Below are 72089 nucleotides of genomic sequence, written 5' to 3'. Positions count from 1 at the left end.
TTCTGGTGTTCAGCCAAAAACCTTATCCACTTGCTCTGAGTTGATTTGAAAACTTTCTCAGACAAGGTGAGAGTATAGAGCCTTGAGCGACTGCAAACAAGTAGTTGCTATTTCAGCTCATTAGAGGGAGTGCAGGAAATTGTTAACCATGCTCAGGAGCTCTTTTGAAGCTGGTGTGGAAATCTTTATTAAGGGCAGACATTCCTGCATGTATACACATACACTCTCAGTTAGAAGCTGGAAGTTCCTGACAAATCAGTAGTGAGTTCTGTCATTGTCAGGGGTACAAAACTAGGAGACGTTTTGAGCATCATCAGTCAGATCCAGCTGAGCCCTGCAGGGAGCAGATAGAGCTGCTGGGGGAACCCAGACGGAATCTGAGAGTTGGATCTCAAGCCTGGTCTACACTAGGCGTTTAAACCGGTTTTAGGAGCATAAAACCGATTTAACGCCACAACCGTCCACACTAGGAGGCACCATATATCGATTTTAATGGCTCTTTAAACCGGTTTCTGTACTCCTCCCTAACGAGAGGAGTAACGCTAGTATCGATATTAACATATCGGATTAGGGTTAGTGTGGACGCTGATCGACGGTATTGGCCTCCGGGCGGTATCCCACAGTGCACCACTGACCGCTCTGGACAGGAATCTGAACTCGGATGCAGTGGCCAGGTAGACAGGAAAAGCCCCGCGAACTTTTGAATATTTCCTGTTTGCCCAGCGTGGAGCTCCGATCAGCACGGGTGGCGATGCAGTTAAAAATCAAAATAAAGAAAGAGCTCCCGCATGGACCATGCGGATGTGATCGCTGTAAGGGCAGGCAAATCTGTTCTATCAGCGCTCCGTTACAGAAGACGAAATTCAAAATCATTTTTAAAAAATCTCCAGACAGACGCCATAGCAGGGGCTCAGCGCACTGCTGCGTGACAAACGTAACGGAAAGCCCAAGAATCAAATGGACGCTCATGGACTGGAGGACTCAAGCTATCCCACAGTTCCTGCAGTCTCCGAAAAGTATTTGCATTCTTGGCTGAGCTCCAAATGCTTCTAGGGTCAAACACAGTGTCCGCGGTGGGTCAGGGCATAGCTCGGCAATTTACGCACCCCCCCACCCACCCCCAGAAGTGAAAGGGAAAACAATCCTCTCTTGACTCTTTAACATGTCACCCTATCTTTACTGAATGCTGCAGATAGACCTGATGCTGCAGCACTGAACCCCAACATCCTTGCTTTGCCCCGGCATGGGTGGCTGATGGTGCAATACGACTGGTACCCGTCCTCATCATCAGCCTATTGGCAAAAGGGGCAGTGCAAAAGGACTGGTAACCATGATGACCAGCATCTGTTAGGTCGATCAAGGGCGCCTGGTCCTAATTTTTCATGGTAGATGGTGCAATATGGCTGATAACCATCATCGTCATAGAAACAGGGGGCTGAGCTCCATCAGCCCCCACCCTTCATGTGTAAAGAAAAGATTCAAGTGCCCCTGAACTAGCAGAGGGATGCTGGGCTCCTCTCCTACACACTCCTTACTGTCCTGTCTGGACTATCATAGCAGCTGGAGGCTGCCTTCCACTCATATCTCACTAACAAATCACTGTGTCTTATTCCTGCATTCTTTATTACTTCATCACACAAGTGGGGGGACAATGCTACGGTAGCCCAGGAAGGCTGAGGGAAGAACGGAATCAACAGGTGGGGTTGTTGCAGGAGCACCCCCTGTGAATAGAATACAGCTCATAATTTCTGCAGGATCTGACACAGAGCAGCTGTGCTCTTTGGTTCTATGATACAGTGGTTCTCTAGTACACTTGCCCATATTCTAGGCAGGACTAGGGGACTTGCCCATATTCTAGGGGACTTGCCCATATTCTAGGCAGGACTGATTCTATTTTTAGATACCAAAAAGGAGGGATTGACTCAGGGAGTCATTCCCAATTTTGGCTTTTGCGCCCCTGGCTAAGAGCAGCCAGGGGCACTTATGACAGCAGCAAATGGAACAGTGCAAAAGGACTGGTAGCCACAATCATCTTATTACCAATTTATGGATTGGTAGATGGTGCAATATGGCTGATAACCATCCCTGCTATCATGCAAAAGCAAAAGCATGCTGCTGTGTAGCGCTGCTGAATCGCCTCTGTGAGCGGCATCTAGTACACATACGGTGACAGTCACAAAAGGCTAAACAGGCTCCATGATTGCCATGCTATGGCATCTTCCAGGGCAATCCAGGGAAAAAAGGCATGAAATGCTTGTCTGCCGTTGCTTTCCCAGCGGAAGGAGTGACTGACGACATTTACCCAGAACCACCCGCGACAATGAATTTCTCAACCCGGAAATTCAAAGGGGCGGGGGAGAGGAGGCGGGGGAGGCTGCGGGAACTATGGGATAGCTACGGAGTAGCTACCCACAGTGCAATGCTCCAGAAATCGACGCTAGCCTCGGACCATGGACGCACACCACCGATTTAATGTGTTTAGTGTGGCCGCGCACACTCGATTTTATAAAATCTGTTTTACAAAACCGGTTTATGCAAATTCAGAATAGACCCGTAGTGTAGACGTACCCTCAGTATAGTTTCCTGTAATTTACAGATTAGTTGGACCTTATTGGTCTGCAGCATTTCTATGGTAGGCTATATATATATATATAGAAATATATACATAGAGAGAAATGATTATAGTTAAGGGGATAGGTAAGTTTGCTACTTGCCTAAAAGACTGCAGACTTACTTGCATCTGATGAAGTGAGTATTCACCCACAAAAGCTTATGCTCCAATACGTCTGTTAGTCTATAAGGTGCCACAGGATTCTGTCGCTTTTTACAGACTTACTTGTGTTATTCTAAGAAGCAATCTTAGAAGTAAGTAGGGAGATGTATTTGTGTGAATATATATATGTTAAGATACAAGGTGTAATAGGGTTAAGGGAGGGATAATGTAAAATAGGATCCTACCCCACCCTAAATTATCTCAGTGGGATGAGAAGCAACCTGTCTCTCTCTGCCCCCGGTGTTACCCAGAGGAACATCTGGGCATGGTTTCCTACCTGTGAGGAGGGACACTAGTAACTCCAGCAGACTTCCTTCCTTAGGATCTACCTAGCGAGGTTACACGAGCAGGGCCTTGCCTATTGGTCCCCAGAGCACTCTGGGATTGGAATTAACACTGCAGCCCTGTTACACTCCCTCTTGAGAGACATTACAGCTGTTTGTGAGACTGCAGGACTGAGTCTGAACACTGGAGACTAGAGTGAAGGAGCTTTCAAAGCACCTCACCCTTTTGGCATGGTACCTCCTCCCCAGTTGCTCCTCTTACCCATGTCAGATCTGTTGGTGAGGTGGAGTCCTCCACCTGGTTACTAGACAGGAGTATGTTACTTATTGGGAATCTAACATGGGTAGTAGCTTTATCTTGAACTAAACTGTTAAAAAGGGCACATACCCAAAACACCAAATAAAACAAAACCGATTTATCTTTCTCAGGAACAGCCTGAAACCAGAGAAAACTTATTAGCACACCAAAGTGATATGACTTTTGGGGAGAATATGTAGCTTAGAATTCTCTGTCCATGATAGAAGCATGGCTGACCACTGCAGTCTTTCAGGCTTGAAATTTTACATTCAGAGAAAGGTAGTTCCCATCCATTAATACAGCATTGTAGCAATATGTGGGACTCACCCCTGCAGCGCCTCCTGCTGGTCGCTTCTGGGAATTAGCTCATCCAGCCTCCGGAGTGCCCTCTGCAGGCCAGTGTCCTGCTGCCGCTTGGCCCCTGTGTCCCTCCCGGACCCAGTGTCCCGTTATCTGAGGTACTGCCCCCTGACAGTAACCTCTTTCTCTCAGGGTCTCCCCTCCCCAGGGAATCCCCACCCACTATCCCCACATCACTTCAGTATAAGGCTACTGCCAGTCATTGTCTAGCCCTGGGGCAGACCGCAGTACAGCCTACTCATCACTGGCAGGGTTGGATTTGGACCTGCTGCCTTTGCCTACCCCTGGGCTGCCCTCTGCAACCCCCAGTATCCATTAGCCTTCTGCTAGGCCACAGCCTGGGGTTTTCCAGGCTGGAGCACACCAGCTGTGCTCTGCTCCACTCCACTCTCAGAAACTAGAGGGAGTCTGTTAGTGCCTGGCTCCCAGCCTCTTATATAGGGCCAGCTGAGGCCTGATGGGGTGTGGCCCAGCTGCAGCTGCTTCCCCAATCAGACTCCTAGCTGCTTTCTCCTGCAACAGCCCTCTCCCAGGGCTGTTTTAAACCCCTCAGGGCAGAAGCAGGTGAAAACCCTGCTACAAGCATTTAAGTCACTGCATTTATGAAGAATCAAGGGGGCATTATGAGCAAAGCTTTTGTGAAAAGAATTATGCTAGAACAACTGAAGTGAAATAAAGAACTTGTGGAAAATTGCAATTTGTCACCTGGTAGGAATCTAATTGTCAAATTTTTAGTGACTTGGAACTAGGTACTTAGAGTTGTACTTCATTATTTTCTGTTCCTGCTTTGATGATCTTTAACTCTCACCTTTATTTTGTGTTTTGATTTGTTCTTTGTATTCTCTTGACTTCTCAGTTTTCATTATTGTCTTCTGTAAAAGTAACAAAGATCCGAAACAAATTACACTTTCTTCCTTTTATAAGATTGTTTTAAATAATAGTTTTAGGAGAAGGAACGTTTTTCTGGGGTTAGGACTTCTGGGTTCTATTCTGTTCTACCACAGATTCACGCTGTGATTTTGGCCAGGTCACATAGCCTCCCCATGACTCAGTTTACCAATCTGTACATTGCATATAATAATTATATATCTGTTAGGTGTGTTATGAGGATTAGTTAATTGATGACAGTAAAGTGTTTTGAGATCTTTGAATGAATGCTGCTCTAAAGGTCCAAGGCAAAGAGAAATGTATAAAATCATGGAAATTAGAGATAGAAAAGACTACATAAAATTAATACTAAATTTAATTAAAATTGCATTGTAATGGAATAAATAAATTGATTCCACTACTTCATAATTAAAAATATGCCATATTAAATTTGTCATTAGTAATGTAAGTAGGGCTTTTTTCCCTGGCTGAAAACTGAAAAGTTGCACAGGGCTCTCCTGAGTAAATTAGGGGAGAAGCAGTCTTTCCTTTCTCTGTTGCTAAATTCAGTTGACCTCTGAAATAAAAACCTTGGCTGAGATCCTGATGCTGTCCGTGCTATTGTAAGGAAAATGTCCTCATGACAAAAGAATTATCATAAAACAACAACCAACTTCCTATCCCTTTCACAGATGCTACCTGCTTATGATTCACAACACACATTACAGGGACTGTAGGCCTTACAATACTTTAATGGGGAAATGAGAAGTCTTTCTATTCTGAAGAGGATAGAAACAGTACTGAATATTGTAGTACTGTTAGAGCAGAAACTATTAAATATTAAATAATGTATCTCCTAGAAACACCACCAGGGTTTACTTCTGCAATACAAAAAGCAGTAAATATAAGCCATAATGAATCTGCAGCTTTCAGTCATTCAGCTTCCTTATGTGGTTTACAGTCTTCTATCATTATGGCACTGATTCAGCTATGTATTTAAACATATGCCAGACTTTAAGCATGTAATGGAACTACTCACATGCTTAAAGTTAGGCAGGCACTTTTGTATCTTTCTGAATGAGGGTCTATTCCACTGATACTATTCACTAAGTATTATAAAGCAGAATTTAGCTGGACTAACTGACCAGATTCAGTGACATTCCACAGAAAGCTATTTAAGGGCCTAATTGTGCAAACGTTTATTATTGAGCATAGTTTATAACCATAAATAGTCTTATTGGACTTCATTGGGTCTGCTCGTGGTAGTAAGCACTATTCTCATAGAATCATAAAAGTATAGGACCAGAAGGGACCTCAAAATGTCATCTAGTTCAGTCCCCTGCACTCAAGGCAAGACTACACAATGACCAGATCATTCCTGACAGGTGTTTGTCTACAACCTGTTAAAAACCTCCAGTGATGGAGATTCCACAACCTCCCTAGGCAATTTGGTCCAGTGCTTAATGACCCTGACAGTTAGGAAATGTCCAACCCAAACCTCCCTTTGTGCAATTTAAGCCCATTGCTTCTTATCCTAGCCTCAGAAGTTAAGGAGAAGAATCCACCCCCCTCCCCTTCCTTGTGGCCACCTTTTATGTACTTGAAAACTGTTATGTTCCCCCTCAGTCTTCTTTTCTCCAGACTAAAGAAACTACAATTTTTCAATCTTTCCTCATGGATCATTTTTTCTAGACCTTTAATCATTTTTGTTGCTCTCCTTGGGACTTTTTTCCAATTTGTCCACGTGTTTCCTGAAACGTGGTGCCCAGAACTAGACACAGTACTCCAGTTGAGACCTTATCAGCGTGGAGCAGAGCAGAAGAATTACTTCTTGTGTCTTGCTTACAACAATCCTGCTAATATGTCCCAGAATGATGTATTTGCTTTTTTTGCAGCAGTGTTACACGGTTGACCATATAGCTGGTGACCCACTATGACCCCCCAGATCTCTTTCTGCAGTACTCCTTCCCAAGCAGCCATTTCCCATTTTGTATGTGTGCAATTGATTGTTCCTTCCTAAGTGGAGTACTTTGCATTTGTCCTTATTGAATTTCATCCTATTTACTTCAGACCATTTCTCCAGTTTGTACAGATCATTTTGAATTTTAATCCACTCCTCCAGAGCACTTGTAACCCCTCCCAGCTTGGTATCATCCGCAAACTTTATAAGTGTGCTCTCTATGCATTATTTAAATCATTGATGAAGGTATTGAACAGAACTGGACCCAGGACCAATCCCTGTGGGACCCCACTTGATATGCCCTCTCAATTTAACTGTGACCTACTGACAACTACTCTCTGAGAATGGTTTTTCAGCCAGTTATGCACCAGTCGTCTGGAATCTCTCTCATCTTCAGTGCCGTTTTCAAAGATAATCACTAATGGCTCAGAGATCCACTAATCAGCTCCTTGAATATTCTAGGATGTATTTCATCAGGCCCTGCTGAGTTGAAGACATCTAACTTGTCTAAATAATTTTTAACTTGTAACATTAGTAAGTGTTTGCAGGATTGGATCCTATTAAGATGCTTTTTGTTGTTCTTGAATGGTCTTATAGTGATTAGTTGGTTTAGAGCAAACCTCAAAAATCAACATTATTATAAATCTGTTTTCCAATTAAATTTCAGCAAAGAGTTAAAGAAACATCTGCTTCTAAAGTACAGTTGCAGTCTTATTGCACCAAATACATGTTATTTTTGGAATAAAGGTCTTTGTGGCTAAAGTCGGTCTTGGAACTGAACCAACACTTACCACTCTAAAACAGATATTAGAGGCAGTCTTTTCTGTGTTGTGGATTAATCAGTAGATGAAATCTGAAAGTTGGACAAGCATATGAAAATTTACCCATGTAGATTCTTATACTATTCTTGTGGGATTATGCAATTTATAAAAATACCAAGAGACAAGAGACTCTGCATGTTTAATTTCAGTCAGCAACACTGAGCTTCTTGTGCACTGTGGCTTTTTATTTATGACCAAGTTTTCAAAATTGATGGTTTAGGGGATCTCTATTTGTGGTGTTCAACTTGAGATATCTTGGACTGATTTTTCACTTGTTTCGATCACCCACAATTTCAAATCAAGAAAGTGGGAGTTTCAGGTGTTCACCACCTCTGAACATTGGGTCGTCAGTGTCTCAGGTTGGACACCTGAATATTGAGGCATCCAAAAATTAATGGATATTTCTTGCAAATTTGGACCTTAATATCTTATAATAAAAAGACAAATTTATGCTTTTTATTAAGTGTCAGATTGATACTGCATCCAATGTGCCTCCTTTCTTATTTCTTACCACTGAATTATATATGAATATAATCAGCCTGTTCTTCAAATCTTAATTTTTAATTAGCTAGAATTTTTTAAAATGTTCATTGATGGGATTGTTTGTTTTATTTAGCACACTCCAATGCAAACACCTGATCAAATGATAAAACTTATAAAAGTGGGGGGAAACTGCTTGTCGATGAAGAAAAGAGGAAGATTAGTTTGTAGTAGACATTTAAAAAGTCTTATGATAATGCTGTTTCACGGTTATTACCTGTAATCAGACTTGAAACTTGTCACAGCAGAGAAACCATTTTAACCTAGTCTGCTGTGTGAAAAGGGAATCTGAGGCACACCACCTCACAGAAGTATCCTATATAGGACACAGAGTGAACAATGGATTGCTTTGCCCTGAACTCTTGAAAGTAGATGCTATTAAGAGCTGGACTGTGCCTAAAACAAAGAAGCAGGTCTAATCAGGGCCGGCGCTTCCATTTAGGCGACCTAGGCAGTCGCCTAGGGCGCCAGGATTTGCGGGGGGGGGGCGGCATTTTGCCGGGAGGGCGGCAGGCGGCCCCGGTGGACCTGCCGCAGACGTGCCTGCGGAGGGTCCACTGGTCCCGCGGCTCCGGTGGAGCATCTGCAGGCACGCCTGCGGCAGGTCCACCGGAGCCCCGGGACCAGCGGCGAAATGGGTAGAGCCGGCCCTGCGCCTAGGGCGCCAAAAACCCTGGTGCCGCTCCTGGGTCTAATTCTTTATTTGTCTGGCTAACTATTACAGAAGTTTGTAAAGGGGTTCAGTGACATTGTTGATGGATGGGCTTTATCTAGAGAACCTGTCTTAGCCAGCCCTGATTTTTAGATTCCTGCTATGCATGGATGTTTCCCATGTTATTGCACACACAAGCAAAAAGCTAACATTGGCGGAGCAAAATGATGCAACAGTAAGAGAGAATACTATGCAATTGTGTGGGCTTTTAAGAAACTCAAGCCCTATTTTTACAACAGAAGGTATTAAGTGACCATGCCCTCTGATTTGGCCGCATAGAGCTAAGGGAACCAATTCTAGATTATTGCAATTTAGCCTTAGAGGAACATAATTCACTATGCCTGAGAAGAAATATGTGCAAATAGAGCAAGAAGCTCTCAGCATGATCTTAAGAGGTATTCAGCAAGGTCTGTGACACCCCTTCCTATTTCAGTTTTGTGTTGGGGGTGTGACACTGTATAAAAAGAAAGATGACTATGTTTACATTCAGGTATAACCATTGATGTATCACCACTGTTGCACAATTCTATGGGATGGACCAAAGTATGGGATTCTGTCATTAGCTGCTGCTCTTATGCAATTTTTAATAGTGATTTGGGCAAATGAATATAATCAGATAAAGACCTAGTAATGACATGCAATAAGCCTCTCCTCCCCTCCAAAAGAATTAGTTAACTTTCAGTTAAGGTTCTTAGATTATCTATCCTACCAACAAAAACATGTGAAGTTACTCAATACCAAATCTACATTTCACTCATCAGATCACCATCTAATCCCCTTGTCTAACCCTCTTTTACTCGTACAGTACACATATCTTCACCCTCATCTTGAACAATTAATGGAAAACCTTGTTCTGTCTAAAACCAAAACTGAAGACTGGGAAAAGACAAGGGAAATTGTAAGACAAGTGTGAAGAACAACTGGGAAAAAATACAGCTATTTTTAACTTTCCCTAGAGATGATTAGAACCATTCTGAATTTATGCTGTTTGAAGCTGACAATTATTAATAATAATGATTTGTATTGTGGTAGTACCCAAAGGCTATGTCACAAAGCATGCTCCCTCACCCTGGATTTCTCTTTGCAAGATGTCCTCACACACTCTCGTGTAAGTTTACCACGACATAGTTTGTTTACAATGTCTTATGCAGCTTCACATCCAATCACCCTAAGGCCTTTCCCAAACTTCAACATACTCCCTAGGAAAGGGTGAGAAGAGAGTTCATATTTCTCTGACATCCTGGGCTTCTTCGTCCTTCCTTCCAGCCTCCTCTTGCCCTTCTCCCATTCAACAATCCCCATATGGGGAGCTGAATCCCCTTGTTAACTGGTTAGTCACCAATTATAATCAATTACCTTCTACTTTGGCCCATGCAGGGATGCTTACAAAGTGCACAGAGAAGTGAGTCAGCTTTAGGTTACTTCTCTTCTCTCACAATCCCCAAGCAAGTTTGGGGCCCCATTTGCTAGCTGCCTTGCAAATACAAGATTCTTGTCTCAAAGGGTTTTCAAAGTCAGGGGGAAAATATATATATGAGGAGAAGAGGGAAGTATATTAAGATACTAGTATGGTGATCAGCTGATCATATATATATATATTTCTAATTAATTTCACAGTCTCTTTGTCTGTGTGTTTTGCAATATTTTGACCTGTTGTAATAAACTTTTTGTCAATTTAACTCGACAAGAAAATATTGTGACTAACCACCATTAGGGGAGCTAAATCATCTGTAAATGTTAAAACCATGCTTTTTCTATTTGAAGAGATTGAAAGAAAAAGAATAGCAGCAACAACAATGAAAAAAATCCCCTTGTATATCACTACCAAGAGCAATGTTCTATGGAACTTTTTATAAAGGTTGAATAGGTGCAGTGAAACAATGTTTCTCTGCCAAATTCATTTTTCATGTCAGGTTTATTAACTTAGTTGTTATTCTGACTGCTTAGCTTTTGTCTTACTCAACAAAAACTAAAACATGTTTATCTACAAATATTTTAATTATCATGCTCCATTTAATTTACATTATCCATAGGAGGCTATTTCATGGTAATATGATTTCTTACTTGTATGTCTGGGATTTAACTTGAGTGCTCGTTGAAATTATGTTCCTAGTCTATTATGCAAGTACTTTTATAGAGAACCACAAGAGATTAAATGCAAATTATATTAGAGTGTAATTTAATCTCAGAAGCATCTAAATTACAACTTTATTGGTTAAACCTATGGAAATGATTACAAGTGACAAACCCAGATATTATATATGCTCTGTGAAGCTTCTGAAACAAACAAGCATATTGGATTAATTACATTTTGCCATTCCCTGCCATCTTTTCCTTGGTGCACATCAGTCCTGCAACATCTATGAAAGAACAAGTACCAAATTTTTTGGTGTCAAGATCATCGTAGCATAAGGCTTTTTCTCAATATTATGCTGAATTGTCAGGCAGCTGCCATCACCATATATGAACAGTGGTCCCAGTTGTAGATCCTGAGTTTTTAGCAAAGCTCTTATTGCCTTTACAGAGCACAAGCATCCATCTGCACATTCCTTCAACACCACATAAGCCCCCTTCCCTTTCTGGTCTGTTTCCAAGTCTCTTAAATGTAGAGACACCACTCAGGCAGATAGTTGCAAATCTGTTACATTTAGCGTATGCTGGGACCGATCCACAGCTGCCATAGGCACCAACTCACTCACTCATTCACTCTAAAAATGCCAAAAAAGGCCTCTTAAATAAAATGGCATCCCTCCCACAGCTGCAGACCCACAGCAGAGCCTGTACTAATTCTGTCAGGGTTTCCAGTGTTATGGATAACCTGTCATCCCTCTGGCACCTGCCCCTCCTGGACCACCCTTCTAAGAGTTTTCACACTGGAATGCCCACATGATTCTGGGAAACCCACCAACTTACTCCACTAGGACATGCCCACTAGCCAGCCAGAGATAGTAGAGGGAGCCAAACTGTGGTGGGTCAAAGACACCACATAATGCACCAACTAGTGTAGGTATGGGCCAACCACAGGGAAGCCCTTACAGTGCTATAAAGTCTATGATCTCTGAAAGGCTGGCCTTACAGGCCCTCAGAGTCTGAGTGGGCAACAGAGTCCTCTACTTGTCCCACAACTGTCTTGAGTCAAGTTTCCAGAGTTGTTGGGGCATCACCTGTGGATCATTGCTGGCCAGTGGTATGAATTCCTGGAATCTGTTATTATAGGTATAGTTTGACTTCTGTATTTGGGGGGGCAGCTCCAGTCAGGCCAACAGGGCGGTGCATCCTGGGGGGAAGGGCAAATTCCACGCCTGCCTGAAGCTTGCAGTTTGGGGGGAGGCATTGCCCTCTCTAAACACCTCCAAATTACACCCATCTCTGTCATCCTGAAATCAAGATAGAGCATCAGCAACACCATTATCTACTCCTGGAACATGCACTGCATGAAAAAGGATATTAAATGGCAAGTAATGTAAAATGAAGGCCCTCCCCAGCCTTATTACCCAAGCAGTCTTAGCTGACATATTTGCAATATGAACCATAGATTGGTTGTTGCACCAGAAATTGACTTTTTTGTTCTGAAAGTTTGTTCCCCAAATAGTGACTACCACCAGTATAGGAAAAAAAAATAATCAAGGAACGTGATGTCCCCTATAATATCCTGATCCGCCCAACTTTCTGTCCACCTCTGTGCATACCACTGTCCTTGAAAGTAAACCCCAAAAACTATACCTCCTGAGGCATCAGACTGTACCCACCGCTCTGAACTGCCAGTCCAAACACCATATTGAAACCCCACTGAACTCTTCCAGGAATCTTTCCCACACTTCTAAGTTTCCTTTCATTCCCCTTCTCATTCTAATAAAGTGGTGGGTTTTTTGCACTCCAGAGAAGGCTGACACCAGATGGGCACAAAATGCCCAATCAGGAGCCAAAACCCAACATGCAAAATTAGGCGCCCCATGACCACCTGTATTTCCCTCAGAGTAATTTTCTTTGCCCCTTTGAGAGCCTGTATCTGTGCCATGAACGATTCCAACTTCTCTGTAGGCAACCTAGAAACACTTCAAACTGTGTCCGCTTTGATGCCCAGGTATGTTAAACTTTGAGTAGGATCTTCTGTTTTTTCTGTGGCAAAGGGGACCCCAAGATCCTTGGCTAGGTTCTGAAATGCCTGAAGCATGTACTGACAGTTGCCTGTCCCTAACCTTGCTGCAAATAAGAAGTTGTCAAGCCAGTGTGCCACATGAGGCACACCAGTCTCATGTACAAATACCCACTCCAGAATGGAGTTGAATCTTTCCAAAGTGGCACATGACACTGAGTACCCCAGGGGCATGGCTTTATCAAAATAGTAATGGCCCTCAACCTGAAACCCAAGCAGATTAAAATCTCATAGACTTTAAATTCATAAAGCACCATCATGATCATCTACTCTGACCTGCACATTGCAGGCCACAGATCCTCACCCACCCACCCACTCCTGTAATAGACCCCGAACCTTTATCTGATTTACTGAAGTCCTGAAATCATGATTTAAAGACTTCAAGTTACAGAAAATCCACTGTTTACAGTAGTTTAAAATAACCCATGCCCCATGGAAGTAAGCCATGCCCCATGCTGCAGAGAAATGTGAAAAAAATCCAGGGTCTTTGCCAATCTGACCTGGGGAAAAATTCCTTTCTGACCCTAAATAGGGTGATCAGTTGGACTCTGAGCATGTGGACAAAACCCAGCACCTGGAAAAGAATTCTCGGTAGTAACTCAGAGCCCTCCCCATATAGTATCCCATCACCAGCCATTGGCTATATTTGATGCTAGCAGTTGCAGATCAGATAGATGACATTGTAGGAAGTCCAACCATACCATACCCTGCATAAACTTATTAAGCTCAGTCTTGAAACCAGTTAGTTTTTTTTGCCCCCACTGCTCCCTTTGGAAGACTGTTCCAGAATTTTACTCCTCTGATGGTCAGAAACCTCCATCTAATTTTGAGCCTAAACTTGATGTCCGGTTTATATCCCTTTGTTCTTGTGCCACACTGGCGCTTAATTTAAATAACTCCTCTCCTTCCCTTGTATTTACCGCCCCAATGTATTTAGAGAGAGCAATCATATCTCCCCATAGTCTTCATTTGGTTAGACTAAACAAACCAAGGTCTTTGAGTTTCATCTCATAAGGTAGAAAACCATTCCTCTGATCAACCTAGTAGCCCTGGGGTGCACTGGAAGCAACCAGAATGCAGACGTGATGGTGCATTTTGTCAATAGTGCCCTTCTAGGGCCACACTCCCTAACCATGGCTACTACAACATCAAATGACAAATATCTCACTGAACATAGCTATGGGTCAATATAATCATTTACTGGTGAGCCCCAGGGGTAGGACAGGTGATGTATCAGATGATGATCCCCTTCCCCTTCCTTAGTACCACACTCAGGGGAGATATGTGAAATCTGGCAGTGGAATACATCAGACGGGGCCTGCCCTGTCCCTGTTGCCACTTCTGTGGTGATATTTGCCCTTACTGGGTATGTCTACAATGCAATTAAAAACATGTGGCTGGCCCATTGTGATGATCCCCTCTGGTGTTATCCAGATCGGTGATCTGCTAGGTTACTCCAATTCTTGACTCTGGGAGCCATACTTACCCTGAACTGCTGTGAGAACCCCCACTCCTGGGCTGTTCATGCACAGCCTCTGGGATGTAAGCTGCTCCTTGGATTGTACAACTGAATGACACTAGACAATACCTCCTGTCCCAGACACAACCCTAGGAACTTCCGTCTTGCAGTGTCCAGTTATGCCTATTGGATGCTGCAAGCTTATATAAGTTCATCAATTTAACAAAGAATTTGATATGTACCAGGCTTGTTATCCCAAGGGGAGCCTCTGACACACTTCAAACCAAATGCACTGCTTCAGGCAGAATAAACAAACAAATTTATTAACTATTAAGATAGATTTTAAGTGATTATAAGTCAAAGCATAACAAGTCATATTTGGTCAAATGAAATAAAAGCAAAATGCATTCTAAGCTGATCTTAACACTTTCAATGCCCATACAAACTTAGAAGTTTTTCACCACAGGCTGGCTGGTTGCTCTTCAGCCAGGCTCTCCCTTTGATCAGTGATTCAGTCGCTTGGTGGTGATGTCTGTAGATGTAGGTGGAAGAGAGAGAGCAAGCATGGCAAATGTCTCTCCCTTTTATCATGTCTTTTCTTCCCTCTTGGCTTTGCCCCCCACTTCAGAGTCAGGTGAGCATTGCCTCATCGCAGTTCCAAACTGACCAAAGGAAAGGGGGTGACTCCCACCAGAGTCTAACAGATTGTTTTGTTGCTGCCTAGGCCAGCGTCTTTTGTTCCTGTGAGGCTGAGCTGAGTTTGTCCCTTACATGCCCTGATGAGATGTGAACTGCCTCTCTGTTCTTGGAGAGTTTTTGCCTGGGCTTGCTTTAAGCCACGAGGATACATTTTCAGCCTCATAACTATATACATGAAATTATAACCTATTACCTTCCTATAACATTACTGTAACAATTACTATAACATCACTATAACAATCATGATCAGTGCATCAGGAGCCTTCCAAAGACACATAACATGACAAACTTTTAATTGGATACCACACAATCATTTTATAAAGATGAACATGGTAGTGTAGGGTGTTCCCCCAAGGTACAGAGTGTCACACCGATGCCAGCTGACTCGGGCATGTGGGGCTCGAGTTCATGGGGTTGTTTAATTGCAGTGTGGATGTTTGGGTTCAGGCTGGAGCCTGGGCTCTAGGACTCTACAAGGTGGCACCACGTGACCTCTGTCCCACTTCCTGATGAGCAGTGGGATGGGAGGGAGTCAAGGCAACAGACCCAGTTTGGGCAGGGTCACCCAGGGATCCTGAACTTCTCTCTACCAGCATAGATGCACCATGTGACCCCCAGGCTCTCTACCCAGCAGGTGAGGGTTAGAAATGGGTCCTATAGGTGTGACTCCAGCAGGGCTGCTTGGCCACACAGAGCCAGGGCCCTTTCCAGCCACCCTAGTAGTACCACATGATGCCTGGCTCCCTCCCCCTCCAGAAGGGAGTCTGGACAAGGCTGCAGCAAGAAATTCTGCTCCTGCCAGACCATTTGCAGCTGTCATAGCTGCACAATTTGGCCCCCGGACTCCTCTCCATGGTGCAGGAGGGGCATTGGTTGCAGGCCCAACCTGGGCTGCTCTTTTCGGGGACCTGGCAGCCTTGGCAACTTCCTCCTGCAGCTCTCAGCCTCGCCACCTCAAGTGGGGCAGGGAACAGGAAGCCAACATGGTATCTCTCTCCAATAGCAGGCAGACCCCACATGCTGGGGGACAGGGGTACTAGCCACCTGCTGGGGAGAGGGACCCCTGGCTGGGGCAGACCCCTCACCTATTTTCCTCTGCATCCAAAGGAGGAGAAGGACTGCTGCTTCTGAAAGCTGGTGAATAACTATTAAATTTATGGCTCCATATGATGGGGAATGCTGGTCAATCAGCACTCCACTCCCCCAGCCAGCCAGTGGGTGCCAGATATTCCTAGGGAAGGAGCTACCTATTGTCCCTTGGTAAATGTCTCCCTCTCTTGCCGCTGGGATTGTCTGCATTTCACTGCCAGACCCATCAATTTCCCCCACACATTGATGCACATGGGTGGCATTTTTTAATCTTCTTGAAGATGCAGAATCCTTCACTTCCTTACTCCTGCACTGCAGCAGACTTATCAGCCTCAAGCCCCAGATGTTTTATACTACTATAGGCAAATAAAGAGATTATCTATCTGCTGACATTTCTGATATGCTGCTGAACAGTTCTCTTTCAAGTTCTATATCCATGTATGTTATATTCGTTTCATCTTCAAATTGCACAGAAAGTACTCTCTAGTTCGCACCTCCTTTAATTATACAAACTTTGAAATATCTAAAGAAATAACAGTGAAACCATTTAAAATAAATATGTAAAATTGTTATATCACTGATACAGTAATTTCAAACATTTACAAAATGTGATATTTTCACTAACAGTGCATTTGCCCTACAGCTCCATCTGGCAACAAGGAGACATGAATATATAACTTTCACTTCCAAAGCTGATTTCACTGTAATTTTGAATACATAGTATAATTAGGGTTTAACTTCCTTTACTGTATTGTTAGATGTTTACAGTATATAGGGGGTTTACAGTGACTCACCATATAAACATAAAAGCTATGTTTAGACTTTTAGAAATGACATACTATTGATCTGATTGTTATCTTTATTATTAGTGATATGTTTTGGAGCAGCACTCTGAGGACCCAAATAGATGGAGGCCCCCACAATGTGGGTTATAGGCTGTAATTTTCATGTCTCTAAGGTTCCTTTGATTATTGTAGCTATGGGGCCTGGGTAAAATTTAAAGCCAGTTTTAAAACTTGTTCAGTAAAACTAAACTGGTTTTAAAATTGGTTAGTACCATAGTATAGACTTGGTTTAAGGCAAAAAAAAAATTGGAGATATACCAATCTCCTAGAACTGGAAGGGATATTGAGTCCAGCCCCCTGCCTTCACTAGCAAGACCAATTTTTGCCCCAGATCCATAAGTGGCCCTGTCAAGGATTGAACTCACAAGCCTGGGTTTTACAGGCTAATGCTCAAACCACTGAGCTATCCCTTCCCCCAACCATATCCATTTTTACTGAACCAGTTTTAAAATGAGCCAGACTATGTCCCTACTGTTGCCCCCACAGTATGTTATAGGCATTAGCAGAGAGAGAGTTTCTGGTGTCAAAAGCCTCTGACTGTATATTATAAGCACAGGGCACTGTATGTTATGCTGGTGAGGGAGTAGGTGATGGTATTTTATGGCCCCTGTATGTTACTATTTAAAAAACAAACAACTTTCCAGATGTCCAAGAGCTAGTTATACCCCTGGAAATCTTGGATTTTAAGAATTTTAAAAGAAAAATTTGGTTACGATGTCAGTATTTTGCTGTGATTTATAATTTATATAAAGGATGAAGACTCTCCAGTCTGCAGCTGTTTTACTGCTTAATACTGGATAACACTGTACACATTAAGGCCTTCCTGATAATAACTTGGGGGCCCTTGAATGTCATTGGGGGGCGGGGGGGACAAATGTTCCCTTTGCCCCATCCCCTCAGGAACTCTGGGTCCCATTAGCAGATGGACAGTTTCTAGTGCAGACAGACTCTCAGAGTGATAAGAACATTATTTTAATGACAGTTTCTATTCTGGAGAGGTTGGCCCCAAGGCAAACCTATTTTGAAGGCATGTAGAGTGATTGCTGTTAGATTTGGGGCTCTCCCCAGCCTTCCTAATCCTGTCATCTATGGGCCCAAACCTGCCATCCCTGTGCACACAAATCCCAACCTGCTCTGTCCCCTCCTTAGTGAGGCTCCCCACAGGAGAAGTTTGTGTCACTTGATGGGTCCCCCGTCCCCTCAGAGATGAGAGTGACTGGGCTCCTTTTTCAGGGGTCACTCCAAAATGCAAAGTTTCTGTGGGGGAGGGATGTACAGACTAATTCCACCCTTTCCAGGATGAAGAAGTGTTGGGACTTTCCTTCATCCAGTTGGTTCTTCTTTCTTCCCTGGCTTGTGCAGCTCCCCAGTGGCCAAGGAAGCACAAGTCACTAGAGCTGTGACTAGTGCAGACTGGTCCCAGATCTAGGGTCGAGGGTGATGCCATTTGCTAACTCAGCAAGTTTCCTGCCCAAAACAGCCTATCCGCTGGGCTTATATTAGAGTCCAGGACACAGGAAAAACAGGTGTTGCCTTAGAGAGGGGCAGGCAGCCTCTATGAAGGGGAAACTGCCTCAGAGAAGAGAGAGGGGGCGGTCACCTCAGTGAGGGGGAAACTGCCTCAGAGAGGGGAGAGAGGCACAGGCACTTCTGTGAGGGGGAAACCACCTCAGAGAGGGGAGATAGGGGTGGGCAGCCTCAGTAAGGAGGGAACCACCTCAGAGAGGGGATAGAGGGGCAGGCACCTCCGTGAGGGGGAAATCACCTCAGAGAGAGGAGAGAGGGGCAGGCACCTCTGTGAGGGGGAACCACCCCACAGAGGGGAGAGAGGCACGGGCACTTCTGTGAGGGGAAAACCACCGCAGAGAGGGGAGATAGGGGTGGGCAGCCTCAGTAAGGAGGGAACCACCTCAGAGAGGGGATAGAGGGGCAGGCACCTCCATGAGAGGAAACCACCCCACAGAGGGGATAGAGGGGCAGGCACTTCTGTGAGGGGGAACCACCCCACAGAGGGGATAGAGGGGCAGGCACCTCTGTGAGGGGGAACTGCCCCACACAGGGGATAGAGGCACAGGCACTTCTGTGGGGGGGGAAACCATCCTCAGAGAGGGGAGAGGGGGTGGGCAGCCTCAGTGAGGAGGGGAACTGCCTCAGGGCGGGGAGAGAGAGGTGGACAGCCTCTGTGAGGGGGAAGCTGCCTCAGGGAATTGGGAGAGCTGCCGCACTTAGAGGGGAGAGAAAGGCAGGCTTCACTGAGGGGAACTATTACCTCACTGTACAGAGGGACAGGACTTAGTTGCTCCTGCCAGTACAGGGTAAATACCCTCCTACCTCAGAGCCATGGGGAACTATTCCATTCCTTGACGAGCCAGTGACCTTGTAGCTCTCCCCATGGCCATTAAAGTAGGAGATCTGCCACTCAATGGATTCCCCATGGTCTTCGAATCAGGGGACCTGGCACACTCCATAAGGCACACTTTAAGTCACACTTCCACTGGTATGCTGAGGTCAAGCCCTGTAGACACATAATCCTCATGTGACCCTGGAAATTGGAGACCCAGTCTGCCCACAGTGTTTTGGGTGTTTAATGCTTACTCTACTTAAAGCTTCTGAAAGAGTTGGTGATAATTTGGCTAAAAATAGTAATTTAACAGCAATATGTCTACTTTTCTCCTCTTAAATACAAATGTTCATTTTGCCCAAATATGACCCATTCCCCTTTTTTAAACAAAGATGCTTCACATAAAGATGCATTTAGATAAACTAACATACTACATAGTGTGTTAGTCATAAATAAACCTTCTCTTAATGAGATGCAATGCTTTTGCCACCCTTTATTCTCCAGGTTGGTTTTGCAGCTCTTTCTCTGAGTTTCTCTATAAATCAGCACATAGTGACAAGAATGCTGGCTGGATTTTGCAGACTTGACAACCTTAAAGGGCCTGCACTCTACATCTGAAGAACTCATTACTAAGGGCTATTTATTTGAAAAATTGTAATGAATACTCTGATTTTTGGCAAAATTCAGTGTGATAAATGATCCAATAATATGATTAATATTTCAAACTTGACATTCTCTTGACACACTGGAGGCAATTCCTTCCATTTTAAGCTCATGCACATCTTGGATTTGTAATGAATGGATAACTTCTGTCTGGTTAGCTTTAACTTAAACATATTGTGGATACAGAGCAAATATGATTATGGCAATATTGCTATAACTTCCTTATAATAGCAAGGTGGTAATAATATGAATGTGTGTTTTTTGGCTTTATAGAGAAATAGTTCTTAGTTACTTATTTTTGTATTCTGTACAGTTTTAAAATTATTTAAAAATAAGTTTAATTTTTAATCATTGCATATTTCTTTACATTTCAGGACTGCCATATCAAGCAAGTACCAGATATTTCTGAGGATGAAAGGCTTGAGTTACCAGACATTTTTATCCATGTCATCAAATGAAGCTGATGGGTACCCATATCCAAAACGAATTAAAATAGAAAATAATCATACAAGTGTAGAGAAAGAGGAGCAACAGCAGTTAGAACAAAGAACATTCCTTGTGGATGAATGTAGGAAGTCATCAAATAAACCTATATATTTATCAGAAGGATCACTTCATTTCAGTCAAAATGCTTGTAGATTAGAAAAGGAAATCAGTGGTAGAGAAAGAAAAACTAGCATGTGTGAGTTTATAGATTTTAAACCTTGGATTAATGAAAAATTGCAATGCAGGCTATTAGAAAACAAACTGTTCACTAAAAAATGGAATATTGAAAATGAAGAGCATAGTATTATAAGAGATGACTCTTTATTGAATGTAAATGGACATTCTTCTGAAGAAGGATTATACCAAACGTGGAATGTAAACAAAAACAGCAAAAATATAGCAGAAAATAATAAAACAGACAATGATAATGAGCTTAAATTAAATGCTTCACTTTCATCTGTAAACACAGATTTGTTTCAGGTAAAAACATCAAGTCAGAAAATTGGCACTGATAACAAGTGGAAAAAACACCAGCTTTTAGATGTTCCATTTTTATGTGGCATTAATTCTACATTTTCTGAAATAAAGAATAACGACAGAAACAACTGTTTAAAAAAATTGCCCACTGAAGAAAATAAAGATCATTATGGTAATGAGAGTGAATCTGTTGAACAACTAGGTAATAAAGAAAAAAATGCTTCACCACATACATTTCCTACATTAAAATTGTTTAAAAATATACAAACATTCAAAATCCCTCAAACAATTTTTTTTATGAAAGGGAACATAAGTAAATGTTCTAATGCTTCAAATACATTAAATAGTAACATATCAACTAATTTGAAGGAGCTAGAACAGAAGAATTTTAAACATCAAACATATGTGATGCAATCTGCAAAGATTTACTGTTCCCAAAACATATCTATGATAAGGAAACAAAAGTTTCAAAATGATAAAAATATTGTGAATGCTGCTAGTGTTTGTTCTGAATTTAATAAAAGTAACCACCAATCTGTTAGTAAGCAAAAGACTTTGGCTTTAGCAGAAGAAGAAGAAAAAATAACTGAGAATAATTTAAGGAACAACATGAATAGTGTCAAGTGTAATCAAATGTTTGCTAAAAGGATTGTCAAGGAGAAAGAGCTAGGAAATGAAGAAGGCAATGAAGATCAGGAACCAAACATATACCTAAGTGTTCACACATACTTTGGTTCTAAAACAACTCAAAGTGATGAATGTAGCAACCCTACCAATATTTTGAAAAGAACATGGGGAAAAGTCAGTTATGAGGATGTGACATTTAATATACAGGAAACAACTATTCCATTGATATCAGAAGTACTAAGGAACAGAGATTTAAACATAAATTATGACATGCATTGTGCTAACTGTAACAGGAATTTACATGAATCAGAATTAAAACTTTCTACAACAAAAATACTTGACATCAAAAGATACTTATCTAAAACTGTTGTCACCAAAGGCAATTGCCCCTATAGTACTACACAGGATTTGCCAGATACAAGAGACATTGACAAGATATTGAAGAGGAAAAAGCTGACTGAACCAAAAATCTTCTTTCATGATATGTTATTAGGCAGTCTGAGGACAAGACCTGGATCTTTAAATGAAGAGGTGCTTAAACATCAAGAGGATGACAGTATCATAGGCTGGTTTCATTTGTATGAAAAGTTAAAGTCAGTAGAACAATACAGCATTCCAGAGCTAATAACCAGTATTAATAACAATAGTACACATATTTATTTGCAAGTTACTGTTTCAGAACAGCAAAATGTGAACACGATAAAATCAAACCTTGCTTTTTTCCCCTATAATATAAATTGTTTACATCCAGCTGAAGAAAAATGTATACCAGTGGAGAAAAATCCTTTCTATTGCAGAAAACAAGTTAAGAGAAACTCACACATAAATAATAATTTGGAAGGAAACACAAAGTCTCAGCAAAAATACATAACTTATCCAGGTATGTGTAAAGAAATTATAAATCCTAAATTAGTAAAAAATGTTGGTTTTCAATTACATCATAAATATCAGAAAATTCATTATTCTAGCACTGTAACTGAACACAAGGAAGCTTCTTTTCTACACAAAAGAGCACTGTTTCATAACCAACAAAGAGCGCCACCTGAAGGGAGATGTGCCAAACAATACTGCCTCTTATCCAGAGGTAGTACAGGAATGCATAGTATCATTTCAATGTTTGACAGTGAAGAAAAAGATAGTAAAAGGCAACTTTTAGTTGCTAATGGACTGCTTTTACCAAGGGACAATTTCGACAGTTCTTTCTTATGGAAGAGAAATTGGTGCAGTACCAAAAAAATATTGACAGAAACAAACCTTGGACTTCTGAATTATTTGCCTTCAATTTCAAAAATGAAGTTTGAAAAGTTAAATAATAAATGTTCAAATCTGCAAATGCTGGTAGCTACAATAAAGCATAAGAAGAAGAAACAAAGAAAAATACATAATATTGCTTTTCCTAAAGAAAAGTTTAAAACTTTGCATTCTGTTTTAAGTGAAAATATAAAAAACAGAAGCAGGAGAATCACAAATAGTGTGAACTTTGCACATGAAGCCACAAATCTTATTCCAAAATATCTGAGAACCGCTAACAAAGAAAACTCTGACAAAAAAGGGTATGCCAATTGTAGACAATTGCAAAAAAATTGCTGTAGCAGTCTTCCAAAAATACCCTTTTTTTCTATTTTTGACACATACGAAAAAATTCCTCTCAGTACTGATTCTGAGGAAATGGAACAAATTCCACTTGTAAGGCAAATTAATCCTAATAATGAAAAATACATTGAAGAAAGCACAGTTGCTAGTATAAAAAGTGTTCACAATGTCCCTGCTAAATCAGATGTTTGTATTCTACCTGAATTGTCAACAATAGTAAACTGTAACTCTGAGTTACTGCCAGACAGTAGAAATAGTCAACATTTAGAAAATGAAAGAAAATATGTACACTTCCTAAATACTGGTTTAAATTATGGAAACATATTTCACTGTTTCTTAGACAATGGCCAGTGTTCCACTTCACCATTCTATTGTGGCTCTTTTACAGATAAAGATGTAGTACTAAAAACTGAAGAGGGACATTGTAGGAGTTTCTTGAGTGATGACACAGAAAAACTGTGTGAAGAAATGAACAGCATTTTACAATCTCAAATTGTGAGGAGTTCTGAAGTATCTTATAATAATAATATGTATTTTAAGGTTCACAGAGAAGAAACAATGACTTTTTCTCTAGATGAAGACATTCAGAAAGATAGAAATTTTTGCACACTCAATTCAAAGCCAATGACTATAAAACAAAATCTTGAAGATTTACAAGAAGTGGGAGAAATAAGTTCTGGGAAAAATTATATAACTAACAAAAATCAGCTTCAGACTATACTGCATGGAAGTAGATCAACTAATTTAATTTTGTCATATTCAGAAGATGAATCTGCAATATGTGTTGCTTCAGGAGACAAATTAATACCACATTTATCCATAATGGACAATGGATGTATTGAAGATATGACAGATCAGCATTTACCGTCAGAAAGTAAAAACATATCTGAATTTGAAATGAAGAGCAAATTTGATTTAGTGTTAGAAGAGCTTTGTATGTTTCATGAAATTAGTAAGGAACATGAAAATAAGCTATCCAAAGTAGAAACAAACACTATACAAGAAAATCCTCAAGAATTGAATAATTCTGAAGGGGTAGATGAAAATTTAAAAAGTGTTTCTCAGACAAAAGTATGCATTTCCTTTCCAATCTGTGGTACTACAGCAGGGCAAAATATAACTAAGAATAACCAAAGTTCATTTAAAGGAAAAATATTAAGTAGAAATGTAAAGCAAAAAGTACCTCATGAGTTCTGTTCTTCAAGTATGTCAGATGAAGAATTGCTCTATGCGCTTTCTGAAGAAGGTAAGCAAATATAATTATTTAAAATATTATTGAATATGTTAATAAATATTTAAATAAATACTTGTAATCAAATTTTGTGCTCTGCTACGTGGGTGTTCTATTGAGGACATGCCTGTTCTATTGAGACGTGGTGCCTGGGTACTAATGAGAAGCTCTTATCCATACAGTAGCAGAGCAGGATTCTAGCTTATGAACAATTTTTTTGTACCCCGTGTAAAGCCCAAGTATTGAAAATTGTCTTTGCCCATTGGGTTTGTGCCAGTATTAGTGGGACAGAATCCTTCCCCAAATGTAGAGCAACTGCAAAGCTCTTGCAGCTTGTGAAATTCAGGAGCGGCAGTGTCTCAGTGCACACATCCTATGAGACAGCTCTTTAGTAGAAACGTAACACCTACAGACCCCGGTCATTGATGGGTGGGATCGAACCTGGGGCTTCTGGAGCTTAGTGCATGAGCCTCTACTGCATGAGCCAAAAGGGCACATGCTCCTTAGCTAAGGCTGTAGCAGACTCATTAATCTCTAAGTGGTCTCAGTGCCACTAGATGGGACAGGGCATCACTCCCAGGAGGTGTGTGGGTTACATACTTTCCCTAGCTGAGGAAGCACCTCCCGAGCTCCACCAGAAATCCCAAATGAGCCCCTGCTTGTAACACTGACAGAACCTGGTCATTAGCAGGGCCTTTGGAGCTTAGTACGTAAGCCTCTACTGCATGAGCTAAAAGCCATATGGCCCTCAGCTAAAGCTGTAGCAGAGAGGGGACAGAGCACCACACCCAGGAGGTGCTAATTTTGTAAAGGAGAAGTACATTTTCAGTTTTAAAAATATTCACTAGAATATAATTATTGCATGGGAGCAGACATCTTTTTATGAATATTGCTTGGGATAATGGTCACTGTTACATATTTACCTACCTTACAAGGTTTGAGGCTCTATTGTGATTTTTTTTGTTAAGGCAAGGTCCAAAATGGGAGTGGGAGCTGTAAGGGAATTTACAGAATTGCCAGGCTCTGGCTGCATTGAGACAGCAGTTGATCAATCAGAAGCCTGCCTAGTGGTTCTATAGGAAATATAGGAATTAAGTACTGAGCTAATGTCACTAGTACAGTGCACGGGCTTCAGTACTTCAGTACTTCCTATAGCTCATGCAATTCTCTAGGGTAGCATCCTATCCTTTCCTCTGCCACAGAATTCCTATGCAATGCTAAAAAAATCACTTAAACCAAACTTTTCAGAGGTGGTCACTAACTGTGTGTTCCACATTTTTTGGGTACCCAATTTGAGATTCTGGAGACTGATTTGCAGAACTGTTGAGCGCTCACAGCTGCAACTGAAGTTATATTCAAAGCATAACTCCCAATAGAAAGTGCTATAGGATGCTAAGTACTCTGAAAAATCAGGTCCTAGGCATCTCAAATTGGGCATCCCAAATTAGTGCATACTTTTGACTTAAATCTCTTTATGCCTCAGCTCTCTATCTGTACAATGGCATAATAATAGCCCCTCACCTCACAGAGATTTTATGAAGATACACTAATTAATGTTTCTGAAGCACTCAGTGACAATAGTGATGAGTGCCATAGAAATGTCCATGAGGAAATTAATAATTCTGCATAGCAGGGTTTGAATAGTGTGCAGTAAATAATGCTTAGGGATACACATTGAACAATAAGGATAAAACAAAATACTGAATAGCTCCTCATTACTTGAGCATCATCCGTCCTGTGCCCTGAATGAGTCAGGGATTTATGGAAAATTAGTATGTGATTATGTAATTAAAGACTGTGTCATAATATATTTTTGCAAGGGAGATGAATTAAGGTTGCACAGGCAACCTTAATTCTGGCATTTCTTAGCTTTTGAGTGTTTGACTTTGCAATCTTAATAATGTTCTTTTAATATGGTTTTTTGTGTAATAATAAGTAGGGGTAAGAATTAAGGAGAATGAGCCGTAAAATTGTCTTTTCGTACAAGTGTCTTATTGAAAAAGTATGAGAGACAAGAACTACAGACAATGAATGATGCATATGCAGAGCTGTATATGCCATGTAAGCAGACTTTTTAAATTATATGTCATGCATATATGTGACATTTTTACTCATACCATTTACAAGCAGTACAAATTGCAACTTTTAATTATCTACATATAGCAGTTTAAAAGTTAAATGTGATATTTATGCTTCTGTTTTAAGACTATGTTGATTCAGGCTGTAAAAATCGATTCCCATGGGACCCTGTTTTTTTGTCTCACACATTTATGAAGGAAAGACGTGACAGTTTACAGAAAGAAAGAGGTAAGAATAAAGTTATTATTCTAATTATGCAAAACATTCCAGTGTTATTAAAATATTACAAAAATGTGTATTTACTTTTTTCCATTTTCTATAGCACAGCAATTATGTATCTTTTTAATTGTTGATTAGCATGGCGGTATCCTGTCATTCATACCTTATCTTTGTGTTTAGAACAGGTGGGCAAATCATACCCTCCTATTCTATAGGTAGAGGGCAAAAGCCCCAAGGATGTTGAGTGGCGTGGGATGCAGAAAGAGGAAGGAGCACTTTCTCTACTGTATTTGCCCTTCCAGTATAGTGGAAGTCCTTCCATGGAAGCTCTACAGTGATATACTTCAGGGCAGGGAGTGGGAGGGAAGGTAGGGCTACTGTCTTCAGCATCAACCCCCTTTGCTAGGAAATCAACAAGTGAATGATGATCCAATCAGCTTTAAATTTCTCACTGTCCCACTTTGTGCCCTGAAACTGGTAATTGCAGACAGCAACAGCCAGAAGGGGAGTCTTGGAGCAAGCAGGATGACTCCATATAGTGAACAATTTTGTCATGTGCCATAGAACTTTATTAGAATAAGTTAAACTCTCCCTAAGCAACTTTCTCTCTCCTTGTTTTACTGTAGAGTTGTCTAGAATCTTCCCCAACTTCCTCTGACCTGACTTCCAGCTATATTTTAAACAATCAGTACACGTGCATACTCCCATCCTTCCCTCTTTTTTCATATAATTAATATTTAACACAAATTTTAGTTCAAGAAGAGTAACCAACTTCACCACTTGTTCAGGTCTAATTATTATCTGGGTTTGAGATGGGGTTATGTCTAGTTGATTCGCCTGTATTGTCAAATCCCAAAAGGTGTAGACTACTGCTCAATGGCTCTCCCTAACAAGTCGTTTTCCTGGCCATATTTATAATATAGTGTCTTGTGTTCTGATTGTTTGAAGTATAATGTAATAAGTTGGTCCTTATTATGGGTACAGACAAAACTATATATCCTTCATATTCTATCTTTCTATGTATTTTTTATAGTATCCATCTCCATAGTACTAACTGTCGAGTGTCCAGTATAGTACCCATGGTTGATTTCTATGTCCTAAAGGAATGTACTTTATATGTACATGATATGAAAATGGGTTTTTGCTTTCATCATTGATTTCTCTCTCTTTTGTTTATATATTTAGGAAACTATTTGTCACATGAAATTATAAGAGTGCAGCCTCTTAAAACATGCAGTGGCCCTATCAGGATTGGGCTGTCAAGAAAAGCTAAACCCAAAAAGCTTCACCCGTATCTGAAATAATTTCATGGATTCTTTTACCAACATTGAAGCAGAACAGCTAATTAGACTTTAGTATCATAAATCACTTTGTCTGATAATTGTTGAACTGTTTTGTAAATCATTAATATAGATAGTTTATGTTTACTATTTTTGGGTTTTACTATATTAATATTGCGTTACTGTTTGGTGATTTATTCAGGATTACTCTTGTGAATATTTGAAACTAAAGAGTTTTTATAATAAATATTTATTAGTAAAAATGTTGATAGAAAATAAGACACTATTAAAGTTTATGTAACATTAATAGAAATCTGATGTGTGTAATAAGCCTCATTTTTCATAAAATATTAACAATATACAATTTAAATATATGTGTTTTATGCAACAAAATATTAAGATAGTCTCATGATTTACATGATGTTTAGAACCCACTTAAAATGATTAGATCATCAAAAGTTATTACAAGCAAATATCTAATTATCATTATTTGTTGTGATCTGTTACATCATCAGCATTTTCCCACAGCTACCAGCTATGATGTTCACAAAGATAGGATTATGATTTAAGGTAAGAATTAAGCAGAAGGAGCAGATAAACTAAGAATAAGATATTTTCATGCGAATGTCCTCAATAATAAATAACAAGAGAATAGAACTATATAAAAATTAGAAGCGTAAGAAGAAAATGTCACATTTTCCCATACATTCTGCTTATGTATCATATTCAACTCTTTTATACTTGTAATATTTTTGTAGATCTATTCCCCTATGGTGAATTTTGGCTTTCATGTTGTTTCTGATAACATATTGTGATGGAGCAAGGCCGGATGGCTACAGGAAAGTACTCAGGAACAGGTATGTTAGCCCCAGGCTTAGCAAATCCCTAGTACCATGGGAACCAAAATGGCAGTTGCTCCAGGGTAATTATGGCACCTGGGGCCAATTAAGAACTTTCTAGAAGGCACCGGAGAGAGCTACATTGATTGGAGCACCTGCAGCCAATCAGGGCAGGCTAATTAGGGCACCTGGTATAAAAAGGGGAGCTCACTTCAGTCAAGGAGGAGGAGCCAGAGGAAGGAAGGGTGTATGAGGAGCTGGGAGCCAGAGACACAAGGAACTAAGAACTGAGAGGGTGTACTACTGGAGGATTGAGGAAACACCATACAATCAAGCAGTATCAGACACCAGGAGGATCCTATGGTGAGGATAAGAAAGGTGTTTGAAGGAGGCTATGGCAGGGGTGGGCAAACTTTTTGGCCCAAGGGCCACATTGGGGTTGCAAAACAGTATGGAGGGCCAGGTAGGGAAGACTGTGCCCCCTCCCAAACAGCCTGCCCCCCACTCCTTATCCGGGGGGGGTGCCCAGGTCCGAGGGGCTGGGCTTGGAGCTGGGAGTCAGGGCTGGGTGGGGAGGATAGGTTTGGGGGGTGCCCACCTCAGAGGGGCTGGGCTTGGAGCTGGGGGTCAGGGCTGGGCCTGCGGGGTAATGGGGTCAGGGGGTGCCTGACAACCATGTCCCTGAGGACCCCCCAATCCAAACCCCCCTTCCCTGGCCCCTGACCGCCCCCCCACAGAACCTGTGCCCCCTGAGTGTCCCCGGGACTCCCTGCCCCTTAGCCAGCCCCCCGGCCTTGGCTGCTTACCCCCGGCTCACTGCGTGCCTCGAGAAGCGGCCCTGCCCAGCGAGGCAGCCGCGTGGCTCCGGAGGGGGCTGAGCTCTTCCCTGCTCAGAGCCGCGTGGTGAGGGGGCGGGGCTGCGAGCTCCGGGCTGAGCTCAGCTGCCCCCGCTCGGCGTGGAGCTCCCAGCCCCGCCCCCTCACCACACGGCTCTGAGCGGGGCAGAGCTCAGCCCCGCCCCCCAGCCAAGCTGCTGCTGCGCTGTTTAGGACCCAGGCACGAACAAGCGGAGGAGGAGCGGCCCGTCTTCTGCAGCCAGGCGGGGCCATGCTACCGGCAAGGGGCCATCCCTCTCCCCCAAGCGGAGCCAGTAGCGCGGCCCTGCCCCGGCTGCAGGGGACAGGCCGCTTCTCAGGGGACAGCGGCAGGATGAGCTGGGGCCCCAGCCTTTTGCCGCCCCCTATATTTTGCCGCCCTAGGCACCAGCTTGTTTTGCTGGTGCCTAGAGCTGCCCCTGCTCCTGGGTCAGGAGCTCGGGGGCCGGGCAGGACAGTCCCGTGGGCCGGATGTGGCCCGCGGGCCGTAGTTTGCCCACCCCTGGGCTATGGGGAAGTAGCCCAGGGAGCTGTAGCGGTCAAGCAGCGGTTACAAGTAGCACTATAGAGACTGCTGCAATTCACAGGGCCCTGGGCTAGAACCCGGAGTAGAGGGCGGGCCTGGGTTCCCCCCAAGCCTCGCTACTCCTAATCAGACATAGGAGGAGGTGATCCAGACTGTGGGTTTCATCCAAGGGGAAGACCACTGAGGGGAGGAAATCCGCCAATAAGCGCAGGACCTACTAGAGGAGAGGAGAGGAGGAACTTTGCCACAATATCTGAAGCAGGGTAGTGCTATACTTATAATAGAAAATGGATACAAAACCATGTTGGGGGTAAGTCTTCAATATTTATTTGTTTTTGTATTTTATTTCCAACTGGGTTCTAGTTATATGTTGAAAAAATTACTTCAACATGATGTAAAGAATTGCTCATATAAGCTCTTGGAAATGTTGAAAAAATAGCTCAAAAATAATTCTCATGTATTGTATATTATAGTTAGTTCAGTTTTCTAGTTCTTTATTAATAAGGACATTTGCATAAAAGCAGCACTTGAAGAAGAAATGCTGGACCTTGTGTGTATTTCACATGTGGTACGTATGCGTGCCATGCGCCCGAGTCCAGAAGTTCTTACAAACAGTGTCCATTGGTCCATAGCCCTGTGTTCCTGACCAAGGGTATTTCCCATTGTGTTTCCCAATATGTATTCCCAGAAAATCTGAAATGCAATTCCTTGCCTGACTCTTTCTCATCTCTTCCCCCAAATTGCAATGCATCTACTGTCTGGGTGATAATGCATCTGCACATCAATGCAGTTCTTGGCAGCTGCCCAGTTTTTCCATCAGCAAGCTCTTTGGTTCAAGAAGCTCCCTCCTCTCAATCCCTCACTCTTCTTCTGACTCTGAACTCAGGCAGCCCCTTCTTCAGACACCCCCAAACAGAGCTCACTCACTTCTCAGCCTGGTGTTCAGCCCAACATTCAGGACATCCTGGTCTTCAGACTTTTCTGTTCAACTAGAGCTTCAACCTAGATTTCTAACTAAAGGATTGGGGCCTAACACAGGGCTGCCTGGCTGGGCAAAACTGCTGCAACAATTCTCTGCCTCTTGCAGCTGCTCCACAGGCATTCTCATCCTCAGTCATTCTGATCATCTGATCATATCTCAGGTTCTCAGGTTAGGTTCTCTCTATATCCAAGTTTCAGAGATTAGTCACTTTCTCCCTCTCTTCCCTCCCCACCCAGAGTCAGTGGATCTTCTACACCAACTCACAATCACAGTTTATGAAGGGGCTGCCTAATCAACCCAGTTATGACGCTCTGCCCTCCACTCTCTGAACCCTCCTTGTTGACACTCTCCAACATGAACCTGAACCCCCCTGTTCCAGACCCCATGCCCCACACTCCATACCCCACCTGTCCATAAGCACTTGCACCCAAGCTGAGAGCCATCATGGTAAACCCTTCCATATCTGATTAATCATAAGGAGAATATTTCCTTTTTTTCTTTCCCAAATTTCTTCCCAAAAGTATTTCTGAAATAAATACACTCCCACCAAATTTCTTTTTCCCAATGTTTTCACCAAAATCTTTTGACTTCACCCAATTCCCTCCCAAAACATGTTCAAAAGAGACTTCATTCCCTCGATGTCCGGCGTGCCAAAAAAACCTAAACAAAGCCAAAATCAACAAGAAAGATTTCCATACCAGAAAGATTGCATTGTCAAACTAGGCATTGTCAAACACTAAAAGTTCTTCTAGTCTGCCTATTAGCATTACACACATCATACCAGATCCATCACCAGAGAGATCATGAGAGCAGTCACAGAGAGCACAGGCTGCCTGCAGCACAGCACCTCTTCCAGCAGATATAAGATATTTGCAAAGCGGCCACCTGGAGCTCCATCACTCTGCCACATATTTTCTACATTTCATGTTAGATCTCTGTTAGTTCTCTGCATTATCAGAAACACACTTACTATTGGCTTCCTACTATTGGCTTCCTCACACCCAACTCCAGTCTGAGCGCTGCTTCAGCACCACAGACATAGGTCACATGGGGGGGGACAAAAAGAAGAAAAACTATTGGAACTTAAGGAGTTACTTATTGTAATTGGAAGTGCTTTGAGATGTGTGGCCTCCTCTCATTCACTACGCCCTCCTTCCCTCTGTTTTGGATTCTAAGATGAAAACAGTAAGAGGAGTTGGCTGAGAGGATCTCTAGTCTTCTATACCCTCAGTTGGGAGTATGAGGAGACCTGCTGCACATATGCGGGCCAATAGACATTGCTTTTAAGAATTTCTGGACTCAGCTGCATACCATGTGTGGAATACAGATAGGGACCACACATCTCAAAGCACTTTCAGTTACAGTAAGTCAGTACTTAATAAGTAAAGTTTTTTGTTTCTTCTTAATTCCCTCCTAATTCCCACTATACTATGTATTAGTCTGTAGTCTGTGATTCTGATGGCTGATTTGATCTGATAATGAAATATGAGAAATGAGAGAAAGATTAGAGAAATACTTGGTTAGACACTGACTTACTTACTACTTTTTTTTCTTTTTGTGAAATGTGAACCTAATTCACTCCTCTAACTCTACCTATTATTTCTCTTTTCTTTCATCAGAATTTTTATCAGTCTTCTTCCCCCAGAGGAGACTCTCCAATCCTCTCTTCATTCCTCTTTTACTTTGGACCTCCTTTTTCTCTCCTCCAAGTTCTCTTTATCTTTTAGGCACACACACATATAAAAAGAGAACTGGAAATAGTAGCACTGTTGTATTAATTGGGGGCTGTGTTTGGTGGGGAGGAAATTTGGGTCTACTCCTGTCCATCCTGAAACAAATGACAAAACTACCATTGCCTGTAGTTATGCCCATGCTACAAGCAGGATTAGCTACTTCAACTTTATTACCATTACATAAAGAAGAAAAGCCCTACAAATTGAGAGCTTTGTTGAGTAAAAAGTAGGTTTAGGCCTTGAAACAACTGTATAAGAATGAGCAATTACAAGTTATGATAAAGTGATGGTAATAATAAAAAAGGAAAGGATACATCATGCTTAGGTTTGATACAAGTATAGCATCCTACATAACTTTTCCAAAGCTGCTGTGGTTAAAAAAGGGAAATGGAAATTGGAAGTGACAGTGTATTGCAGATGTTTCAAGATCTATAGAAAACTATTAATGCATATATAAAATTTGGACCCAATAATTATTTTGTACAGTAATTCTAAATATACCTAATGAAAAAGCCAGGTATCTACTAACATATTTCCAATGTATTTATTAATTTTGCTGTTGTACTTTGGTTACAAATTCAAACAAATTAGTCTCTGGGTGATATGTAAGACACCTTGAATTGATCCTCTAGTGGAGCATGAAAATGCAATTTGGAAAATGTCTTTGTGCTGAATACTGATAATTGCATTGCTGAAAAACAATAGTGATGCATAAAGTTAGGAAACATAATTAATTATTGGAACAATGCTAATTAAATTAGATTTAAGTATATTTAATACTATGTGCAGAGCTGGTGCAAGGATGTTTTGCGCCCTAGGCGAAACTTCCACCTTGTGCCCTCCCCGAGGCCCTGCCCTGAGGCTCACCCCCGTGGCAGCTCCCCACCCCCCACCCTCATCCCTGAGACACCCCCCCGCCCCAGCTCATCCCTGCTCTGCCCCCATCCTGAGCACGCCATCGCTGCTTCACTTCTCCCGCCTCCCAGGCTTGTGGCGCCAATCAGCTTAGGTGCCACAAGCCTGGGAGGTGGGAGAAGTGAAGCAGCCACAGCATGCTTGGGGAGAGGCGGGGCAGGGAGTTCCCCGGCGTGCTGCCCCCCCCTTACTTGCTGCAGGCAGCCCTCCCCGTGCTCCACTGCTCCAGCTCCCTCCGCCTAAATACCGGCGGTGACCGGGGCGGCTGAAGATCTGGCCGCCGCAGTCGCTGCCGAAGAAAATGCTGCCCCCCAAATCCTAGCGCCCTAGGCGACCGCCTAGGTTGCCTAAATGGTTGCACTGGCCCTGACTATGTGCATTAACTTGATTTAGAGAGCAAATGGTACATTAAAAGTAAAAGCATGATTTATAATACCTCATGTAATGTTCAGTTGTTCAGTATTTCCAAACAGCATGCATCTCATAAATGCCTCCCCTTTAGATCTTAAATTGGGTGAAACTACTGTCAAATTTAGGTTTTTTGTCCAAATGTCCTTGCCCAATCAGCCCCAGGCTCCGAAAGCCAGCACCTCCTCAGCACCTCCTCAGTCTCAGCGCCTCCTTCTCAAACCTAGCCTCCCAGTTAAAAAAAGGTAATAATTGGAGATATACCAATCTCCTAGAACTGGAAGGGACCTTGAAAGGTCATTGAGTCCAGCCCCCTGCCTTTGCTAGCAGGACCAATTTTTTGCCCCAGATCCCTAAGTGGCCTCCTCAAGGATTGAACTTACAATCCTGGGTTTAGCAGGGCAATGCTCAAACCACTGAGCTATCCCTCCCCCCTATTCTCAAATGTCTCACAATACACCCTTTTTTTTTTAACTTTCTACAGTTTGGCGTTTCTAGGTTGTAGGAATTGAAAAAATCATGAGACTCAGAAAGTGAACTATTTTGGTCAATTTTTACTTGATTAGAACTTGGCAACTAATTAACTGATTTTCTTCATCCACATCAGAAAAAATCCAGTTTTATCCAAAGATTACATGCTGAAATTTTGGGTCAGATACAGTGTGTTATTCCTATAAAAAAAACCCAGAATGATCTCCTACTTTAGTTGCAATATAAAATGCAACCTTACCTATGGTGTAGCAATTGCTCCACCATAATACTGTGTGACATCTTGCTATTACAATTCTCTCTTCGTTACATGAGCTCCCAAGTATTCCACAAGTTTTTTACTGTTTATTTTGACATCCATCTTCTGATCTGCATGGATGAGATACTGTATTTCTAACAGAAACAAACAGCTGCATGACAGAATTGTAAAGTAATATAATGATCCAATAAAACATATGGAGGCTTCTGAGCAAATGAAAAGACTTCATTTAAAATCTGAATGAAATTTGATTTAACTTCTTCCTGTATTAAATGTCTCCCCTCTTTGTAAGTAGATAGTTAAATGTACCAGACACACTAGATATTGATAAGAAGTATGTAGGTAGAAAAATATTTACTCTACCTACCAGCAAGGACTTGCCTAATCCTATTCTGACTGAAGTCAATGGAAATTTTACCATTAACTTCAAAAAAGTGGGTCCTAAGAGTGGATAACATTTCCAAAGCAGTGCCATGAGCCTAAAGCTTAATAACAAAGTTATTCACAAAAATGACTGAGATAGAGGTCACCCTGCAATTAGGTAGAAAAATTAGCCTTAAAATGGTTATTTTACCATCTTTCCTGAATTTTTAGGACATTGTAGTTTTAACCTCTCATAAAGAACCCTGATAACCTATTCGCTTCCTTCTGATTTTATGAAAAAAGGTGTATAATTTACTTAGGAATCAGAACTAGAAGTGTGTCTTCAGTTGTTGAGGAAGTACTAATAATAGATAAAGGCAAATTAGATTAGGTGAAATACTTGCTGTGTAGACAAAATGTGATGGTAGGCTCGTTTGGAATCACAAGACCTTGGTAATAAAGATCTTCTCTATTTGGATTTGAATAATAGTACTATAACCCTCCTTTCCCTCCTGGGTTACTTGAGAGTAGGCAACTCTCACCTGTTGCCTGGGTGCCTTACCTCATTAAGGATAATGGAGATCCTGGGGATCCCAGATTGTTACTGGAAGATTTGAATCCAATTATACTATACCACTGATGTAGCCTAAAGACACTGCTTTTAATTTAAAACCTTAATTCTTAATTTATTTAAACCGATAACCAAGGTTGTGGTCTGCCCTAAAGGAATTGCCAGGGAAGCAAACTAGCCTTACTGACCCTTGAAAGGACATGGATACAGTCCTCCAATCAAAGATAGACAAGCAAGCAATAAATCTTCAAAAACAAAAATAATATTTTATTTAAAGTGAGTGGTTACAATAAAAGAATAGAAATAGATGGAATAGTGGAATGGTGGTTATAGTTAAGGGAAAGAAGCGGTGCAACAAATGAAAAACACACTAATACAATAACAATCTTAGTTAACTCTATAGCATATACCAATATAACAATTAAACATACAATACTAAATACTTAATACAAAACATCCAGTAAGCGCAGGCCAAGTGGTTATTAGATGGGTAGGGGAAGATCTCATTCAGACCACAGCCAGCCAGGTTTATTTACAAACGAAACCCATATGCTATTGGATAGCAAATAAAAGAAAATTGGACTTAAACAGACACAGCAATTCCCTCTGATTGTCTATGTAGGCCCTTCTGCACTGTCAGATGTAGGGAATGCTGTCCTCTGTTGCCCACTGTTGGTGGCTGCTGCTTTGTTGACACTTGCCATTGTTTGCTGTTTCTGAGGTAAAAGCATTGTTCTCTGGTGACAGCTATGGAGGCCTGCTTGGCTGCTGCTGCAGTAGCCTCCTACTGTCTGGGTAGCTGGAACAGCTGTTGTATGGGCAACCTTGGAATTCTTTGGTTGGTGCTGATGCTTAGGTAGAGGCTTTCTGGAACCCCAAGGCAACCCCCTCCCAAAGCCTAACAAGACTCCACCCCAAAAGCTGCCTAACAATCCTCTTCTTCCCAGGTGGATGTCTTGCAGCTTCGTCTCTCTTCCAAGGTCCCTATCCCACTACAGGGGTCCGCTGGCTCTGTCCCTAGCCCCGCCCAGTCATATGTACCTACATGTGATAGGAAGTTGCATATATTCCTGTGGGCTACAATGTATCTCTATAGATTTTGCTGAGTCATTCCCCACAGGAAATGATGCAATACTGTCTCCCGATTGCATCAACCCTATACATTCCTATGGACTGCTATGTATTCCTATGGGAATTTTTCAGATGACCTGTGGGTGACCCCAGGAGCTGTCAATCAAAGTTCCTTACTGGAAGTGAAATTTACCATTGCATCACAGGAAATGTAATTATTACATCATAAGTAATGGACCCCCATCTTCCTTAGAGATGGAACCTATATCTGCCATTACTGGATTTTCTAATTTAAACTATGATTAATTTATATTTAATTAAAGCTTTACTTTTAAAACTAATTACTGTTTTAGACATTCCAAAGGGCCCTGATACTATCACGACTCTTTTTTATCCCCAATTACACAAATTATAATTTCTCTGAATTTAAACCCCCTTCCAAGGTTTTTTTTTGGTAATCCCTCATGTAAGATGCTGTAAGGCAACTCAAAACAGCTAAAGGAAGAACCTTTCGCTACAAGATGATATGGGGAATTAGGTGGTAATCCGCTAGTCACTCCTCTGCAGCAGTGCTTTTACTCCTATGAATACCTATACTTGGCAGTGCCTCCACCTGGACAGGCACTGCATTCACCTGTGCGTATACCCTGGTTGCCTCCAGGAACAAAAATATAAATAATGGCTTAGAAGCAATAAACACCCACAATAAAACCAGTGCAATTTTACATAAAAAGTTATCCTAACACGATAGATTAAGTTATGTCTATAGCAGATCAGTAGGTGGCACTGCAATGGCTCAACTAATGGCTGCAGCTTTCCACAGCAAGTTGCAACATAAACCTAACCAACACGCTTGGCATTATACACTGATCTACCACATCCCTGAATGCACTCTCCCTTGAGTTTATGGTCCTTGTGCTGGTTTGCTGGGTGAGCAGGAGTTCAGGCCAGCACTTTGTAAGTCTGGCAAAGGCAGTCCAGGTGAAGCGAGAAAGAGTGAGGCAATTTTGTATTATGACCATCTTATGTTAACAGTACTAGCTGGCAATAACAGTTGTTATGTTAGAGAGCAATAACCCAGAGGTAACTCACTCTTTCCTAAAATTGGCTGTAAGCCAAATTCAGATCTGCTGCACAGCGGACAGTCTCCAGCTTCTGCTCTCAATGCCTAGCTGTGGAGGAATCCATAAACTAGGGCATAGCACTAACAAGTTGCCAGCTGTAGTGTAGTCTTAACCCTGGTTATGTGTCTTCAACCCTGGCAACTCAACACCAGGACTCTGTCACAGGGTCTCTTGGGCCAGACCCAAAGGGGAGCAGCAATTCTCTGTTCCACTTCCCTGACTACAAAATTGAGGCCGTCAATCCTCTGCACTATTCTATGACGCAGGAAGCTCAGTCCAGGCCCAGAGAGCAGCCAGCAGTGCATCCTGGGACTTGCAGTCTTTCAAAGCAAGCAGATACTATATAGAGATCTGTCTAATCAGGACACCTCTGAAAGGATTCAGAGGCTCCTCAAATAGGTGTGCCTACATTACTATTATCATAGTTTGCTCCGAAAGAGATGGATACAGTACCCCTTTGAAAAATCTGGACCCTGTCTGGTTTTCTTCTCTCTTCTACTAATCAGACCAATACTTGGAAACTGAGAGCAGGTCTACACTTAAAACGCTGCAGCTGTGGTGCTCTAGACCTTTAGTGAAGATGCAACTATGCTGACAGGAGAGCTTCTCCTCTTGGCATAGTTAATCCACCTCCGTGAGAGGTGGTAACTTTGTTGATGGGAGAAGCCCTGTCTACACTGGGGGTTAGGTTGGTATAACTGCGTCACTCAGGAGTGTGGATTTCTCACACCTCTAAATGACATAGTTATACTGATGAAAGTTTATAGTGTAGACTTGGCCTGAGATTAAATATGTAGGCATTTGTGTAAGGGAAAGAGTAGAATGATGCTATGTTTCCCCATTATTTCTTCCCCAGCAGTTCTCTGGCCACACACCCTCTTTCTGGAAATCAAGAGGAGCATTGGCATAGGAGACACTACACTGGCCCTATGTCACTTTGAGATTCCCCATCCATCTACATCCAGAGAACCCCAGGTAGCTGGTTAAGCTAACTAAAAGCAAGTGAAGTCGGGGCCAGAATATTATCTCATGGGTAAAATCTTCAGCTGATAATCTTAGTTACCACCTTAGTAAAGTGCTTTGAGAGCTACTAATGAAAAGTGCTAGATGGCAGATAGGTAGTTATTAATTATTATTATTAAATGTAAAAAAATTGTCAAGAGCTAGGTAACTATATTATAAGGGACTTAAAAAGTCAGAATGATAATCCCATACAAAAATTGTGCCAGAGGAACATAAATACAGTAAAGTTAAGCATTATTAGTTACAGAAATGCTCATTTTAAAGTTCTATACTGAAGGGAAGTTGTCACTCCAGGTTCAGGTGAGAGCGTTGATATCCCACCAGGGGAAACTTGTACTGCTGTTGTCCTTACTCTGTCTGTTCTGTGAATAGAGGACTTCATTCTCCAGAGCTGTCAATCTAATGAGCAATATAAAATAAAAATATATAATAAACTCTCTTTATAATATTACTATGTGTCTGATATTCTGATATGAAAAGCTTACTCCAGCCTTTGGATAAAAATGCAAATATAGCCCATTTGCTTCCATTTCTTCTGTGGCATGCAGGAGGTGCTGGGGGGAGGGGGAGAAATGGGGGCAGGAAGAGGTGGAGGAAGGGGCAGGGGCAGGGCGTGGGTGGAAAGAGACAAGGTGGGGGCTTGGAGGAAGGGGTGAATGGGGACAGGGCCTAGGGCAGAGTGGGGGGTCAAGTGCCCCCCGGGATCTGAGTAAGTCAGTGCCTATGATGCAGAGCACCCATCCTGACTCCTCTTCCTATCTCTGATACCGTGACTCGCCATGTTCCTCCAACTTCCCATACTCCCCATGCAGAGCACCATCCCAACTTCCCCGAACACACCAACTTCCCCCTGTTGTATTGATGGAATAATGGGTTCCAAAGAATCAGAGGTGTTAACATGACCCTGAAACTGTCCAACATTAAATAATTTTAAACAAGATTTGGGGTTTGGTGTACAAATACCTAAGACTGTTTAGTACCATGGCAAACACTGTATTACAGATCCTTTAAAACCTTTTATTAAAGATACATAAAAGACAGAAACACAGTTTAAGCATTTCAAATATAAAATATTAAGTAAGGCTTTCATTTTAACAAAAACATTCCTTGTTCCCTTCCTTCCCTTTAGCTGAAGAGAGTCTTTAGAAAGAACCCCTCCTTGTTTAACAGTCTCTTACATGGTATTAAAGATGGTAATAACTGTTCTTTTGGAGAAGAGAGAAGAAGCTATTTAGTTTCAGCCCATCCATTTCCAATTGTGATGGTTTGTGCTGTTGAAGTTCAATCCCATTTCCTAGAAGACAAAACAAAACAAACACACACACAGGGAGAAAGAAAAGAATAGCAAAGATAGAAAATCCAACTTGTCTCTGTTGTTGACTTGCAATCCCATTGCTGGAAAACACAGGCCCAGTACACATTCTTATCAGCCACTCTGAGACCTGGAAAATTTGTACCAGCACCAGACTGTTTAGGACATTGCTTTTAGCTGCCTCTCTGATCATATGCTCACAGCAGTCTTGCAAAATATACAGTCTTGACTCACTAAGCCAGACTCTTTATTAAATAAAAGGCAAAAGGAGAGAAATAGAAAAGAAAAAAGGCAGGGAAGGAAAAGGACACTCTGTGTGTTTGTGTGTGTGCGTGAGAGAGAGAGAAAGTCTCACATCTTAGATGATGTTTAGGATTCAGCTGGAATCAGTGGAGGTTGCAATATCATCTGAGTCCCTCTTTCTGGTCTGGTCAGGTCATTTTTTGGGTTCAGGGTGACAAAGGCCAAATGATGTTGCAGTGGATCCCAGTGTCCCAGCTAGGGTAACCAGGCATCCGGTTTTCAATCGGAATACCTGGTCGAAAAGGACTCTGGTGGCTCTGGTGAGCACCGCTGACCGGGCCGGTAAAAGTCTGGTTGGCAGCGCAATGTGCCTAAGGCAGGATCCCTGCCTGCCATGGCTCTGCATGGCTCCCGGAAGAAGCGGCATGCCATGACATTTACCTGGTAGAGCGTCCCAGCCAAACAGCTTGGATATTTCTGTTTCTTTGCTGCCTCTACGGTGTAACCAGTAGACTGCATCCATGTTCCACCTAAAAAGTACCTATGAAAAGTGAAAGATATTTTGTTCAAAAATATTTCTGTCCAGAGTGGCGGGGTGTGAAAATAGTTAGATCAACACTCTAGTTTCAACATCTGTCAAGAACATTCTAATTGGCAAAGGTATTGTACACTTCTTGATACTGGCAATAGATGGAAGGTTAGCAGTTGTGTATGTTATACAATAATATTGTAAAACTGAAATGTAGCGTATAAAAGCTTATAATTAATTTTACAAGTAAATTTAATGCATCATGGCTTTATAATGCTAGCAGAAAAAACAGCTAATCATGTCATAGGATATAGATTACCTGTTTGATATTAAGTGCCCATTTACACTAGAAACCTTTGCCGCTACAATACTGTCGATTAAGGATGTAATTTTTATGGCATTTCTATACAGGCAAAAGCCCTAGAGTACGCACAATTATAGCTGTATAATAGTGCTGTTTGCCAGTATAGATTATCTCACATGGGGAACTGGTATAAACTGTACTGGCAATAGCAATCTTTTGTTGGTACAAGCTGCATCTAAACTGGAAGGGTTTGCTGGTATACCTATATCGGCAAACCTTCTAGTGATACTATACTTAAGTGTAATTCTTGTTCAATATAGACCTGATTCAAGCCCACTAAATAAGAGGAGAGATTTCTGTTGAAATCAGTGGGGTTTGGATCAGTCTCTATATGAGAACATAAGATTCTGGGTGGTGATGGTTGAAAAAGAATTTAATATCCTATTTTGTTAGCAGCTGACATTGTTTTTTAGCTGATTTGAACCATCCAAAGAATTTTCTAGCCAATGATGATACCTGAAAATTGAGAAATATGTTAACAGAACTCACTGTTTAATGCCTGCACACTTCCTAAAAGGGATGCTTCTTTGTCTATTACTCAGGGCCAGCACAACCCATTAGGCGACCTAGGTGGTCGCCTAGGGTGCTAACATTTGGGGGGCGGACAGCTGCGAGCAGCGGCACAGGAGGCAGCTAACAGGGCTGCCAACAGGGGAGTTAGCGTGGGAGTTGCCATTGGAGGAGCAGGTCTGTTTGTGTAGTGTTTGTATCTGCCGTAGAGGCCCAGAGGGGCAGGCTGCTGAAGGGGCAGGAGCCAAGGCAGAGGACACACCGAGGATGAGAGCATGCAGCAGAGTACTATATATGCATGAGTGTCGCCTAATAGAGCTGCTGGAGGAAAAGATCAGGGCCTAGGCTGCAGGAAAAAACTGATGAGAGACAGAAGGGGGTTTGAGAGGCTGATGGAGCAGGGGATACACAGCTGAGGCCAAGGGGGGGGAAGGGGAGGAGGAGGAAGATGGAAGGTGGGTGGAAGTGGGTGACTGTGACAGAGAAGCAGGCAAGGAGAGAGTGAGAGAGGAGGGAAGGAAGAGGCAGGTTTGAAGGTTTGGGAGATGAGGGAGAGAGGGGCAAGTGGTAACTGACAATGGGGAGGCAGGAAAAAAAAAAGAGCAGCAGGCAGTCCCATAGATAAAGGGGGAGGTCGATGGAAGTAGCACCAAGTTTGGGCCCAGGGAGGATACAGGACAGGCCTGTGACCAGGCCGATCCGGAGAACAGAAGGAGGCTTTTTGGGGACAGACAACTGTTCTCAGGGGGGATCCACCCTAAGTAGGGAAGGGAAGTAGACTCTAGAGGGAGGCTGGCTCATCTGATTAAAAGAGCTTTAAACTAGAAATTTTCACATGGGAGTGAGGACAACAAGAGTGGGGACAGATTCTCTACAAGTCATACTGGAAGTACTGTGTCCCTACCCCTGTAAAAAAAAAGAGAGAGAGGAGCCCAACAAAAAAAAATTTAGTGTGTGTCACCAATGCGAGAAGCTTAGGTAACAAAATGGAGGAACTGATAGGAGCTTTTTAATTTTTTTTAGAGGTAAACACTAATAGGAACTGCTTGATCATGGTTGCAAAAAATATAATAAATAAGCTTTCAGCTTTTCCTAGACATGATAAATAAAATTCTTCTTCATCAAGTTGCTGAACAAGGGGGGGGGGGATGCCATTTAGATTTTTTTTGGGTGTAACGAGACCTTGTTGAGGACACATTGTTGGGGGACAAATAAATGGAGGATAATCAATAGTGCATCTGAGACTAGGGTGGTAGGAAGTATTAAAACCAAACAGTTTTTTTTTTTTTATAAATAGGAAAAAAAAAGAAAGAAGAAGTGGGACCGCTTAAAACTTTAAATGGAGTGGAGATTAGGGATAACTATTTTTGCTGACCTGGGAACCAAAGAGTAGGAGTGGGCTGATAAAGTTTGCGGATGACACAAGTTGGGGGTATTGTCAATTCGTTTGGATGTTTGTGTTTGGTTTTCCATGTTAATTTAAGAGGATGAAAAAACTAGAAACAAGGTACAAAAAGGGCCACTAGATGATCCGAGGAATGATGAAAGGACTTGAGGAGCTCAGTTTTGTTTTCCCCTTAACCAAAGAAGGGAGAGAGATAGATGATTACTTCTTTTAAATATATCAGAGGATAAATACCAGGGAAGGAGAAGAATTATTTTATTTATGGATGGAGGATGGTATGATAGGATAAGGATCAATAGTCAAATGGTCAATTATGTGCCTGGTGTGATGTTTTCTTTTCTTTTGTTTTGGTTTGGCTGGAGAGCCGCATGCTGCTTGGGTTCAGCACCGCGCCATTTTATGGGGGGGAAGGAATTTTCCTCCAGGAAGATTGGCTATGGCCCTGGCTAAAAACATGTTTTAAAATGTATCCAGAGAGCAAGGTTATCACAAATCTTACTGCCTTATAGGCGAAACTGCATAATATCAAACTTGCTTTGATCCCCCAGAGTGCGCAGCCCCTCACCCCTGTGCCACCTTCCGCCACCTAGAGCGGCAAAAAAGCTGGCAGCGCTCCTGCTATTACCATACTTTCTGCCACTGCCTAAATGTGATCTATTTATTGAATAAACTGGAACTTAAATGCTTCAGTATAAATATGAAAACATGTTTTAAAATGTAACCAGAGAGCAAGGTTATCACGAGTGTTTGGAATCTCTAGTATACACCTCTACCCCAATTTAACGCTGTCCTTGAGAGCCAAAAAATCTTACTGCCTTATAGGTGAAACTGCATAATATCAAACTTGCTTTGATCCCCCAGAGTGCGCAGCCCCTCACCCCCCAGAGCGCTGCTTTATCACATTATATCCGAATTCATGTTATATCGGGTTGCATTATATTAGGGTAGAGGTATAATATATTGATAATCGTATATTTCAGTAAATATAGTTATAGTTTATGGCTACGTTTAGTATATATGTATTGTAGTGAATTATTTCCTTTTACATATGCATTTGAAATATATATATTATGAATCTCACAAATGCATTATGAACCTTATTGCTGTTTAGCAGAGAATTTAGTAAAGATGTCAATAGATTTTTTAAAAATTAAGTGTCAGGCTTTTTGCTAGATCCCAGTAATAATATTGTAGGCCAAAATAATGGTGGCAGGAGTACATCAGATTGAACAGGAGCTATTTTTACTAGAGGTTATGCTAAACCAAAATTTCAGATCTGAACATCTCCTAACTTTGATGTGTTCAAAATTCAGATATAGAACTGAACTATTCATCTTACAAACAGCTCTTATTTTTATATCCTGACGATGAATGCTTTGGATATATAGTATTCATTTATAAGAAATCCAAAACCTTGTTGCAGTGCTTCTACTATGAGGTCAATCTAAATTCATTGGTATAGCTAGAATCTATTTAACTGAGCATAAAACCTAGTCCATGTGTAAAAGTTTCAAAAAGCACCTAAGTAACTTAGGAGCCTAAGTCCCATGGAAATTCACTCCTCCTATCCCATGGATAGTTTAGAGATGCTGTTGGAGACTTTCCTGAAAATCAATGAGACTTACTCTTCTAAGTCATTTAGGTCCAGATACTCAAAAGCATTTAGGCTCCTGACTCCCAGTGAAATCAACCTATTCTCATGGTAGTAGAGAAACCCGGTGGTGGGAGTGGGGGGCAGGAAGGCTCCTGCAGGGCTAGGAGGAAGCCGGGGGGGACGAGGGGGAATACCTGGAAGATACAGGACTGGAGCAAGCGCCCGTGGTTAACCCTAATACAAGGGTGTGAACTAGACTTCGGGGGGGGGGAATCCTGGGAGGCACTGCTCATTACAAAGAACCCGAAAATTGACAGTGAAAACATTGTTGGCATCCTTTAATCTACAAGAGAGTGGAAATTGCAGCCTATGATGTAGGTGGTTTGCAATGTCTCATTTGACTGAATAGTCCATTCCAAGATTTGCATGATCTTTGGCAGTTATTGCAAATGTATGTATCTTGGTTGGGAGCTGTTTGCTTCCTACGGGCTCTTTTCTCTTCAAGCTGTAGGAGCCAGCTTCTGTCATGGAATTTGAAACCTTGATGGAGACAATGGCATCACTTTTTACGATCACTTGCCAAGATTTCCCATTGGTCAGGATCAATTCCAAATTCCTTCATATCTCGCTTGCTTGTGTCTTTATAGAAAAGCTTGGGACGTCTTCTTGTTCTTGTTCTTGTTCCCTCTGATAGCTCCCCATGTAGCATGTTATTGGGTATGTGTCCGTCTTCCAACCTACTCAGATGGCCCAACCAGTGCAGTCATCTTTCCTTGAGCAGGGCTGTCACACGTGGTAAATTTGCCCTTTGAACAACCTGTGCGTTAGTAACTTTATCTTGCCATTTGGTATTGTGTATGCGGCGTAAACAGCAGAGATGGAAACTGTTTAACCTTTTCTCCTGATGAGCATAAGTTATCCATGTTTCCCCACTCAGACACGAGAGTCTTGAAGGACTTGAAGATCAAGATAAAGAGGACCTTGAAATTGCTGTAAAGAGAACACCAGGATGATGCACATAATTCCTTGTTGTACTTGAGTAAATATATATTTGTTAGTGCAGTTACCTGAATGCAGACTCATGCTCCTATTTTGGTCCTTGTCTTAATTGTTAGAAAAAAATATCCATCAGCCCCCTGGCTGTGAAAAAGCCTTTCAAGCTTGGGGTAAAACCCATCAAAATCATTCTTATATCTTTTCAGAAGTGTCCCTCTAGTGAACAGTTGTCTACATGAAAGACAACAAGGGTTTGGATTATGATTTTTTCTGTATAATTTTTCCTGTATTCTATGAGAGTTCATAAAATAACTTTGGTTTTAGCAATGCATAGGTCATTCTTTGTATTAACCATAATTGCATGTTTCAAAGAATAGGGTAGGAGAATTAAGCATACCTAATATTTAAAGACATCATAACTGTGCTCAGGAAAACTGAAGACACTCTCTAAGACATGTTCATCCTTGTGAAAATTCTACCCTTGTAGTGCTGCCAAGGCCAACGTCAGCTTGAATACTCTGCTGCATACTGTAAATGTTAACTGTGCAGATTAGTATTGCCTGGGCTATTCTAATTTGTATCTTCAACTACTAAACATGCATTTTTATATTTTTTCCATTAAACAAAACAAAACAAAAACAGTTTAAAATTTACCTTGTCTTCCATTTCACAGCAACTCATTCTCCACCCAGTTTTCAGTTTGACCCATGAATATTTTCACATGGTAAATGAGCCCTTTAAAGGGAGTTGAGGATAGCCCTCTGTGCTTGAGAGGTGGGATTAATGGGGTTATGTGTTAGCATGGTGAACACCTAGGCCTCATAACAAGGCTTGAGAGAGAACAGTTTGGAGGGAGGAGACTGTGATAGAAACAACAGGCAGCAGGTTAGGCCTGGGGATAGGTCTATAAGAAGCAGGGCTGGGAGAAACTGCTGGAATGCCAAGAGAAAGAAGACAGTGGGAAACTTGCTATGAGGAAAAGATCCCCAGGGAGAAAACCTGCGGAGGCAGTACGCAGTTTTAGGAAATTAGAAGAATGTTACAGGACCTGGGAGTAGAGGTGAAAAGCAGACGACTTCATTGTAACCCAACTGGAATAGAAGAACCGTTTGTTTGCAAGTTTATTGGGACTTTCAGTTGGACGTTTGTTACCTCTGAAAGAGACTGAACTTGAAATGTGACCTGGCTGGAGAACTGGGCTTCAGAAGATACGGACTGCTGCAGAGCCACATCAGCAGACAATAGGGGGTGCTAAAGTGGAAGAACCTAGCAACACCATGTTCATGCATGAGGCAGTGGTCAGGCAGTGAGCTCACCCATTACAATTGGACAGTAGGAAAAATTTCCTGTCAGGGTAGGTAAGCACTGGAACAAATTCCCTAGGGAGATTGTGGAATTTCCACCATTGGAGGTTTTTAAGAACAGGTTAAGAACATAAGAACATAAAGAAAAAGGCGGTCAGACCAAAGGTCCAGGTCCAGGTCCATCTGATCTGTCTCAGTGACAGTGGCCAGGTGCAGAGTGCCCTGAGACCTAACAGGCAATGATCATGAAAATGATCTCTCTCTCTCCATCCATCCATCCCATCCTCTCCTCTACAGAGGAGAGGCTCTTCATCCACCTCATCCTATAGCCCATTTATTTACTTAGCCACCACCAATTTATTATCCCCCCTTTTTTTTTTTTTATTGTTTAGCCCCTACAACCCTCCCCTCTCAGGAAGTTCCACAAGTTGACTGTGCGCTGCGTGAAGAAGAACTTCCTTTTATTTGTTTTAAACCTGCTGCCTATTAACCTATTAGGTTAGACAAAAACCTGTCAGGAATGGTCTAGCTATTACACAGTTCTGCCTTGAGTACAGGAGGCCGGACTAGATGACTTCTTGAAGTCCTTTCCAGTCCTACACTTTTATGATTCTATTAATATGTACCAATAACTCTCAGGTTACCCTCAAACCAATTTTTCTTCATAAATAATAATTTTGCCTAATAAATGCACAGGCAATTTCCTGTATTCCCCTATAAATAACATGAAATTGGAACTTACACGGATTATAAATCACTCATTAATGGGGCTCATTGTGTAGATCTTAATGTAGAGTAAAATATTAATTAATATTGAAGGTAGAACTGCTTCTCTTTTTTGTTTCACCTGCATGAATTATATCGTTAATAACACTTAATCATCTGCAGTACAATATTTCTTGTAATCCTCACCCATCTTGTTAAGAGCTATGTGTTTATCTAAGCCTTCAAAGAAAGCTTGAGAGAGAAACTAACCCATCTGTCTGTCTGTCTCTCTCTCTCCGTTGTTGTAATGCCAAGTCAAAGCCTACAGGACTTGAGCCAAATTCTGTTAGGTAAGATGTTTTGCTGTATCAAACCATTCCCTCCTAAGGAGAAAAATTAAAACACAAACTTAGCTTGTGCAAGTTCACTATTCCAGGTTTCCTTGATGAGGTCTCAGGTGGGTAGTTGTCCCTATAGTGACTTGAAAAGCAAGTCCTTTGGAGGTTTGTGGTACCTCCTGGAGCACCAAGAGCAGGTAAGGTAGGAATCTGTCACACTCTTTGTTCCTAGTATCTATAAATTTGTTTGTAACTTTGGTCTTTGACCTTTTCAAATGTGCCAAGAAGGCCATCTTGGTGAGGCTGAGACTACTTATGTCAAACCTGCTGGTCTGAGAACCTTCCTGCAAATAATTATGGGATATACTGTCGTAGGTTCCTGGATTTACTGCTGGGCTTCCTGCTGATGATGCTTGACTGCTGACTGTGCCTTCTCCTGGTGTTGCTGTGCTTGAAGCTGCCCCACTGTGACTTCATCTGGTGTTACTGTGTTTCTTGCTGGTGGTGCTAAGCTGCCAAGTACCTCTCTTGCTGGTGGTGATGGGCTTTCAAATGGGCCTTCTGCTGGTGGTGATATGTTTCTGATGTTCATGTTAGGCTGCAACTACACCTCTTGCTTGTACTGTACTTCAAGCTGACACTTTTGTTGCCCACTGCTTGCCCAGCTGGTGTTGCTGTGCTTCCTGCTGCTGATGCTGGACTGCCAATTACTTTCCAAGCTGGCCCTGCCTTGCCTCTTGTTGACATTCTTGTGTGGTCTATTGTAGTTGTGGACTTTGCACCTACAGCTCAGTCAAGTCTGTTGCTGTTCCTGAGCTGTGGCACGGTGCTGCAGATCTGCTGTGCTACTGTGAATGGCTGCAGTTTTTGCACCATGATGTTTCTTCACACTACATAAAAAACACTCCACAGTTGCTCAGTGATGAGAGGAAGCTCCTGTTCACAATGCACCTGGGAGCAATGACATTGGCCTTGAACAAAGGCAGCAGCTGGATGTGGTTTCGAAAACAGTCTATTGTCACCCCAAACTACCTTCATCTCTTTGAACACTTGAGGCCAGTCAAAGTTACAGGGTGAGCTGTGTTTTAGATCCTTTTTAGTCTCTCATGAGTAATGACTGAACTCCTCAGAGGACAGGCCTGGTTCCCTGCATATGTCCCTGGGTGGAACCACGGTGTTACCATTCCTGGACCGGATGCAGCCCCCCATGTTAACCAGCTGCCTTAACCTGACAGGTCCAACTGACTTTGGCACCTAAAGTTCTTTTCCTCCAGGAGCCTGTGACAGCAGCTGATTAAAGTGACTCAAAAACTGCTTGTCCAAAGCATTATTTGTTCAGCCAATGGTACATGGCATGCAGAGTAAAGGGTAAAACCAGAGATCTATATGCATATTTTCCCTTACCCAACCCTTAATCTTTCTTTGCAAGCTCAGTAATTTCGATTCAGAAAAGTTACTACCATCTCTGGGCTGGCGGAGACAGCCTGCTTGCTATAGTTTTTGTGTCTATTTCTCAATGTGTTTCTAATCAGCATCTCCCCCCCTCGGCAGCTGCAGATAGCCCCCTCAATCCCCGCTAAAACATACCTAGACCATCCTTCACATCTGTTACTACCCAGCAGAAGGATGATGCTGATGTCAGAATGAGAAACTGGTACTGGAAAAAGGGACAATGCTATATTAGCCAACAGAGGATACAAACTTCCTCCCAGCCTTAGTAAGAAAAGAATGCACCTTTCTGTGCTTGCAGCAATCACCGATGCTTGAATTTGGTTCAGGCTTGGAGTGGTGATCCTAGTCTGAGTCATCAGGTGTCCATCTCCTATGGTCATCATGCTGGTAAAGGCTTCCTCTCCTGGGTCTGTGCCCAGCCTTGGGGTAATCCCATAGCACTGGGTTCAGGCTACCTCTGGGCCTGCTTTCTCCAGCAGCAACAAGTGCTCACTGCCCATGGACTTTCTCCTAAGTACCATCCCTGTGCCAACCAATAGACCCATTGGCAATGATGTAGCCTAGAACCAATCCATTGTTCCTACTTGTGTAGGGGTAAGTTCTCAGCATTCTTCTCCTCCAGTGAGAGGCAGACTGGCAGCAGGAAATCAGGAGTGAGATTTCATCCCAATTCTCTAATCAACCAGTGCTTTGGGGCAGAGCCCTTACCCATCCCCTAATCAAAGTTCAAAGGGCAGGAAGACTAACCCTGCAACAGTGCTGACCTGTTCATGAGGAGTAGGGGCACCCTACAGCAAAGTCAGTTGAAAAACTAGTCTATGGGATTGCATTCCTCTTCAAAAGACAAGCAAAGTTTAGGTTGTTAGAAATCTGGGATAATAATGCCCTTAGCCCAGCTACAAGTCTCTCATTAAATTCAGTTATTTACCATGGGGAAAAAAATTCTTTAAATTCTTTTCTCTTGCCCTTAAATTTTTTCATGTATTTCCTGCTTGACATTTTCATTTTTGTCCACAGGGATGTGTTATTTTCTCTTTCAACCATATGTAGTCATCTGGATATCATCTTTTCTCTCCACATCAGCTGACTGCCTTTTGCTCTGTGTGCCCACAGTTACTTCAGTGAATGCTATGCTGAATTTGTACTGGGCCTGTGAGAATTACTAAAGTTAGCATCACTGGTTTGGGTGGTAATGGAAGGGATGTCATTGCCTGGTCCATTTGTGTCTGGCAATGATGAGTTTGACTAAACCCGTTTGGTTATCAGCAACTCTATTGCTGGTGTTAACAGCAGTTATCAATGGTGAAGTAACCCTCTGCATCACTTCCCCTTGTCAGTCAAGGCCCAGTTCTGGGATAGTTGGTAGATTCCAATCCAGGTGAAAGGGGCAGAAGCTTCAATTCCTCTTCAATTCTTCTTAGCTACTGTTGTCAGCTCTCTTGGCAAGGGCCTTTTAAGAGACCGGGATTTCTTGAAGCTTCCAGAAAAAGTGCAGGAGAGTGACTGTCCCCTTTCCTCTCTTTCTTTTCTTTTCTTTTCTTTTCTTGTATCTCCTAGTTAGAGCCTTCTGGGCTTAGGAAAAGTTCTCATAGGCAAATATCCTCACAGCATCTAATTGCTTCTTCATGCGCTGCATGTATTGAAGAATAACTGGGTTTTGGTGGACTGACTCTGCCTGATTTCCTTAATATGGTCTAGGATTCTTTGGGGTTGGCCTCCACATAGCAACATGAAGGAAAACCTGTGGAGGCCTATGGTGCCTCGTATATCCAGTTGCACAGTCCTATCAGCATTTTTCAGTAGCTCTTTTAACCCAAACAACTTTTCAGTTGAAAACAAGGAAATCCTGAGTAAACTCACGTTTGGAAACATATAGACTTCAAGCTCATTTTTGAGAATAATGTTTAACAAATTCCAGCATGCATTGGGATGGGTCTTCTGCTGACTCTGTTGAAATGATTTTTAGGTTTTCCCCCAAAGTTTCAGGGTAACAGTTCATAGGCCTTAAATCTGCTAATGTCTCCTTGAAGTAGGCCACATCAGGTAATTCTACTGCTGGGACAGTGTTCAGCACCTTGCAAGATCTGGCCCTAAGAAGTGAATATCAACTTTTTCCAGCTTGAGCACATATTCTTTAGAACCCTGCTTTTCACTGATGTTTATACCTGACATCATATCAGAAAAATATGCCAAAATGCACTTTCAATAGCTTTCTAAATGGTGTTGCCTCAGCCTTCTTAACTGCTTGCTCATTATCTGATTCACCATATCAGCAGCAGGGTTGTTGTTATGAATAATGAAATTATGAGTTATATAAAAGAAGTCCCCTCTCTAAGAATCACATAGCCAATTTGAAAAAGGGGGAAGGCATTGTTTAACTACAATCAAGCAAAGAAGATGCTGCTAGAGAACAGTAAATATTAATTCTTGCCTGAGGATAGCACTCAGTATGATTGCACAACATTCTGAAAAATATGCACTTCTACCAAAAAAGTACTGTCTGAGCAAACAGAATTATATAAGAGTTTTCTTAGGGCTTTTCAATCAGAAGGCTATGATTGCAGGTGGGTGGCCAGAAGACAGGGATTTTAGTTGCTGCATCAGATTTCTTCTTCACATGGCATTAAAGGGCAGCTAAGGTACAAAAATGTTCTGTAGTTCATCAGTCCATGGATTTGTAACTTCACTGAAATGATCCATATGAAACCACATGTTAATAACAACAAAATAACAGCATTTGGATCATCAGCACTGTTTAGCAAATGAAATTAATTGGTAGCTTATCACAGTGGAATGTGATTGCATCTGACATGTCATGCTTGCCTGGTAGAATAAAGCATTCCTGAGTCACAGATGGATGTAATTTCTGTCTTCAGTTTGGTATACACTTTGTTGTTGTCCTTCATTTCATCCTTTTGCAGCAGTGTAGATTAAGGCCTGATTCTCTTCTCACTTATACTAGCGAAGCATCGTTTTAAAGCTGATGTGAGCACAGAGTCAAGTCCTATATTGAAGCTTTTCAGGAAATGTATTTTTCCCATGAAAAGTTTTGCTGAAAGTATTTTTTTCTTAATTTTCAGTAATTTTTCTTCAAAATTCTTTGGATTTATTGTGGCATGATACTCCATATTCTTTATGGAAATATGCTTATGATATGGATATAGCATAACGGAAATATATTTTATGCAAGATTGATCTTTTAAGGTATCATTGGAAAGATTATACTTTACTGAATGTGATTATCTGATTTGTATACATGTATCATTTCTATATCTGGAGTTAGGAATATTGACAATGTAACAAGTACAACTGTTATACTTGGAGATGCCCACCAGACAATAAGCAATCAGACTTATTTTTTTTTGTGACTTAATGGGCCATTAGGAAAAAGACAATGAGTCTTCTAAGATGTGGATTCCCCATATTCTGGGAGTTCCTTCCTGTGGACATTGCAAATAAATCTGGTTTCATGGTTGCTTTGATACTGCAAGGTCAGGTTATAATGTCACCTGGTAAAAAGTGCCACCTTGGACGCTTCTGGTACTTTTCCACTGGAAAAAAAGGCTTCCCACCTTATGTAAATTCTAGTTAAGGTTGGGGAGTAAGGGAAACAAGACTTTTCTCCATTGCCTATGCAAGAAGAAAGACTGCTGAAAGTACCTGAAGAAAAAAAAGGAACTAACCTGAGGGGAAAGGCAGGGATGAGTCCAGTCTGTAAGAAGAAATAACTAGAACTCCAAGCTACAGAAACTCAGCAACTTGCCTAAAACAACATTTAGGGTGAGAAATTATTTCTTGAAACCAGTCTTTTTAAGATCTTAAGCTTAGTTTGCATGCTTTGTTTTATTTGCTTGGTAATCTGCTTTGTTCTGTTTGCTATCCCTTATAATCACTTAAAATCAGCCTTTTATAGTTAATAAACTTGGTTTTGTTCATTATTAAACCCAGTTTGTGCAATTTCTAATGGGAGAGGGGGAAGAAGTTGTACATATCTTCCTCCACATTGAGGGAGGGGGCGAATTTATGAACTTATGATGTATAGATTTCTTTACAGTGCAAGACAATATTATTTTGTGTGTACTTTCCAGAGGGGAGCTGCACTTGAGTGCTGGACAATTTCCTAGCTGAGTCTTTTCATAGAGAGCTGTTTGCAGACTGTGTGATTCTACAGCTGGTGCATCCCTACCTGTGTGTGTGTGCTAACAGAGGCCAGAGAGACTAATTCAGCAAAACAGGCTAATGGAGCAGGCAGGCTCAGTGAAATCCCAATACATCAGATGGCATTCCAAAAAAGGGGTCTAACCTGTCACTTATATCAAACTGAAAGCCTGATTTTTTTTTACTTTTTTTTTGGCAAAAGTTTCCATTTAATTGAGAAGTTATTTACCATTGAACAATGACTTGGATGAAAAATTTTGACCAGCTCTACCTTATGTTCCTAAGCATTAATGATTGAGGATAATTTCTAAAGTCATTATAAACTGGTGTAGTGATTCAGCAAAATAAAGCAGTAATCACCAAGGATTTTACAGCAAGGATTTTAAATCAAAATAGTTATTCATAGGTGAAACAAACATAACAAAAATCCTCCCCATCAGGGTGTTGGCCCTTCCGTCCCAATTTGGATATTGAGCCCTGTCTTTGCACAGGTGTTCTCTGCATTTAGATTTAGTAGCATCCTTTACTTAAAGGGTTTGTGCAGGGGAAGATGGTAAGGAAGCTAGAGCTCACCTGTTTACCAGGATTCAAGTACTGAACCTGCACATTCTCACAGTCAGTAAGGCAAAAAGTGAACACCTTGCAAAGTACTAAAGCTCACTGCTGTGTGCACTGCAATACAGATAAATACATGGATTTCTAAAAAGTTATAAAATAAAAATGAACACACATTGGTAAGCTAGAAATGTTAATGTTCAACCTAGCTAACAGGATCAGGAACTTGGGCTGGCATAGTATCTGATCACCTGTGGAAGCAGTTTGTCAGTGCACCCAGTTCCCTCATGTGTATGATAGAAAAGAGACAGAGAGATGTGTATGCTTTAAAAACAGTTAACAAAGATTTATTAAGGAAATTGACAATAGAAGGGATAGGGGATAGAATAAACAACCCAACACAAATGCAAATGTGGCTGCCCCCAATTGGACGTGAAGCCCGGAGAGCCGTACAACCCTTAACCTTGGCTATATTCAAACTAAACAAAAAGGAAAATGCAAACTACCCCAATACTGTACTGAGTCAGAGGAGACAACTTCAGGTAAGACAAAACAGCTGATAGTGGTGTATCTCGTTGTAGCTTGAGAGCGAGGGATCCAAATCCTGGACCTCAAACCAAGCTTTGCAGCCTGACAGGCTATGGGAAGGAGGAGCACAGGACCATCAGCGAAGATCTACTGGAACCAGGATTGAATATAAAGATGTCACTGGAATCAGGATATAGGTATAGGGTGACTAGATGTTCTGATTTTATAGGGACAGTTCCGATTTTTGGGTCTTTTTCTTATAAAGGCTTTTATTAACCCTCACCCTCTGAGCCGATTGTTCACATTTGTTGTCTGGTCCCCCTATAAGAGGTAGGTGTTCATGAGTGATGTCTTCTTGGCCGATGGTGCGGGTCCAGAGTCACTGAGGAGATCCTCAACGTCCACGCAAATCAACATGATACCTGGCTACTGTTCTGATGGACAGCAAGAATGCTCAGGTGCACAGCCCTTTTTATAGGTTCGCACCACTGGTTCTAACTTCCCCCCTAAGAGTCCGTTGCTCTTTTCCCACCACTAGTTTGAAAAGGTGCGAAAATTCTGACAAGAAGGAGCAACAGCATGGAGTCCGAATTGTTGTTATGGCATGACACCATCTTGAATCATGGACTCCATTGATTTCTGGTCCATAATTAACTCATTTTATACTAATCATTACAGCAAACACATCAATTCAAACATAAACACGAACATTAACATAATTAAACATACATTTAGGGGAAAACTTCCCAACAGGAACTAACATGATGCATACTGTGCCATACATGTATTTATGCACTACATTCTTCCTTCTTCATTGCTAAATTTCCCCCATCTAGTCATTCATCCATTCAGGTTCTTATACTGGCATCCACCATAGCATCCAAGCATCCTATATCCTGTCTGTCATATTCATGTTACATAGTAAAGCATTTGTCAGAATTTATACTCTGTGTAAAGCACCATGCACACCTATGGCACTGCATACAAATCTTTTTGGAATAATTTAGAGTTAATAATGTGTCCATTATCATTAATTAAACAACCAAGCAAATATATGCTGCTACTCACACATGGAAGGGAAGCCCCATGAACTGCTACAAAAATAATTCTTTGTTCTCCTTCAAATCCCCCCTCCCCTTAATACTGTCCTTTGCTATGAGGCCTACAAAAATAACTGACTGCAATTAGGCAGCTAGTGTATTGAGATCATTAGCTGTCATGTTGAATAAGCTTATCTTATGGTTTCCTTGTACTCCATCATCAGTCTGTATTCATCTCTTGTCTTATACTTAGATTGTAAATTCTTTGGGACAGGAAGTGTTCTTTTCATTTTGTGTTTGTTCAGCACCAAGCACGCTGGGATCCAGGACCACAGTAGGACTCCTAGACACTACAATAATACAAGTTGTAGCACAAATACAACAGCTAGGTCAGATAACATGGTCTTGATCACAATGGGCCAGATTCCAATACCCTTATTCATGTTGAATCATACTTTACACCACAGATAATCCCAATGATTTAAGAAGTGTTTGAGTGGTAAGACTCTTCAATGCCATTGTCACTTAAGTCTATGGTAAAAGTGGAAATGGTCAGGTCACCTGATTTACACACCAAGCTGTGTTTTAGACAAAAAGTAGAAACAGACACTAGAACAATCACACATCCAATTTCATTTTATTAATGTACCTAAAGTGCTGTAATTGCTGTTAGGATGGAGACTTGCTTTAAACTTAACTAAAGAAAGAGGTTGAGGTGAGAAACAGACAAGTAAATAGACAGGTGTGACATTTCCTTGAAGATGAAGAGTATACACTTGAACTTTATATCCATGGAAGAACATAAGGTAGTACAAGTACTGAATGCATTAGTCACTCCTAAAAATCTTGCCTTATTGCTACAGATAAGACCTGAGATTACTATAACTAAAAAAACCTATGTATTTCCCTATTTATTTTGTTTTCTCTGTGCTTTTGACAGCACAGAATGTATATCAATTTAACTGGTCCCCCTGCCACATTTCCAAGGGGAAACCTGACTAACTGAAAAGACCCTTATAACAAATATGGGAGCAGAAAAATTTATAAATATTTGAAATGAATATTTTAAAAAAATTAAGAATTCAGAGCATTCTGCTTATGGGTACTCTATCAGAAAGTAATTTTTTTTTAGATTGGTTAATTTAAAAACAAAGAAAAAACACATTAGCATTGTCCCTTTTAGGTGAAATAGCAGTGGCTGGACACCCAGAAGCTCATATGACAGAGAGATGAAGATACAGGAGTAAACAAAGAAGTGTCCTGAAAAAGTGTGTCACCTTATGAGATTAATTAACACTGATGTAAACAAGAGAGTTCACTATCTTCTCTGTAATCTTACAATCACTGGCTCCAGTATTTTCACTAAATCTGTACAATGAGCAATTTCAACACATTTCCAGCACAAGCACTTTTTTGCAATACTTAATATGTGTGGTGGGAAATAAAACTATTGTTTTATTTAGAGAAAGCTTTGGATGACAATCAGAACTGCTTTGTCAACACAGGAACACAACTCATTAAAATGCTCATTTACCAAATTCCTTGACATTGTCAAAATCTCCATAATCATGCAAATTCTTTAAATGTTGCTTCTTGATTAATTTGCTTAACCAGCTGATTTTCCTATTCATCCATGATTTTGGCTGATACAAGCACTTAGCTTCTCATTAAGGGTCTGATCTAAAGCCCATTGAAGTCAATGGAAAAACTCCCATGGACCTGAATGGGCTTTGGATCAGGCCCTAATTGTAATCAGAATAACACATATTTGTCTAGGACATCATCATCATCTGCTTTCCCTTGTTTTCTTATGGGCAGTTCTTTACTGGCACTGTTTTTATGAATGATGGGTTTTTACAGGATGGGCTTTTACAGGAAAATCTAAGTTTTTCTTGAATATAAATGTTTAAATAATAGAACGTTAATAATGCCTACTTACACAGCACGTTACATCTTCAAAGGACTTTGGGCCAGATCCACAAAAGGCTTAGGTCAAACATTTAGGCACCAGGATCCTCAAAACTCCTGCTCAGTTGTCACTCACAATCACCAGGCACCTGAGTCTGACAATGAGCAGGCACACAGCTGCCTAAGTCTAGACACCCCATATGACTATGTACCCTTTCCCTAAACCACCGTGGGGTCTTCGGACAAAATAATCCCAGGTGGGGCCCAATCCAATATGCATTTTCAGAGCATACCTGAACCCGCATAGAACTTCAGGAGGCAACAACAGCTGTCTCCCTTAGAAACAATAACCCAGTGGGTAGATACCCACCCCGGATGTAGGAGGATTCAATCCCCCTTCTGCCTGATTCGGGGGGGGGGGGCACGGGGGGAGGGAAGAAAGGGACTTGAACTTGGATTTCTCTTCTGCTCCAAGGCCAGTAGGGACAGCCAATATCTGTCAGATGCTTTTCTTCTGCACTGGGGACAGGGCCTGCTGTATGTTTTCACTCTGTTTCTATTGTCCCAGAAAGTGGTAAGGAAGATACATCAGGACATGGTGAGGATAATTCTCAACAATCCAGCTTGGCCATGCCAGCAATGGTGCACTGATCTCCTCCAGCTATCAAGCAGAGTTTCATGCATCTTCCTCCATCACCAGATTTGTTATCTCAGAAGGAAGGGAGGATTCCTCATCCAGAACCATAGTCCTTCCCTCTGACAGCTTGGGTGATCATACTTTGACTCTGTCCAATCTTGAATAGACTTATTTGTTGGCTCTTTTCAATCTGCTGCTTAATGCTAGTAAGAAGTCAACCAGACAGTGGTGTAAGTCAAAATGGACCAGATTTGTGACTGGAAAGGTGGTTCTCCTGCTTCAACATCCATACCTTGTGTTTTAGAATATTTGATGGTGGGATGGGGTGTATCTACCCGGCCCCAGACCCCAAAAGGGTTAGCTCTGCTTTGCAGGCTGAAGAAGCCCCATCCCTTCGACCCTGCTGGGCATGCTCAGCCTGGAGGCAGCATATAAAAGGTAGCAGCACAGCTCAGTCTGCAGAGGCTGCAGATGGGGAATGACATAGGCTGTAAGTACCCTGCAGGGAGTTGCTACAAACTCTGACTGTGGCTCACAGAGTTCCTGACTGGAGACTGCCTGATGAGCCCAGAGAAAGGATGGCACTGGTGGGAGCCTGGATATTTGAGGGACCTGGGGAGTTTTGATGGGGGGGAAAGGGTAAGAAGCAGCCAAGGGGACTCAAACTCTTTGCTGGTGAGTGAACTGGGGGACCAGTCAGTGTGTTTTGGGAGAATCCCTGCTGACTCAGTGGTGAGCACTCCCACCACTAGGGCCCTGGGCTGGGGCTTGCAGCAGCAGGGAAGGCCTAAGCCCCTTACCTGGGAACCACATCCCCCTGAGTGGCACCCCACTCTGCCAACTGGCCATGCAATCTCACAGAGGTGGGCTACTTCACTGGCTCTGGCCATTGGGCCATGCTGTCCTGATGAGATGGTCTGCTCACTGACTTTGAACTAAGTAACACTATGTCATGTTACAGTAAGAGTCATTGGCATAGAATCACCTCCGCCCTTCCATTTAACCTTATGTGACCTGACACCCCGTGCTAGGGTGTACCTACCCCATGAAAGATGGTTTTAAAATCTGAAGGCTTATCTAATTCATCAGTGAGGGCTCATTTGGTGGCCATTTCTGCTTATTGTACTCCAGCTGATGGTAGATCATCTAATACCATTAAGAAGTTTATGAAGGGTTTATCTAATGTGTTTCCTTCTTTGAGAGATCTTGTGCCTCCTTGGGATCCCAATTTGGTTCTTGCCATGCTGATGAAGCCATCCTCTGAACCTTTTCTTGAGTGTTCTTTATATTCTTTGTCTATTAAAATAGCTGTTATTGTTGCTATAAAGGCTGCCAGAAAGCTGAGGGAGCTAAGTGCTCTTATGGCTGATCCACTGTTCATTGTGTTTTATAAAGATAAGGTGGTTCTTCAGCCTGACCCCAGATTTTTGCCTAAAGTAGTTTCTGATTTTCATCTCAATTAGTCCATTAATTTGCCATTTCCCCCTCAAACCACTTTCTAATAGGGGTGAGTCAACTTTGCAAACTTTGGCTGCCAGAAGGATCCTTATTATTTAGACAAAACTACAATTTTTCATAAATCATCCAGATTTTGTATGGTAAAAATCACATGGAATATATAGTTTCTTCCCAGAAAATTTCTAGATGGAACAAACAATGTATTATTGAGTATTATTCCTTGGCAGAGTCTCCTAAACCTGGGACAATATGTTCACCTTCTACTTGAGCCTTTGTAACCTCTTCTGCTTGCCTTAAGTCCCAACTGTGGCGATTTGCAGAGATCTACCTAGAGTTTTGTTCACACTTTCACTAAGTATTATGCTTTGGACCTGGCCTCTAGGGTGGATGCTGGATTTGGAGGAGTGAAACTGCCGTCTCTGTTCTGTAAGGACTCTGTCCCTGCCACCACATTATTTTCAATACTGCTTATCAGTCTATCCCGTAGGTGGAAATATGCAGAGCCACTCAAAGGAGAAATGAAGGTTACTTACTAGTTCTTCTAGATGCTTCTGAATATTCATACTCCTACCCACATTCCCCTAACTGCCTAAATATCTTTACAAATCTGGGACTTAGTGCCTAATTTAGGCACCCATGTTTAAAAATTTTAGCCTGTGACTTGCCCACAGCCGAGATCAAGTCAATGGTAGAGCTGTGATTTGAGCTCTGAGTTACCTAGGCTCCAGTTATGTGTTCTACATACTGGACAGCATTTCCTTGCTGTTAAAAATAGGTACGTGTCCCATATTAGTTTCTTGCATTTACATTTGTTTCCAGTCTAAAATTTAGCAACTAGTTTATTTGGGAGCCAAGAGGCAGCTACCAAAATATTGTGTTCAGTTTGTCATTAAATTACCTTTCTGCTGGAGCTTCATTAATATTAATTCACTTCAATCTAGTCAGACAAAAATAAATTGGGAGTGGTTGATTGGACACAATACTTGGGAACTTTCTGCACATGTTATCCCTAATATTTATTTTTGCAAACTATCTTGAGAGAGACCTGGTTGGTTGACTCGTTATTAGATCACCTATCATCCCATAAGATCCCAAACAATTTTACTGACTTGCCTATATAGTTTGTATATCAGTGCATCAGTTCAGCATCACTGAAAGGCAGATATTTGTGGGGTGAAACAGAGAAACACTATACAGCCATTTAGAAAAGCAAATGAATAATATACCAAGGAGTTTGAGCCAGGAGTTTAGCTAGGCAGAATTTACCAAGTGCCAAATTAGTATTTGGCCAGGACACTTCAGTAGTATCCTTACTTTTAAAAATGTACCATTTCATCATTAATAACTACAAGTTCCTTGAACCCTAGCTTTACATCTCATCAAAAAGGTAGCACCTCCAACAGCAGAATGCCCTCAAACCTCATACTTGGGTATTGGCTAGTTCAGTAGTCTCCCACTCAAGAATTAATGTGGCCCAACCTGGAAATCTCACAGAACCACAGCAAAATGTGGCACAGCTGCATTCCCTCGTTCCATGTAAACTAAAATGGAATAAACTTAAGACACTTAAGCTTTCTATTTATTAGCAATCAGATTGCACCAGCACAGCATAATTTGTATTGTTTATCTTTAGTCAGAGCTAGCCTGGCTACAGGACCCTCCCTGATTTAAAGGACTGGGAAATGTCAGATAACCTCTGCTTTTCCTAAGAGCCCATCTCTTCTAATAACAGTGTGACCTAACAGATGGTGTGCTGGAGTAAGACTCAGGAGATCAAGGTTCTGGTTCCTGGCTTTTCCACTGGCCTGAGAGTAACCTTGTGCAACTGTTCTTATCCTCTCGAACACAGAAGCAAACCACTCTAAAGCCTTCCAAGATCTACTTCTATTTTATTGCACAGATGAAGCGTCAAAGTATGTTACTTTGATGCAAGTTAAATTAACGTAAAACAAATAAAGGCTATGTAAAAATTTGATAAAACGTGGCATTTCCACCATGTAAAGGAATTTAATTAGCCTTTTAAAATTATTGGGTATCATTACCTTTTGAACATGTAAAATATTTCACTGTAGCAGTTACAAATAGGTTACAATAAGCTGGTATGAGCCATCTCACAGAATTCACTAAGAAATCACTAAAGCTAACCCAATTGATCAAAAGTGCTGATGATATTAAAATTCAGAATAGCAACACAAATATTAAAAATGCAGTCTCTCATCACTAGACACAGCCTATTATTGAATTATAATATATTAAGAACCTGCTTAACATGAAGCTAGGTGAGAACGGTACTGAAAACTGAAGCACATGCTATAAATTTGGTGGAGAGAAATGTGGGGGGAAAAAACTAATTATCTGATATTAAAACACACTCACTAAGTGTGTGTTTCTTGAATTCCATATACTAAAGTATTATAACAAATACCACTTATCATACATATGGATGATATTTCTATAATTTATCCAGGATAGTAAAAAAACAAAAAAACCCTTCAGTTAAAATCATACTCCACTGGCTGCCTGTAATTCGAATGAACTGGGGACACAAGTTTAAGAAGAGTCAAAAAAACAGAAGAAAGTGAAAACTGGCACAAAAGAGTAATTTACTTTGATGTTTGAATGCAGTTATTTTTCAGAAAGTAATCTCACAAGCTAAAGCTATCCCCAGAGGCTAAACAAATTTTAACTTGCACAGAGAGCACAAAAACAGCCAAGAGCCATAAGCTATTACTAGCCATGTCGACATTACAGAAACAATTGTGATATAAGAACTGTTCTTGAACAGGTGTTAGGCACCAATAGGATATTCTTCTACTTCAGATATGTATGACTTCTTGTTACTATTTTTTCATCTTCAATAAATGTTTAGTGTGGCTATTCAGAAGTAAAATCCCACTCTACAATTATGTTCTTGTGTCTGTCCTACATTATCATTATCTCAAAGAAATGAAACAGAAAAGAACTTGTACTAAACTCATATCTGGTTTTTAATCTATCTTTAAACATTTCAGTGCCAAGGGACACCTGCTAGAGCTTAGTGAAATTCAGCACCAGTCTATTCAGTTTCATCAATTTATTATGTGATTTAGACATACTCTGTTGCCTAGAAGGTATTATAATGGTACTTTCTCTGTACTTACCATTATGACTAATTTCTGTTAGAAGCCTGTTTTTATCCTTGCCATTATAAATCTGGACAAAATTCAATTGATACAACTGATCTCGTATGTGTGATCTTCTGGAAGAAAAGCTTTGAGGGTTAAGTACATAACAAGGTATGACATTTGGAATAAATCAGAGGATGTGTTTTTGAATGTCATCTCTCAAAAGCAGCTTGGTCTAGAGCAGTAGTGGGCAACCTGTGGCCCATCAGGGTAATCCACTGGCAGGCCGCCAGAGAGTTTGTTTTCATTTTCACAGCTGGCCGCAGCTTCCCGTGGTCGTGGTTCTCCGTTCCCAGACAATGGGAGCTGCAGGAAGTGGCATGGGGGATGGTAGAGTAGCTTGGGAGTCTTAGAGCTCTGACAATGGACTCAAACATTGCAGTTCAAAAGACTTAAATATTGAAAAGTCTGGAAGTAAAACTAGACTTAAAATCAGGCCCTTTCTTCTGACCACCATTCTCCACTTAGTCTTCCACTATCACTGACAGATCCCCAGTGTCCCAGGAAAATCTCTGTATTCCTGCACATGAACTGGGAGTTCTACAGAAGACCTGACCTTCCCACAACCTATGGCAAAACCAGTCACCACAGCATTTCATGTTCAGTCTTAAAATCCAGAACACTGTACTTGCATCCAGTAAGTTTGGGATACCCACATCTGTTCATCCTTCCAGTATTGGTCAAGTCACTGGCGGAGAACATAAGAATGGCCATACTGGGTCATACCAAAGGTCCCTCTAGCCCAGTATCCTGTCTTCTGATAGTAGCCAATGCCAGGTGCCCCAGAGGGAATGAACAGAACAGGAAATCATCAAGTGATCCATCCTGTCTCTGTTGCCCATTCCCAGCTTCTGGCAAACAAAGGCTAGGGACATCATCCCTGCCCATCCTCGCTAATAGCTATTGATGGACCTATCCTCCATGAATGTATCTAGTTCTTTTTTGAACCCTGTTATAGTATTGGCCTTCACAACATCCTCTGGCAAGGAGTTCCACAGGTTGACTGTGCGTTATGTGAAAAAATACTTCCTTTTGTTTGTTTTTAAACCTGCTGCCTATTTTCTTTTGGTGGCCCCTAGTTCTTGTGTTATGAGAAGGAGTAAATAACACTTCCTTGTTTATTTTATAGACTTCTATCATATCCCCCCTTAGTCATCTTTCCCAAGCTGAAAAGTCCCAGTCTTATTAAGCTATCCTCCTATGGCAGCCGTTCCATCCCCCTAATAATTTTTGTTGCCCTTTTCTGAACCTTTTCCAAGTCAATATATCTTTTTTGAGACGGGGAGACAACATCTGCATGCAATATTCAAGATGTGGGCATACCATGGATTTATATAGCGGCAATATGATATTTTCTGTTTTATCTATCCCTTTCTTTGATTCCCAACATTGTTTGCTTTTTTGACTGCTGCTGCACACTGAGTGGATGTTTTCAGAGAACTATCCACAAAGACTCCGAGATCTTTCTTGAGTGGTAACAGCTAATTTAGACACCCATCATTTTATATATATAGTTGGAATTATGTTTTCCAATGTGCATTTCTTTGCATTTATCAACACTGAATTTCATTTGCCATTTTGTTTCCTGGTCACCCAGTTTTGAGATCCTTTTGTACCTCTTCACAGTCTACCTGGGTCTTAACTATCTTGAGCAGTTTTGTATCATCTGCAGATTTTGCTATCTCACTGTTTACCCCTTTTTCCAGATCAGTTATGAATATGTTGACTAGGACTGGGACCAATACAGACTCCTGGGGGACACCACTATTTACCTCTCTCCATTCTGAGAACTGACCACTTATTCCTACCCTTTGTTTCCTATCTTTTAATCAGTTACCAATCCATGAGAGAACCTTCCCTGTTATCCCATGACTGCTTATTTTGCTTAAGAGCACTGTAACGGGTCAGGACTCACCCCCTGCGGCGCCTCCTGCTGGTGACTCCAGGAATTAGCTCGTTCCAGCGCTGGAGCGCCCTCTGCAGGCCGGTGATCCACCTGTCTTCAGGCCCCCCATGTCCCTCCCTGGACCCGGTGCCCTTTTACATGGGGTGCTGCCCCCTAGCAGTAACCCCTTTCTCTTAGGGTCTCCCCTCCTCAGGGAACCCTCACCCTCTATCCCCACTTTGCCTCAGTATATGGCTACTGCCAGTCATTGTCTAGCCCCACATCCTGGGGCAGACTGCAGTATCAGCCTACTCATCACAGGCAAAGGGGTTTGGACCTGCTGCTTTGGCCTACCCCTGGGCTGCCCTCTGCAATCCCCAGTACCTGTTAGCCCAATGCTAGGCCTCAGCCTGGGGCTTTCCCGGCTGGAGCTCCCCAGCTCCTCAGCCTTTCCCCAGCTCTGCTCCACTCAGATACCCGGTCTCTGGCTCCCTGCAGCCAGGCCCTTCTCTCTCTGAAGGCAGAGAGAGACTGTCTTGGGCTTCTGGCTTCTCTGCCTCTTATAGGGGCCAGCTGTGGCCTGATTGGGGTGTGGCCCAGCTGCAGCCACTTCCTCAATCAGCCCAGCTTTTAGAGCCACAGCTCTCAAGCTCTGCCAGGCTGCTTTTAAACCCCTCACAGCAGGAGCAGGGTCCACCCTGCTACAAGCACTATATCCACTGGATTCCTCCTTGTCCACATGCTTGTTGCCCCCATCAAAGAATTGTAGTGGATTGTTGAGGCATGATTTTTCCTTTACAAAAACCATGTTGACTATTCACCAACAAATTATGTTCATCCATGTATCTGACAATTTTGTTCTTTACTATAGTTTCAACCAGTTTGCCAGTACTGAAGTCAGACTTAATGGCCAGTAATTGCTGGTATCACCCCTGGAGCCAGTTTTAAAAATTGGCGTCACATTATCTATCCTCCAGTCATTGGTTACTGAAGCTGATTTAAATGATTAATTACAGATTAGTTAGTGGTCCTGAAATTTCACATTTGAGTTCCTTCAGAACTCTTGGGTGAATACCATCTGGTCCTGGTGACTTATTACTGTTTAGTTTATGAATTTGTCCCCAAACCTCCTCTAATGACACCTCAATCTGGGACAGTCCCTCAGATTTGTCACCTAAAAAGAATAGGAATCTCCCTCACATCCTCAACCATGAAGACCGATGTAAAGAATTAATTTAGTTTCTCCGCAGTGGCCTCATCTCTGAGTGCTCCTTTAGCATCTCAATCATCCAGTGGGCCCAGTGGTTATTTAGCAGGCTTCCTGCTTCTGATGTACTTAATTTTTTTTTTGCTATTTCTTTTTGAGTCTTTTTAGCTAGCTGTTCTTCAAATTCTTTTTTGGACTTTCTAATTTTATTTTTATATTTCATTTGCCAGTGTTTATGCTCCTTTCTATTTTCCTCAATAGGATTAACTTCCACTTTTTGAAGGATACCTTTTGCCTCTCACTGCTTCTTTTACTTTCTTGTTCCTTATGTTCTTAGAGACAAGACAATCATTTGCTATCTGCTTTTTCCATAGCAGTTGTCATTCTAGTAACTGAACATCTCACATACATTCATGAATTTAGCCTTGCAACATTCTTGTGATATAGGAAAGATTATCCCCATTTTACAGATGAAGAAAGAGGCACAAGAAAATTAAGGTCCTGATTCAGCAAAAACACTTAAGGACACGCTTAGCTTGGTGCATGTGAGTGGTTCCAAACCACATGAGTAATCCTCTTTAGGTAAGCACATGCTTAAGTGCTTTGATGGATCAGCAACTAAGGCCCAGACACTCCAAGATATTTAGGTGCCTAACTCCCATTGAAACCAATGGGAGTTAGCTGTCTAAATACCTTTGAGGATCTGGGGCAAAGTGACTTGCTAAAGGTCTCCAAGAGACAGGGCCTGAATCTAAATGTACTGAGACTCAATGCATTGCCACAGTCATAAATTCAGCCTTTATTTCTCCTCTTTCTTCCCTCTACTCTCTTATTCTCTCTGCTGGATGACTCACAACAACAGAGAATGTGGTAATATCAGGAGATTAGGACCACACCCATTCCATTCAGGTATCTGCTTGCATTATGCAACATCCTGTGTTCTAGTCACTGGTGAAGAGTGAGTTTTGTAACTACATAAAATAAAGTGGTAGTTATTAAGAGTGGATAGTGGGGACTCAAGACATATGGGACCTGATTCTGATCTCTCACCTGTGTAAATAAGGAGAAACTCAATTAAAATCAATGGAACTGGATGAAAGTAAGTGTGAGGAGAATCAGATCCCTGCATTTCATAGATTTTTTTTTAAAAAGAGCTCTTTTGCCCATACATGAAATAAGACCTTAAAAAAATCTGTCCTTGTTTTATTAAGTGATGGTTCTGTAATTTCATAGGTTGAGAAGTATTTCTCACTGAACATTGATTTTGTAATTAGAATTCTCATTAATGTGGGCATTTTGGTGCCTGCTGTTGCCAAGAGCTAAATTTCTGAAAGGTGATATCATGTGTGAAACCAGCAACATTGTACTAAAGTTGACGATCTCAAACCACGCTATATCCTGCTTGCATACAGGTTTCAAAAATCAGAAAAGTCTTGTTCACTAAATATTTTGTATAACTATTTTGGTAAAATTATTTTGATGCATTTACTATGTCTGGCAATAGACCTCTATATTGCTGTAAATAAGGCATTTATAATGTGGATACCATAGCAAAAGACCCAGAAATAGCTTTCAAATAACATTAAATTTTTATAAATGACAGATTAACTGGCTGCCAGGGATGTTAATGTCATTGGACTTGATCCTCCTCTTATACCAATTTTATGCTAGTGTTATTCCATTCACCTTGATGGTGCTGCTTTGAGGGGAGAATCAGGCTGTGTGCAATTTCCCCATCTATAAATGGGAATGATGCATTAACCTACATACTATGGGGAAAATCCTACTTCACAGAGCTGTTGGAGCGGGTTAATTAGTTTCTGAAGTGCTTTGAAGGTATTAGAGATCTAGATAAAGAATGTCAGTGCAAAACATTATTTTAGACTTTCTGAAAGTTCTTCTCACCAGGTGAATATCAAACAGTATAATCAGACTGGTGCACTTTTTTTTTTTTTTTAGTTACAGGCCACCTGGTCTGGGAAGGATTTGCTGCAGCTACCCTGTCAATGATCTGTAAGGGCCACTTCTTAGTCAGAGACCATGAAAGCTACACACCTCACTGTTTCATTAAAAAGCAATCAGCATGTTTCAGACTCCAACCAAGTGTAATTTACTGGACAGTTAAAAACTCATAAAAGCAAATTCAGCAATGAACACACATGGAGATAAATCCTTTTCCATCAAGGTCACCTAGTGAGCGCACAAATATCTGCATCACAAAAGCACTACTACAGCTAGCATCAAACGGTGCCTTTGTTATTGGATGTTTAGATTAAATATCTGTTTCACCTACAAGGAGTCTCTCCATGGCAAAGCTGAAGCATATTGGTAAGTGGGGATGGTGGAACTCTCTGTAGCACTTTGTATGGTACCTCAAAGCAGCACCCTGGAAGGAACCCCCATAGTCACTATGTAACAATGATATTTTGTACAAAGTATGCCTTGTACAGTATCATTTCGAAAGTCTTGATCTGTTGGACATGAATATCCTGTTGGATTGTACTATCAGTGTATGAGAAGTTATGAAGTTTTGCTATGTGTGTGTTAGTGAAGTATGTTGTGAGGTTAGTGCGTGTCCTCTCCATATTGAGGGAGGGGTGGACTGGGTAATGAACTTACACTGGTCAGGTTTTTGACCAATGGAAGTACATTTAGTACAAGATAGTACATTTCTGGGGTGCAAGACTTGGGAGCCATGGGGAATTGACTGGAGCCTCTCTACTCTTGGTTCATGAGTGGCTGGGGAAAGCATTCATGTAACTCAGTTGCGTGTGTCGCTGTCTGTGGATTTCTGTGTAATTACAGTGCCTGCCAGAGGTTTGTGGCTCAGCAACAGCATGACTGTAGCTATGTGGGACTCACCCTTGTGGGGCCTCCTGCTGGTGTCTTGGGAATTAGCTTGTTTCCAGCCTTGGCGCACCCTCTGCAGGCTGGTGTCCCACTGCCAGTAGGCCCCCCACGTCCCTCCCTGGACTCTGATGCCCCGTTATCTGGGGTGCTGCCCCTGGCAGTAACCCCTCACTCTCAGGGTCTCCCCTCCTCAGGGAACCCACACCCCTATCCCCACCTCGCCTCAGTGGTAGGCTACTGCCAGTCACCAACTAGCCCCTGCTCCATGGGGCAGACTGAAGTATAAGCCACTCATCACAGGCAAGGTTGGGTTTGGACCTGATGCCTCTGCCTAGCCTTGGGCTGTCTCCAGCAACCCCAGTACCTGTTTGGCCTTCTACTAGGCTGCAGCCTGGGGCATTTCCAGGCCAGAGCTCCCCAGTTCCCTTGGCCTTCCTCCCAGCCCTGCTCCACTCCAGGTACCTTTTTCAGCGCCCTACAGTCAGGCCTGTCTCTCTCCATAGCTAGAGAAGAGCCCCTGCTCAGTTTCTGGCTGCCCTGGCCTTCTTAGAAGGCCCAGATGCCCTGATTGGGGTGTGGTCCAGGTGTAGCTTCTTCCCCAATCAGCTTGGGCTTTTTCTCCTAGCCCCTAGCCCTCTCTCAGGGTGGCTTCTACCCTGTCAGGGCTGGAGCAGGTAACCACCCTGCTACAACCTCCCTATGAGAAGGATACCCTAGGTTGGTGGGGCACAGGGCTCAGTCACAGAATCCAAGTTGCACCCAGGGACCTTGTCACATTCTCAATTGCCACTTCTCCAGCACTTGCAATTGGCACTCCACATTCTTGAAACATATTGGGAGAGTGGAGAGCAGAGCACTAAATCCAGCCATTGAAGAAGTGGACCTGATAGGGAGGAGCTGTGAGACATGCTCCATTCAGGTGAGATAGGGGTGGGAAGGTGCTGAAGGCAGTTCCTAGCTCTGCTGGAAAGCAAAGCTCTCTTCAAGAAGAAGCGTGGATAGAACTCTTAACTGGATATAGAGGATTGGTCTAAAGTCCATTAAAACCAGCTGAAGGGCTTAGGATGGGGGCCATTAAGATGACAGGAAGGATAATACTTCATATCTGAGAACCCACTAAGGATAGCAGTAGCCCATGATCCAAGAAGCTATCTGCTCCTTGTGATCTAAGAGGAGCAACAACTGGAACTCCTTTGGGCTTTTAGGAAGGAAAAACTGAAACTAGCACTGGCTTCCCTACTTGCTGATATCAGAGAGCTGAAGTTTTTCCTTTTTGTGGGGGAAGGCTTGTAGTAATGAAGTATCTAAATCTATGCATTAGAGTAAAATGTATTGCAGGTAGCAAGCTTTTCTTATCTGAGTCAGTCAACTTCCTATGAGTACTTAGAATAGTTGAACTTAATTTTATAATGATAGGGAATGTTATCTTGCCACTTGGGATCTGTTTTAACTGTCTGGTATGGAAAATGTCAATGTACATATTCATTCTGAGATTAAAGTGGACTGTGAAGGATTAACAGTTCTCAAGTGTACTCCTTTCTTCATGGTAGAAAACTACATTTCCACTGAACTTTATTAAGCCTAAAACTTTAGCCATTGAATGTTGTTAAGCCTAAATTCAATATTCTGATCTTCTTCCCTCCTTACAACAGCTAGTGTTTTGTGCATCAAAACTTATTTAAAACCCCTTAAAACATATTCCTTATAGCAATGCTAAACATTCCAACCAGATATAATTTGCATATAACAATCAAGCCATGATAACCAAATACTTTAAAATTCTAAATAATTAGAATTATTAGGTATGGAAGGGTATGTGCTGTTTAGGAAAGACCGAAAAAAAGGTAAAGGTGGGGGAGTAGCATTGTATGTCAATAATGAGGTGAAATGTAACGAAATAACTAGCAATGCAATGGATAATACGGAGTCTGTTTGGGCAATGGTGACATTGGGGAAGAAAACTACTAGAGCGTCCCCTGGGATAGTGATTGGGGTGTGCTATAGACCGCCGGGATCTAGCCTGGATATGGATAGAGAGCTCTTTAATGTTTTTAAGGAGGTAAATACTAATAGGAACTGTATGATCATGGGAGACTTTAACTTCCCGGATATAGATTGGGAAACAAATGCTAGTAATAATAATAGGGCTCAGCTTTTCCTAGACGTGATAGCTGATGAATTCCTTCATCAAGTAGTTGCTGAACCGACGAGGGGGGATGCCATTTTAGATCTGATTTTGGTGAGTAACGAGGACCTTGTTGAGGAAATAGTTGTAGGGGACAACCTTGGCTCGAGTGATCATGAGCTAATTCGTTTCAAAATAAATGGAAGGATAAACAAAATTGCATCTGAGACTAAGTTTTACGATTTCAAAAGGGCTAACTTTACTAAATTAAGGCGACTAGTTAGGGAAGTGGATTGGACTAACATATTTAGGGATCTAAAGGCGGAAGACGCCTGGGGTTACTTCAGGTTGAAGTTGCAGGAGCTGTCAGAGGCCTGTATCCCGAGAAAGGGAAAACGGTTCATAGGTAGCAGTTTTAGACCGAGCTGGATGAGCAAGCGTCTCAGAGGGGTGATTAAGAAAAAACAGAAAGCGTACAAGGACTGGAAAATGGGAGGGATCAGCAAAGAAACCTACCTTATTGAGGTCAGAGTGTGTAGGGAAGCAGTGAGAAAGGCAAAGAGCCGGGTGGAGATGGACCTAGCGAAGGGGATTAAAACCAATAGCAAAAGGTTTTTTAGCCATATAAATAGGAAGAAAACCAAGAAGGAAGAAGTGGGACCACTTAAAACTTTAAATGGAGTGGAGATTAGGGATAATCTTGGCATGGCACAATATCTAAATGAATATTTTGCCTTGGTCTTTACTGAGGCTAATGAAGGGCTAAGGAATAGTGGTAGAGGGAC

The 72089-nt window shown here is 41.8% G+C and overlaps 1 protein-coding gene and 1 long non-coding RNA gene across 5 annotated transcripts; one reads left to right on the top strand and one right to left on the bottom strand.

Moving 5' to 3' along the window:
- The first annotated feature begins 18270 nt into the window (after positions 1-18270).
- RAD51AP2 (RAD51 associated protein 2) lies at positions 18271-28011 on the top strand. Of its 4 annotated transcripts, none has more exons than XM_039531700.1 (4): positions 18271-18389; positions 20242-24296; positions 26487-26588; positions 27765-28011. In XM_039531700.1, the coding sequence occupies exons 2-4, from the start codon at positions 20279-20281 to the stop codon at positions 27881-27883; spliced, it is 4239 nt and encodes a 1412-aa protein (XP_039387634.1). In that variant the 5' UTR covers positions 18271-18389; positions 20242-20278; the 3' UTR covers positions 27884-28011. The 4 variants fall into 4 exon arrangements, with proteins under 4 accessions (XP_039387634.1, XP_039387631.1, XP_039387632.1 ...); XM_039531697.1 differs by lacking the exon at positions 18271-18389 and adding an exon at positions 19041-19178; XM_039531698.1 differs by lacking the exon at positions 18271-18389 and adding an exon at positions 19041-19360.
- An 11276-nt stretch (positions 28012-39287) lies between these two features.
- LOC120401937 lies at positions 39288-41122 on the bottom strand. Its single transcript, XR_005596853.1, has 3 exons — positions 41034-41122; positions 40216-40331; positions 39288-39436 (listed from the first exon to the last, which is right to left on the bottom strand). It is a non-coding gene; the product is annotated as an uncharacterized LOC120401937 (long non-coding RNA).
- Between the last annotated feature and the right edge of the window lie 30967 nt (positions 41123-72089).

The sequence above is a fragment of the Mauremys reevesii genome, linkage group 3 (assembly GCF_016161935.1).
Source record: "Mauremys reevesii isolate NIE-2019 linkage group 3, ASM1616193v1, whole genome shotgun sequence".
NCBI lineage: Eukaryota > Metazoa > Chordata > Testudines > Geoemydidae > Mauremys > Mauremys reevesii.
Note: the sequence above shows the minus strand (reverse complement) of the source record. Positions and strands in the feature narration are given on the sequence as shown.

Bases quoted from the DNA above. Each gene is read 5' to 3' on its own strand.
- RAD51AP2 (XM_039531700.1), top strand. From the start codon at position 20,279: ATGAAAGGCTTGAGTTACCAGACATTTTTATCCATGTCATCAAATGAA. The intron at 24,297-26,486 runs GTAAGCAAATAT...TTCTGTTTTAAG, and splicing joins CTATGCGCTTTCTGAAGAAG to ACTATGTTGATTCAGGCTGT. The intron at 26,589-27,764 runs GTAAGAATAAAG...TTATATATTTAG, and splicing joins CAGTTTACAGAAAGAAAGAG to GAAACTATTTGTCACATGAA.